Source organism: Thalassophryne amazonica, chromosome 12 (genome assembly GCF_902500255.1).
Source record: "Thalassophryne amazonica chromosome 12, fThaAma1.1, whole genome shotgun sequence".
NCBI lineage: Eukaryota > Metazoa > Chordata > Actinopteri > Batrachoidiformes > Batrachoididae > Thalassophryne > Thalassophryne amazonica.
Genome location: NC_047114.1, coordinates 31,744,143 through 31,798,304, shown reverse-complemented (window position 1 = coordinate 31,798,304; position 54,162 = coordinate 31,744,143). Strand labels below are relative to the sequence as shown.

Sequence of the window (54,162 nt, the reverse complement as noted above, 5' to 3'; positions counted from 1 at the left end):
ATCTGCCAATTTATAGCAAATTTCATATTCACAAATGCAAATATAGCAATAAGAAATCTGTATTTAAATTCTTCATTTCCAGCTTTTGTACTTTAATACCCTTAAAAACTCCCAAAATCAAAAAGCTGTGGAAACCACAGTTAATGTTTGATCAATTAGGATTCTGTCCACGCCCTCCCCCCAATTCATTTTAATATAATTCAGAGAGGCATGTCTTCACAGGCCGAGTACAGACATGATGAATGTCACTGCAGAGATACAGGTACGGTGCATCTGGAAAGTATTCACAGCGCTCCACTTTTTCCATATTTTTTTATGTTGCAGCCTTATTCTAAAATGGATTAATTTTTTTTCGCACAAATTCTACGCACAATACCGCATAATGAATGTGAAAAAGCTTTTTTTTTTTTCAGATGATAGTGCATGTCAGAGCACAAACCAAGCATGAAGTCAAAGGAATTGTCTGTAGACCGACAAGACAGGATTGTCTCAAGGCACAAATTTGGGGAAGGGTGAAGAAACATTTCTGCTACTTTGAAGGTCCCAATGAGCACAGTAGCCTCCATCATCTGTAAATGGAAGAAATTTGGATCCACCAGGACTCTTTCTAGTGCTGGCCGCCCGTCTAAACTGAGCCATCAGGGGAGATGGGCCTTGGGAGGTGACCAAGAACACGATGGTCACTCTGTCAGAGGTCCATTCCTCTGTGGAGAGAGGAGAATCTTGCAGAAGGATAACCATCACTGCAGCAATCCCCCACTCAGGCCTGTATGGTAGAGTGGCCAGACGGAAGCCACTCCTTAGTAAAAGGCACATAGCAACCCGCCTGGAGTTTGCCAAAAGGCATCTGAAGGACACTGAGACCATGAGAAACAAAATTCTCTGGTCTGATGAGACAAAGATTGAACTCTTTGGTGTGAATGCCAGGTGTCTTGTTTGGAGGAAACCAGGCACCATCCCTACAGTGAAGCATGGTGGTGGCAGCATCATGCTGTGGGGTTGTTTTCACCAACAGGAACTGGGAGACTAGTCAGGATTGAGGGAAAGATGAATCCAGCAATGTACAGACATCCTGGATGAAAGCCTGCTCCAGAGCGCTCTTGACCTCAGTCTTGGGTAAAGGTTCATCTTTCAGCAGGGCAACGACCCTAAGCACACAGCCAAGATATCAAAGACGTGGCTTCAGGACAACTCTGTGAATGTCCTTGAGTTGCCCAGCCAGAGCCCAGACAACCAACTGAACATCTCTGGAGACATCTGAAAATGGCTGTGCGCCAACGCTCCCCATACAACCTGATGGAGCTTGAGAGGTGCTGCCAAGAGGAATGGGCAAAACTACAACCCCTGGCAATAATTATGGAATCACCGGCCTCGGAGGTTGTTCATTCAGTTGTTTAATTTTGTAGAAAAAAGCAGATCACAGACATGACACAAAACTAAAGTCATTTCAAATGGCAACTTTCTGGCTTTAAGAAACACTATAAGAAATCAGGAAAAAAAATTGTGGCAGTCAGTAACGGTTACTTTTTTAGACCAAGCAGAGGGAAAAAAATATGGAATCACTCAATTCTGAGGAAAAAATTATGGAATCATGAAAAACAAAAGAACGCTCCAACACATCACTAGTATTTTATTGCACCACCTCTGGCTTTTATAACAGCTTGCAGTCTCTGAGGCATGGACTTAATGAGTGACAAACAGTACTCTTCATCAGTCTGGCTCCAACTTTCTCTGATTGCTGTTTCCAGATCAGCTTTGCAGGTTGGAGCCTTGTCATGGACCATTTTCTTCAACTTCCACCAAAGATTTTCAATTGGATTAAGATCCAGACTATTTGCAGGCCATGACATTGACCCTATGTGTCTTTTTGCAAGGAATGTTTTCACAGTTTTTGCTCTATGGCAAGATGCATTATCATCTTGAAAAATGATTTCATCATCCCCAAACATCCTTTCAATTGATGGGATAAGAAAAGTGTCCAAAATATCAACATAAACTTGTGCATTTATTGATGATGTAATGACAGCCATCTCCCCAGTGCCTTTACCTGACATGCAGCCCCATATCATCAATGACTGTGGAAATTTACATGTTCTCTTCAGGCAGTCATCTTTATAAATCTCACTGGAACGGCACCAAACAAAAGTTCCAGCATCATCACCTTGCCCAATGCAGATTCGAGATTCATCACTGAATATGACTTTCATCCAGTCATCCACAGTCTACGATTGCTTTTCCTTAGCCCATTGTAACCTTGTTTTTTTTCTGTTTAGGTGTTAATGATGGCTTTCGTCTAGCTTTTCTGTATGTAAATCCCGTTTCCTTTAGGCGGTTTCTTACAGTTCGGTCACAGACGTTGACTCCAGTTTCCTCCCATTCGTTCCTCATTTGTTTTGTTGTGCATTTTCGATTTTTGAGACATATTGCTTTAAGTTTTCTGTCTTGACACTTTGATGTCTTCCTTGGTCTACCAGTATGTTTGCCTTTAACAACCTTCCCATGTTGTTTGCATTTGGTCCAGAGTTTAGACACAGCTGACTGTGAACAACCAACATCTTTTGCAACATTGCGTGATGATTTACCCTCTTTTAAGAGTTTGATAATTCTCTCCTTTGTTTCAATTGACAATTGTTTCAATTGGAGCCATGATTCATGTCAGTCCACTTGGTGCAACAGCTCTCCAAGGTGTGATCACTCCTTTTTAGATGCAGACTAACGAGTCTGTCACAATTATTTTTCCTGATTTCTTATAGTGTTTCTTAAAGCCAGAAAGTTGCCATTTGAAATGAGTTTAGTTTTGTGTCATGTCTGTGATCTGCTTTTTTTCTACAAAATTAAACAACTGAATGAACATCCTCCGAGGCCGGTGATTCCATAATTACTGCCAGGGGTTGTAGATGCACCAAGCTTGTGGCATCGTATTCCAGAAGACTTGAGGCTGTAATTGCTGCCAAAGGTGCATCAACAAAGTATTGAGCAAAGAGTGTGAATACTTACGTACATGTGATTTCTTAGCTTTTTATTTTTAATAAATTTCAAAAAAAAAAAATGTTGTCATTATGGGGTGTTGTGAGTAAAATTTTGCGGGGAAAAATTAATTTACTCTATTTTGGAATAAGGCTGTTACATAAAATATAGAAAATGCGCTGTGAATATTTTCCGTATTTCAAAAATACTGTCTACCACACAGTTACGGGGGTATTGTGTTAACACATAAGAAAACCTTTAAAATTTATATTTATTTATACACAGAACTACCACCAAATGTAATTGTTTCATTTTGGGGATTTTTAATAGGGGAGGTGGTGGCCTAGTGGTTAAGCATTGGGTTTAGGCAAGGTCATTAATCCCCAAGTGTGTGTAGTGAGCCCCTTGCATGGCTAAACCCTGATGTGAGCGTGTTTGTCTGAATTGGTGAATGTGAGGCATATTTGTAAAGTGTTGTGAGCGTCTGATGCAGATGGAAAAGCGCTATATAAATGCAGTCCATTTACCATTTATTTATGCCCCAGGAGATAACTATTTTGTAAATATGCAATACCCACATTGTATTATTGTGTTCACAAGAGTGTGTACACACATGGAAGTAGGTCATTGTTTCACATGCTACGCAGAGTGGCCAAACAAACAAAAAAAAGTAATCTTTCTACTATAACAAACACTACGCAGTCCTCAGAAACTGATAACAGATAATTTATTCTAACATATTTACAATGAACATATGTATATTTACAGAACATTTGACAGATCATTAACATCACATCACTAAAAAAAACAAAAACTATAAAATAAGTTATATCCTCTCCTGTATTCATAAATACTACAATACTGTATTATTCAAGAAAAAAAATACACCAGTGTTACTTTTAACTATACAAGTAGCTATTAGGAACAAGCAGATAACAGTCTCAAGATTTTATCACAATGTGATACAAATCAGTAAATCAGGCAAAACATGGATTTATTTTTGACAAGTGGGAAAGGAAAATTTTGAGGAATCAGCAAAGAAACGTGAAAGAGCACGAGAGTGGTGCTTCACATGGCTGCACACTTCACCCTACAGAACTACCTTGGGTCTTATCTTTTAACCCCACCCCACCCCCAAAGTACACCAGCAGACCACCTCAATGGCCCAAAAGTCACAATCTATCTGCAGCAGCCAGTGCAGTGGGCATTCCTTGTCCTTATAATGCATTTGCATCCTGGAACACACTCAAGAAAAGACGCCATCTGGCTGTAGAGTCACAGATATTCCTTCACAGTGTCAGTACACCTCATGTGGATCAACCTAATTAACTGCTTATTTGATGCAAGATCATTTTAGTTTTACTCAAGGACTCTACAGTGGACCTATGACATCATGGAAGCAGCAACCTCCACTGCAAAAAAAAGAAAAAAAAAACCAACGTGGAAGTGCCAAGTCTTGCTCTTCCCTGAATGGCCGGTTGAGGCTGGCTTCAAAGAGTCACTCCCCATAGTCCCTCATGTTAAAATATCCAAATTTACAGCAAAAATAAACATGTTTACAGTCTGGTAGAAAAGAATGGTTTGATCTCAATTCTCAAGGTCTGTCATCCGGGCATTTAACCTTGAGGGGAGGAGTTTCTCTATGAAAACATCACCGAACTCAGAAGTGTCACAGTCATGGCTGATGCGACCCCCTCAACATTCTGACCAGTGCCTGTTTTTCATGCATAACGCAAGTGACACACAGCGAAAAAACACAGACATAATCTATATGCTATCATATTTACATCAGACCAACATCATTAAATAATTAACACCTTTTGCTGGAATTTCTATATCTGGGGAAAAGGTCATGGACATGAAAACTATGAATGTAATAATTTCAGCGATTAAAAAAAGTCACACCTGCTATCTGCTTCCAACAAAATTTTATGGTCTTCACTTGTCCAAACGCTCCTCAGTGAAACTCATAAAGAGCTCTGTGACTGACAAAATCCGGATTATAAATTCATTCTATACCTGTTTACTCCAATAAAGGGTCACCGGGGGGATTGTAAAGCTAATCTAAAAAAACAAAAAAAACAAACAACTGCTGGTTCAGATGGTAAGTACTAGTACAGTATAAACGCAACACTTTTGGTTTTGCTCCCATTTTGTATGAGATGAACTCAAAGATCTAAAACTTTTTCCACATACACAGTATCACCATTTCCCTCAAATATTGTTCACAAACCAGTCTAAATCTGTGATAGTGAGCACTTCTCCTTTGCTGAGATAATCCATCCCACCTCACAGGTGTGCCATATCAAGATGCTGATTAGACACCATGATTAGTGCACAGGTGTGCCTTAGACTGCCCACAATAAAAGGCCACTCTGAAAGGTGCAGTTTTATCACACAGCACAATGCCACAGATGTTGCAAGATTTGAGGGAGCGTGCAATTGGCATGCTGACAGCAGGAATGTCAACCAGAGCTGTTGCTCGTGTATTGAATGTTCATTTCTCTACCATAAGCCGTCTCCAAAGGCGTTTCAGAGAATTTGGCAGTACATCCAACCAGCCTCACAACCGCAGACCACGTGTAACCACACCAGCCCAGGACCTCCACATCCAGCATGTTCACCTCCAAGATCGTCTGAGACCAGCCACTCGGACAGCTGCTGAAACAATCGGTTTGCATAACCAAAGAATGTCTGCACAAACTGTCAGAAACCGTCTCAGGGAAGCTCATCTGCATGCTCGTCGTCCTCATCGGGGTCTCGACCTGACTCCAGTTCCTCGTCGTAACCGACTTGAGTGGGCAAATGCTCACATTCGCTGCCGTTTGGCACGTTGGAGAGGTGTTCTCTTCACGGATGATGCGAAGGAGATGTGTTGCACTGCATGAGGCAAATGGTGGTCACACCAGATACTGACTGGTATCCCCCCCAATAAAACAAAACTTCACCTTTCAGAGTGGCCTTTTATTGTGGGCAGTCTAAGGCACACCTGTGCACTAATCATGGTGTCTAATTAGCATCTTGATATGGCACACCTGTGAGGTGAGATGGATTATCTCAGCAAAGGAGAAGTGCTCACTATCACAGATTTAGACGGGTTTGTGAACAATATTTGAGGGACATGGTGATATTGTGTATGTGGAAAAAGTTTTAGATCGTTGAGTTAATCTCATACAAAATGGGAGCAAAACCAAAAATGTTGCGTTTATATTTTTGTTGAGTATATATATATATATATATATATATATATACACACACACACACACACACACTTTCAGGAAGGTGCTGTCAGCCAAAAGCCAGTAACATCAGCTGCCTGAGCAAAACAAACAAAACACACAAATTTGTAACACAGGTGTAAATAAATGTACACTCAACATTACAGTGCACATTTTTGGAAGAAAATATAATTAGAGGTTCATTTTTCTTATGTGATTCATGCCAAGCAGTTTGTAAACTCAATGGTTGATAAACCATGCTCTGTAAACAAAAAGCTTCATATTTTCTGGGGAAATGCAACTAAAAAAAATTTTAGTCTCAGTCCAGTTAAGTAAACAACTATGAACCAGGTTCAGTTCAGTGCAAAAGTGTTCATCTGTGCAGTATTTTAGAAGTGGAAGAAGCTTTAGCTTCTGAAATACTCTGAAGATTCAGCAGCAGTGCCTAAGATTTTGTAAACATCCAGTGGTAGTTTCATAGTACCATCTCAGGGTAATGCGGTGCCCGTTTATGATGAAATCGCAATCAGTTTTATCCACAGGTTACAAGTGTTTATTAAATATAATAAATATTAGTAATACCAGCCCTAATGTACATGATGATACAATGCGATTGAGCCATATCAATGTAACGACGAAGCACACTGCATAAGGACCACAGAACATCGCATATAAATTAGTGCGCGCCTCTATCCGTGCAGTGGAGGAGGAACAGGAGCTGCACAGAGCTGCACAGGCTGTCCCATCAGTGGTTGATGTAGGGCTTAAGTGAAATAAATAAATATGCAACAAGGCCAAGTTTTATTCAGCACTCAAAATGCTACATTTGATTACTTCTGCGCTGTGCCACTTGAGTGGGCACAGACAACCGCAACAGAAAATAATGTCCAGGGTAAGACATTATTACTGTGTGTTTATGAGGATAATAAACACAGAAATGCATTTATTTGGCACAGAATAGATATCATTTAATCAGGGAGAAATGTTCATGCAGATGTATGAATAGCTTATCGTGCACGCATTACCAAGTTATTAATTGGTTATTTATTACAAATGATTAAATCTGTGGTAATTAATTAGCCTATATGTTGTGCAGTGTTACAGTCTTCTCCCTGCCCTGTTTTCTTAAATTTCTGGCCACTCCGGAGCTTGACGTGCACACCTTGTAAGCCTGGTCCTTTAAGGGTGTGCAGCTTTTGTTCTTTTGGCTGCTGTTTCGGATTTCAACAATGAAAACATGCATCTCTACCTCACACAAAGTATTTATGGAAGTCTGCTGGACTTTTGGAGGAGGGGTGGCTGTGTCGTTATGGACGTGTAAACTTTGGAGTGTGTCTGAGTGCAAACACCACCATTTGTATTCCCTTCTCACATGTAATAATATGTATATAATGCCATGCAAGAGGCGTTACAATGCAATACGGGAAATTGAGCACCGGTTACATCGAAGGACCTCTGAACATGCTCAAACGGATGAGTTGGGTTGCAGTCTGATCTTACCAACATGCACAATCACTCCATACACTCTTCAGTAAGGCGTGCATTTCTCTACAATCCTGATGTAACATGTATTTGTACAGTGCATCTGGAAAGTATTCACAGCTTTCCACATTTTATGTTACAGCCCTATTTCAAAATGGGGCAAGTTCATTTATTCCCCTCAAAATTCTACTCACAACACCCCATAATGACAACATGAAAGGTATTTTTTGCTAATTTATAAAAAAACAAAAACAAAAAAACAAAAAAAAACCAACAAAAAACTAAGAAATCACATGTACATAAGTATTCACAGTCTTTGCTCAATATTTGTTGATGACCCTTTGGCAGCAATTACAGCCTCAAGTCTTCGTGAATATGATGCCACAAGCTTGGCGCATCTACCTTTGTGCAGTTTTGCCCATTCCTGTTTGCACCTCTCAAGCTCCATCAGGTTGGATGGGGAGCATCAGAACTTCTTCCATTTACAGATGATGGAGGCCACTGTACTCATTGGGACCTTCAAAGCAGCAGAAATGTTTCTGTACCCTTCTCTAGATTTGTGCCCCAAGACAATCCTGTCTCGGAGGTCCACAGACAATTCTTATGCATGTGTGATTTGCTAGTTTTTTTTTAATTTTAATAAATTTGCAAAAATCCCCCCCCCCCCAAAAAAAACAACCATTTGTCACATTGTCATTATGGGGTATTGCGTTAGAATTTTGAGGGAAAATTTATTTATTTTTTATATCCATTTTGGAATAAGGCTGTAACATAAAATGTGGAAAAAGTGAAGCACTGTGAATACTTTCTGGATGCACCATATTGAATCACCGTGTACTGTATTTAAGAAGATCAAATATTGTTATGATACCCTGCTGCAGTTCTTTCTCCAAACTTGTAAGTGAACGACTGGCACAAATGTATACTTCGGATCCCTCAACAGGATTTACAAGTAAATAATATGTTATGATATTCAGCATCCAGTAGTCCATAACAAGTGCCACTAAAGACATGTCAATATAATGATTGCACCCTTACAACAGAATTTGGCTTTGGCTTCCAGTGTATTGGGAGAATTGGTAATGCTCCATCTCAGCGACGGAACCAGATCCAGGTATTAATAAGCCAGAATGCCACTGTAGCAGAATACAGGATCATCTCCCGTTTGGAATGTTCCTTATATTCTTCCTCCAGCAGCTGCAGGCGACGGTTTAGCTTTATAATCTGAAAAACAACATGAGTACAAAATATTTAATCTCAACTCAAACGGTTATACATTGTACACATATAGCCCGTTTCCACAAAGCAGTACAGTATAGTTTTGTATGATTTGTGTACCCACTGCAAAAGGCGCTACTACTTGATAGGAGAGGTGGCGATTGCTACGTCAGCTAGGCTTGCCACATGACCTCATTTAAGCATGTGAAAAATGCATCACAGGAAGACACACACACAAAGTTGATGACACAGTAAACAACAATGGAGGAGTTCATGTGTTTCCGACTCGGAATGTGGCTGTTTAAGGCAGCCTTTCCTCAAAAGGCTGCGCAGGGAGACAACGGCTCTCTGTCAACCAATCAACGGACAGCAGTGGGTGGGGCTCCATAATTACTATACCGTACCATGTACTTGGTAGCCCAACAGAAGGATACCAACAATCAGTCTGGTTCGGTATGATTATTTTGGTACGCTACACAACTTCTCATCTTGGAAACATAAGTAATTGTGCCCCGTACAGAACCGAACTGTACTACACTGCTTGGTGGAAACAGGGCTTTACTGTGCACGGGCACATATAGTACATACTGCTAATAGTCATGAAGAGACATGAAAACCCAAGTGGAGTCGTTCTGGTTTTCCACTTCCCCTGACAAGGAAAGGCAAAACTCAAATTTAATTTGGTCATTAAGCACAGGTTATGTGCCTACTTATCTGCTCCAAAGGGAAATTGTCAGTGAAGAATTGCTAATTAAAAGACACACTAATGCAAAACAGTGAGTTGTCAATGAGCATTGCATTTCTGTTGCTGAGCGGGTAATGCTAGTTTTGTGTCAGACGCATTTGTCTTTGTTTTGAATATTCATGGGCTGATTTACTAAAGGTTTGTGTGTAAAAACGTGCACAAACACCATAGCTCCATCAATAAAAATGAATAAATGAAACAAGAAAAAAGGGACTTTGTCACTGTTCATGCATGGTGAAGTCAAGTCAAGTCTGGGAGCATGTGCTGGTGCTGCTCTTTGCAGCATCCATAATACCATGGAACTGCTTTTGGTCCTGGATGGCAACCGCCCTAGCAGACAACCAGTCCATTCACACATCTTTAAAATAATGATCTGGCTCCTACACTTATCAAGATGGTGGAGGTGATGGTCTAGCGGTTAAGCCGTGGGCTTGAGCCCAGAGGATCCTCAGTTCAACAACCTACTCATCGGACAAGAAAATGTGGGTTGATAGACGTAAAAAAACAGCAGTTATCTTACTTTCATTACTACATCATGTGATGTTTCACACAGTGCAAACTGGCTCAATGACATTTCTCTAAAAGCAAGCAGGAGTCAAAGAAGTGCAAAACAGGTTGTTTCAGGCCTAAATGTAGTTCTCATCTGGAGAATTTCTACATGTACAGTCATGGAATTGCAGGAAGTTGGACTTTAATAAATCATAATCCAGCGGTTCACAAACTTTTTCTTTTGCTCTTCACTCAAATAATTTGGCAGAACAGGTTAAAATGAAAATAAATAAATGAATAAATACAATGACTAAGTAAAAATGCAGATAAGTGCAACTGCAACACATTAATGACTAAGCCAGTGACATGTTTACATAAGTGCTGGGCATTAAAGTAGTTATTACCTGTCGTCTTAGTGAAGATGCATCAACTCCGAGCTCCTCGAGGTTTCCATCAAGAGCAGAGTCCTGTGTTCTGTAACAACAAATGTAACAACATTACTCTGAAGGACAGACCTGACTTTTATGGTTGACATAACACTGGGGTAATTCAGGTTTACTGTATTACTTCAGCTTTTGAAGAAACATGAAAACTAATTTATTGCATTTAATTACGCTCAATCATATGTTCAACCACGTAATAATGCAGACATATTTTTAGTTCAACAGAATCAGCTAATAAGTCCTTTAAGTATACTCACTATGCAGCTGCCTGACCGACATGTGCATTAACATGCATCCAAACAACATCTGTAAATGTAATCAGCTTTTAGAAATTGTCTATCAATGTTTTATTATTTATTTAAAGGATTTTGCTTTTTGGGGGGGTTTCTAGTTTGACTTATTGTGGCGGAGGCCAGCAGGTGTCACTGTGCATGTGGTAGTCAAGAGGCCTCACTCCCCCGACATCCAAACCATACTCTGACCACTCAGGCCAGAGCACAGGTTTTGGCCTACTGGACAGAGCGTCCGCCTCCCATGCCAGAGGTCACGGATTTGCGTTCCAAGGGGAGTGAGTGGGAGGAGTCCAACACAACGCATAGTCAGCTGCTAAACTGTTACAAAAATGTGTGCAAATATGCTGTTTTTTGTTTGTTTTTAAATGTATTCACGGTTCATCCCATCATTAAAAAAAAAAGGAGTCATTTGACTCAGGAGATGTGAGTCGAAGTTAAAGTGGTTCAGTCAAAAAATGTGGCAATTCCACCACCAAACTAACAGGGTCTGGACCATCAAAGAAATGAAGCAAAGTGGTTACTGGCTTATTTTATACAAAATAAAAATATACTGGTTGAGAAGGCCACACCAAGGGTTTTCAAAGTGTGGGAGAATGAGCCCCCACCCACCGACACACATACACACAATTTCAATATCTGAGTGTGTCTCTTTTTATTCTTTTACACATCTTAAACACATTTTAAGAGCAGCTGATTATACACACGTGGCCTATGGGAGGGTATTTTTAAATGTCATGATGAGAAAGGTATTGTTATAATCTGAAGACAGATAGGTGTCAACTAAACTTTGCTGTTTTTGCTCTTTTTGCTATGTTTGAAAATTGGAACAATTTGTGCTTGTCACAGATTCACCCAGCATCTGATGTGATTAGATTTTATTTGATAAATGTCAAGCTGACATGTCCCTCTTCAAGATATAAATAGATAAAATAGCCAGTCATAGTGACAATAGGCAGAGCAATATTGCAAATATTTTGTTCTTTCCCACATTTCTGAAATAGGAGGTAACTTCAGTGTAAAAGACACACACATCATTGCCTAACAGCTCAAAGGTGCAAATGTAAGACACATATTTCTGAAATCTATAGAATCTGCTTGTTCTATTGATATCTAATGTTCATTTGTATGTAAAACCAATCTCTTTATATGATGTGTCTAATAACGGTGAAAATGTGACCTCTGCAGTAGCCACAACAACTGATTTTGGCCCTTTTCCAGCATAGTGCATTTCCATGGCAACCAAACTGATTTTGTTGAAAATATTGTAGGGTATGCCATTTTTCCTCAAAATAAGCTGGTGTGAAAAGTTTCAATAAGATCTGCTGACCCGACTTTCCACCCCATGGCTGATTTTCTTATTCAGCAACATATTTGTGCATTTTTGAGGAGCTGTCTATGCATTTACACATTTTACAGCCTTTGTAAACACTTTAAACATTTTAAAGAACTTTCTATTCTTCTATTTTTATTTTCTATCTTCTATTTTAGCCGTTACAGAAGCGGTTGATTACAGACCCGCTGTAAGGTCTTTCCCGCTAAAACACTTGGTAAAAGATAAAAGAACTGTGCCACCCCCCGCCCGTAATTGTTGTCCAGTGTAACATACACTTATATTGTCCATTGTAGCTCTATGTAATCTACGCTTTATTAGAAATAGTTACAAACCTTTAAAACAACAGTAAAATGCTCAATGCAGCGACTAAATTAAAAATCAAAATTTTAAGAAAATGCCTTAGTCGTAGTCACCTGCGGTGCCTGTCACCCAGCACTTCTAGGACCTGTTGGTATGCTCTGCGTGTGGTTGCCTGGATGTAGGCCAGAAACCCTGCAGTTGTGAAGAGGTTAATGTTTGCATCCTCGGGGGGAGAGAGAGGAGGACATGGCCGGACTGTGGCAGCAGATGGGGAAGGGGTTATACTGGTAGAAAACAGGGACAAAGATACCTTTAAAACACACAAGAAATGGCAACAAAATAAAAAGGCAGCAGCAGTGAGGCAGTGTTGTTGTGAGGTTCCTGTGTAACACCGGATGCTTACCTCACATCACATCTGCTGGTCTGACTGCTGTGGCGGCCAGATGCGTTCTCACTGGCACTGCGTTCTCTTCGAGACCGGGAATGGAAATGGGCCTAGGAATGGTATGTAGATTTTACACCATGGCAGATACACAATCCAAGTTACAGGTTAAAGTGCTTTATTTTCACTCTCTTTCAAAGTATGGTACTGTAGCTTACACTCTGGCCACATTGTCACATAGGAACAGGAGTTTACCAGTATCTTATTCTTAAAAGTGAAATAAACCCAGACTACATCATCTGAACTCCAACTCCACAGAGCTCAGCAAAGTATTAAATCATAGTTATATCACCTACTATAGTGAAGAAAGTGAGGCAAGAAGAAGAAGAAGAAAAAAAAAAAAAAAAAAAAAAAAACCAAAAGCCTTTTTTGTGGCAAGTAGGTAGGACTGGCGGCTCTCGCATAGGGCCAGCCCTCCGGGACAGGTACTACCATAAGGTTTAAAAACGTCTATGTACACACTTTAAAAGGACATTGTTCATATTGTATTTACATTGATACATAAATGTATTGTACAGTGCATCCAGAAATTATTCACAGCACTTCACTTTTTACACATTTTGTTATGCTACAGCCTTATTCCATAATGGATGAAATTCATTCTTTTCCTCAAACTTCTACATACAATAACCCGTAATGACAATGTGAATAAGGTTTTTTTTGTTGTTTGTTTCTTTTTTTTCTAGATTTGTGCAAATTTATAAAAAAAAAAAAAAAAAAAAAAAAAAAACCAAACAAAAAAAAAACAACAACAAAGAAATCACATGTACATAAGTGTTCACAACATTTGCCATGAAGCTCAAAATTGAGCTCAGGTTCATCCTGTTTCCACTGATCATCCTTGAGATGTTTTTACAGCTTAATTGGAGTACACCTGGAGTAAATTTAGTTGACTGGACATGATTTGGAAAGGCACACACCTGTCGACATACAAGTTCACACAGTTGACAAGGCATGTCAGAGCACAAACCAAGCATGAAGTCAAAGGAATTGTATGTAGACCTCCAAGACAGGATCGTCTCGACACACAAATCTGGGGAAGCGTATAGAAACATTTCTGCAGCTTTTAAGGTCCCAATGGGCACAGTGGCCTCCAATATCTATAAACAGAAGACCATCAGGATCCATCAGGACTCTTCCTAGAGCTGGCCACACGTCTAAACTGAACAACTGGGGGGAGAGACATTACTCTTTTGAAAAAAATGATTGGCCATTTGAATTTTCAATAGGCAGCTAGGTAGGGGTCAATTGAAGAATTACACAGGGGTCAAAATTAAATGATGCTCCAATCATATTGAAAACTACACCACATTATTTGTCTGATCACAAAGATTCCAAAAAGGTATAGTTTGGACTACCTGTGACTGAATATTATGGCGTTATGGGGTAAAAACAGCAAGAATGGTGACAAAAGTCAATTGTGATGCAAAGTTAATAGGGATTTAAAAAGGAATGGTTTGGACCATCTATCATGCTTAGTTATCATGTTACGGGTTAAAATATGTCATGTCATCGAAACCAATGGATGTCAACAACTGACCTTTACTTTGCAGACCAAACATTCACCACAGTCAAAACTATTCCATTTATTAATCCTATTAGCTTAACCAATTATTTGAACCACATTTTACCAAAATTGGAGCAACTTTCAACCCCCGTACAAACTGAAATTGACCTTTTTTTTTGCCATTTTTGCTGTTTTTACTGCATAACTCCATAACATTCAGTCACAGACAGTCCAAACTACACCTTTTTGGAATCTTTGTGATCAGACAAATAATATGATGTAGTTTTCAATATGATTTGAGCATGTTTTAATTTTGACCCCAGTGTAATTCCTCAATTGACCCCTACCTGGCTGCCTACTGAAAATTCAAATAGCCAATCTGTTTTTCCAAAAGAGTAATGTCTAAGGAGTATTTGTCCTGAATTTGTTGCTTCTATCACCATTTGCAAGATTGTTTCAGTTATCTGCTGCATTACTAAGAAACTAAATAGTTTATTTGACGAGTATCATGGTTGTCATTTATAGCTGATCAGCTAACACCGTCTCCACAACTATTTTTATTGTGGTGTACTGTTTTGGAGCGCACAAGTCCAGCTGAAAATTAAAAGGAAAATACGTGTTCAAAAGATGAGAGGAGATGAGGTGTACCATGATTTCTGCAGCTTAAAGTGTCAGCAAATCAACAGTGCAATGAAGATTTGCCATTATTTCAACTCTCACTCCTGTTTTAATTATTCTAACACCAGAACAAAGTGCATTAGTGCAGCACAGTCACTGTGCATGCCCCTGTGCATCGTGATGAGGTGCACATAAATGTTTTACCTTTGTTGGCGTGGTAATAATCCAAACATGGAGTCAGTCATGTACGTAAGCCCAGCACTTAGACAGGCAATTGTAGCAGTAGTACTGCGGGTTTCAACCACTCTGGGGTTTTTAATTTAGAGTCAGTGATTGAGAGCCACACGGGTTCAATTATGGCTGAGCTGTTAAAGTATCTGTTGGAAGCAAATTCATTTTGGATTATTACAAATACTTTACTTTGCAAAGTACAAAGTTGTCACAGCAAAGAAAAAATAAATCCTGCAGAGAGGCAGAGAGAGGAAAAGAGATGCATCAATAAACATTTTAGAGTCAAATCACAGCCCTCTAAATCATAATTGAACCAAATCAGGAGGTGCCTAAAGAGTCACACCCATAGTATAAAGTTCAACCCTCCCTGTGATGACTTCATCGTCCAGCGAGATGTTTTACCGCAGACATTGTGATTTTCCAATTAAGTAGGCATCGACTAACCCACAAACATACAATGCAAATCCTTCTGGCCATCTCTATATTCATCAGCACTCTCAGCTCAAACATTGCAGCTGTAGTGCTTTTTCAAAGCATGAAACCATATTGCTGCTCATTAGTGAACATACACACATTTACCTCTGCAGTGAAACTGTCACTGTTACCGGATACTTCTAATGATGTTTTTTGTTAACTCATTGGCAACAAGAAGTAGTTTAATCTGAGTCTTTATCGCCCGATCCAATAATATTAATTGGCCAGTTAGCCCTCAGCATTGTTTGCACTCTTAAATAATAATAATAATGCACCAATTTTTTTCTGGGTGAAAAGATGATCCCCAAAGCATCAAAAATAGAGCCAAAGTTGAAAAATATCAAACCTTTCCTTTAAAACTTACCGAGTTGCTGGCACGGCTCTGTGAAGCAGCAGGTTGCTCAGTCTCAAGGGAGTCCGGTGGCAGTTGTGTGAGAGTGAGGACGTGTGGCGGTGCCTTCATGGTAAGGTCTGCAGGAGGGATGCACTGAATAAGGTCCAAGTCATGAGGATGAGGGAAGTGAGGGTCCTCGACAGGCCCTGTAAAGTGATGATGATGAGTGGAAAAGAACATTTTTAACCAATGATAACCATGACCACTTTTTTTTTTTTTTAAAGAAAATACTTAGATGCAAACAAAACATAAACAAAACAAACAAAAATCACATAGCATGAAGGATATACAGTGGGGAAAATAAGTATTTGACCCCCTGTCAGTTTTGCAGGTTTTCCCACCTCCAAAGAATGGAGAGGTCTGTAATTTTTATCGTAGGTACACTTCAACTGCAAGAGACAGAATCTAAAAAAAAAAATAAAAATAAAAATACAGAAAATCACATTGTATGATTTTTAAATAATTAATTTGCATTTTTAATGCATAAAATAAGTATTTGACCCCCTACCAACCAGAAAGAATTCTGGCTCACACAAACCTGTTCATTTTTCTTTAAGAAGCCCTCTTATTCTGCACTCTTTACCTGTATTAATTGCACCTGTTTGAACTTGTTACCTGTATAAAAGACACCTGTTAACACACTCAATCACACTCCAACCTGTCCACCATAGCCAAGACCAAAGAGCTGTCTAAGGACACCAGAGACAAAACTGTAGACCTGCACAAGGCTGGAGGGACAATAGGACAACAGGCAAGCAGCTTGGTAGAAGACAACAACTGCTATGATTATTATTAGAAAGTGGAAGAAACATAAGATGACTGTCAATCTCCCTCGGTCTGGGATTCCATGCAAGATCTCACTTTGTGGGGTAAGGATGATTCCGAGAAAGCTCAGAACTACACAGGAGGACCCGATCAATGACCTGAAGAGAGCTGGGACCACAGTCACAAAGATTACATTAGTAACACATGCTGTCATGGTTTAAAATCTTGCAGGGCAGCAAGGTCCCCCTGCTCAAGCCAGCACCTGTCCAGGCCTGTTTGACGTTCACCAGTGACCATCTGAATGATCCAGAGGACGCATGGAAGAAGGTTATGTGGTCAGATGAGACCAAAATAGAGCTTTTTGGAATCAACTCCACTTACCAAGTTTAGAGGATGAGAACAACCCCAAGAAAACCATCTCAACCTTGAAGCATGGGGGTGGAAACATTATACTCTGGGGGTGCTCTTCTGCAAAGGGGACAGGAGGACTGCACCGTATTGAAGGGAGGATGGATGGGGTCATATATTGCGAGAGTTTGGCAAACAACCTCCTTCCCTCAGTAAGAGCACTGAAGATGGGTTATGGCTGGGTCTTCCAGCATGACAATGACCCCAAACACACAGCCAGGACAACTAAGGAGGGGCTCCGTAAGAAGCATTTCAAGGTCCTGGAGTGGCCTGGCCAGTCTCCAGACCTGAACTCAATAGAAAATCTTTGGAGGGAGCTGAAACTCCAAAGCTGAAAGATTTGGAGAAGTGGACCAAATCCCTGCTGCAGTGTGTGACAACTTGTCAAGAACTACAGGAAAACGTCTGACCTCTGTAATGGCAGACAAATGTCTCTGTACCAATTGTTGAGCTCTGTTTTTCTAGGGGTCAAATACTTATTTTATGCAATAAAATGCTAATTAATTATTTAAAAATCATACTATGTGATTTACTGGATTTTTTTAGATTCTGTCTCTCACAGCTGAAGTGTACCTACGATAAAAATTACAGACCTCTCCATTCTTTGTAGGTGGGAAAACCTGCAAAACTGACAGGGGGTCAAATACTAATTTTCCCAACTGTAAATTAAATACAAAATATAAATAAATGCTGGTGTGCCTCAATTAATGCAAAGTGCTTGTTTATTTTCATCAGATACACATTCACTTACAAACCATGTCAGCACACCTGCTGCAAGTTCACTTTCAGAGCTTTGTTCTTTCTGTTAATCTTTTATACTCACACAATGGCAATGCGTACACTCAGGCTTAAGGAAATATATATTGGGCATGTTTACCAGAATAATCTTTTAAATGAAGTCCAGTATGCTGTGCACAACCTGCTACCATAAGTCTCTCAGGAACCTGCATCATAGTTGTGTGAGTGGTGACGGGCTGCTGGCGGGGAAGAGACTCTGTGTGGTTCTCTGGGGCCACCTTGAGGATCTCTGGGATTCGCATACGCTGGTTTGATGCCCTCCCTTACTGCAGTTCATAATGGATGCGGTTATTTCAGCCACCTCTGCGTGGGGGGAGGCGAGAACATTGGTGCACTCATCCAGCCTGTGGATGTACATAACAAAAGGAAATGGAAAAATACTGAAAAAGACTGCCTTAAAGTACATGTTTGAAGATACTGCTCAATGGTTCCTACTGCCCCACAAAAGATGATCAGTTATTCCAAGAGCAAACTGGAGGTACAAACTGTGTGTGGTTTATGTGTTTTTGTTTTAACTTGCTTCGCTGGTTCCGGAGCGGCTTATATTTAGAAGTGATTTATAGAGGAAAAAAATACTATATCATCATCTCTGGCCATGAGATTGTGCAGAAGGTTGCACAATTAGCTGGATAGTCAACTACCAGTAAAAAAAGAGAAGAAACTCTGAGGTTTCTGGTCTTACGAGAAACAACTGAAATGAATAAATCACACTCTCAAAACTGAAAGACTAGTGTCCTGGAATAACAAGAGGTAAAAACCTTCAACTCTGCACTCAGCCTGTTTGTGGTGAATGGATCACAGTGGTTCTGTGATCTGTACAGACCCCCCCCACAAGAGTCTGACATGCATATGCAGTAGGGCTGCAGCTATCGATTAATCGAGTAATCAGATAAATACTTTTGGCGTTTTAAAACATCATCAATAGTCCAGGGATCTCCCTACTAAGCATGGCACAATGTTTGCAGCGCCAAAGTCTTGACATTTTGTTGAAATGGCAATGGGATGTGCTTTCTGTTTTGTTTTTAACCATTTTTAAGTTTTTTTTTTTTTAAGGTTGGTGGACTGGGTCCCTGCATGATTTTTGTTTAATCTCCTTTCTATGCAATTCAGCAGATGCATTTCAGCTGGAGGTTGAACATGCAAGCCTCGAAGTATGTTTTTAATTATTTATTTAAGTTATAGTGTTTGTGAAGTGTTGTTTGTTGCCCAAAAAAGCGAAAATTAAAAAAGCGAAACACTCGGTGCGAGTCTGAGCAAAACACAGAAGAAAGAAGTGGACTTTTGCTTTCACAAACTGTTTGTCAGTGTGGCCGGAACAGAGCTGTGACTCGTCCGGTCTGAGAAGAGTGCTGAGAGCCCCTCACACCAGGCAGAGAGAGACAGCAGTAAACAGTCACTCCCCACGTAGAGGTGACCGTGTGTTTTTTAAAAAAGACAAACACTGCTTCACTTAAATGTGCAGTAAGCTATTCAGATGATCGGCGTGGACCTCTCTTCTCTTAACCCTCTGGGTCGGAGGGCATTTTTTGGACAGTTCACTTGCCTGCCATAAAGTTTTATATTGCTGTTAACAGCTCTCCCTGCATCCCACAATCAAGTTTTATGTCTCATTTTTTTCAGGACAACCTGTGCTTTCAGAATATATATGTTTGTTGTGTTTTATAAGAGTAATAAAGGCAACTGTTTTGACACTTTATAAAGGTAATCTGAGGTCTTGTGTGAAAGTCTGTACAACAAAAAGGTTCAAACAAAAACACCAAATGCCATTTTGAACAATATATACAAAATGGTCTATGAGTTTTGTTGTCCACTGATATGATAACAATGCTGTATGTATGTATGTATGTAGTATGGATGGATAGATGGATAGATAGACAGATAGATAGATAGATTTGCGCGTTGGGACGGAGGCGCAGGGCACAGAACAAAAAAGAAACGCCGTGATGAAGCCTCCAGGACAAGTTTGTGGCATGTCCAGCTCATCCACAATTTCTCGGATAGTCACACGACTGAAAAGCCACCGGGAAAGCCGTCTGAATTTTCCCATGGTTGCAAGAGCTGAGCATGTTAGGCTTGTCCTGTGAGACCAACACGGAGGTGCTTTCGTCCCGCGCCATGAGGCAGCTCCGTGGCGAAGTTCTCTGCTCCTCTTTCCATTACAAAAACTCTGTAACAGTGGAATGTGGCGAAAAGTGCTATGTCCAGCTGTCTTGCCATTTCTCTGGTAGTCAGATGACTCCGATCAACAAAGCGTTCACTTACGAACTGATCTGGTCGTTTGAGCCTGTCGATTGCCGCCGGATGCGCGGCTCGCCATCCGCTGCTGTGGACCGTCTTTAATCCAGTTGTAATTGTCCCTTAATCTGTGTGATCCCCATAAGATCTTCACTGAAAGCCATCTGAATTTTCCAAATGGTTTCCACTTGGCTGTCTCTCACACTTTCTGAAAAATTTTGGATGAAGCAAAGCGGCAGTCGATCAGCCAATTTCCTGACAATGAAAATCCGACGAGGGGGCTGGACCACTCCTCCCACAAGCGTGCTCACAGGCGAATGACGCAACCGACAGGCGTAAAAAAACTCACGCATGCGCATGAAGGTTCAAGCTTGGCTGATGCAATCACACAATGATTCAAATCCATATAGTTTTGCAAAAAATAAAAAGGTCCGTTACTTTTCTAACAGACCTTGTAGATCCAGAATCCAATATAGTTTTGAGGAATTCACAAGTCTGGTGAAGTAGGGACTTGAAGGTTAAAAGCAGAGAGATAAGGGAGAGTGGAGGAGATGTGACTGCCCTCGTCAGAGTCCCAAGCAGAGAGCAAACAGAGTTATCCAGTAACATTTACATGCAAACTAGTGGAGCAATCCTGATAGTTACACAGTCTTTGTTTGAGCACGTGAGATTGTCATCAGAGGCTCTCTTCCTGCTCCTGCTTTCACTGATCGCTGTGCATAATGGTGCAGGGCACACTGAGTATGTACTCACTGGGAGCACCCAGGGGGCTATTCAAACAGGCCAACTAGTAACACATCACTCCTGAAAACGTTCTTTGGCTTTTTCACGTGAGGGGTAAATTCTGCCCTACCATTGGATTTTTGGAAAACCATGTGACGGTGAAACCAATTCCGATTGGACACTCACATTGCGCAAATCATCACACAGCTTCTATGAGGAGTACAAGATGGCTGATGATGACGAAAAGTCAGCGAGGTGAACTTTCCAGCAAAAAAAAAGTAAGTTTCTATCTCATATCATTCAAAAGTTATTTATAATTTAGTAAAGCTTGGTCTAGCCATCTTATACGACGGCGTTCACCCCAGAGGGGTTAAAGGCTTTATTATACTCGTGTGCGCTTGGAAGCTGTAGCCTTTCGCACTAAATTCATTAACAGTTACACGGCATATGCGCATGCTCTAGTCTTTTTTTTCTGGTGATGTTGCAGCACCACACACAGCCTGGCATATTTACTACAACGTTAAATGAAGCTTCGTGCACAGAATTTGCCTCATCAGTTTTTTTGTAATCGAATTATTCGAGTTACTTGACTAATCATTTCAGCCCTACTATGCAGCGTGCCAAGTGATGTAATAAAATCATCAGGATGATTACTTGTCTGTCTGTTAGCAGGATTACGTCAAACCTACTGCACGGACTTTGACGAAATTTTCATCACAGATACATAGTAAGCCCTGGTCCGACCACATAATAAAGCGAAGGGCGACGACGACCTAATGAGACCATGTAACATAATTTTTTTGTGCGAGTCAAGTTATTCAAGAAACGTGGGACAATAGTTGGCTGTTAGAGGCCAGATTATTCGGCTAACGTGGCTCATCTTTGAACGTGACGTTATTTTGTGAAGTTCAAAATTTAGCAGACATAGTGTAGGGCGATTGTGTACGAGGTACTACGAGGACAAACGAGGATATCAGAGGCATGGTTAGTGGCAAGTATGAAGCGTTAGAGGCCCATTAGCCAAGAAACCTAGGCAGCTATGAGGACAGGAAAGGCTACCTGCAACAGAGCAGTTCCACTCTGAGAAAGTCCTTGTAGCCTTTTTTAACATCCGGTTTCCTCCTGCAATTCCTTCAGAAGAACATAATAATGTCCATGCAGTGGCCTATGCAGGATCCACTGTCTGACCCAGCACCTCTTCTTCTTTTTTTGTTGCTTCCTCATCTCCTTCTGCAGCAAACGACCAGCAGCAGCCAAATTTTAGATGATGTTCTGCAAGGCAATCTTGACCTTCCTTTGATGTGGCAACATCTTCAATGGATGCTGGTGAATGTGATAACCCCCATTTTATATAGGGACCAAGTCTGGGAGGGGTGGAAGGTTGGGCCAAACCCATGCCTAAACATGGTCCTACGTGTCGTAAAGTGGTGCTACAATGGCTCATACTTGGCTCTATGTGGCTGTACAAGCCATTCGAGGCACAAATGACAGGTCAAGTTGTGGCTCATTAGAAGCTGATACCTAGCACATGCAAAGTACATAAGGCTTCTTCGTAGTAGATGCGTGACAGATTTATAAATGGCTCATTATTTGAATAATCACTGAAATTTCTGACAAATCCATACGTGGCTCATTATTCATGGCTTTATCATTCGGGTCTGACCAGGACTTTAGGCTATGGAAGAATCCATTAGCTTTTGGAAGGAAACTGAGGTTCCAGCAGCATTGCATAGCAGCACACAGTGTAAGAAGCACACAGAGCATCAAAAGTGAAAGTAAAACAAACAAGCAACCAACAACAACAACAAAAAAAACAATTGCAAATATAATACAAATATCAGACGTACTGATTGCTACTGGTTTATTGGCTACTACTGTTTCTCTCCTTCCCATCCTCTGTCTTCCTCTTAGGCCTCGTACCCCCGACTGAGGAGTTGTACAGTCTGATGGCCTGAGGGACTTTATATGGGCTTAAAGGATAACTTCAAAACTAGTTCACAGATTCTCACCAAATTTGCACCACAGATAGATATTAGTGTATGGAAGACTCCATTTTGGAAGTGATCTGGATCTGGACTGGTAGACGTCAGAAATCTCTGATTGCTCTTGTTGTGTTTGCAATTAATTAAAGGTTTACACAAATGTGATTTTGTGCCATGGTACCATTGTTTTTAAAGTGATAACTCTATTCATTTCCATGCAGTTATGGTAAAAAGCACAGTCTGACTGGAGGTTAAAGCAGCTCCATGTGTACATCCTACAGTCACAAACACAGCCAATTAAAACAGCTTCATACTATGTTTACTGCATGCTCAGTACACTTATATTATATTGACTATCTATGACTGAATTCTATGGCGTTATCAGGTAAAAATAGAAAAATGGTGACAAAGGTCCATTTTCACTTATCCAGTGGTCAAAAGTTAGGACCCCCTAGCACATAGTATGAATAAGTACAAATCAGGGTGAATCACTGCAGAACAGCTCGTATGAGCGAACCACAAAAACACCGAGCTGACGGGCAGGCGTGAACGATCCTGCTGCGACGGGATCGTGTCTTCATACCTAAAAGAAGGTGGGCGGATCGATCCCAATATCGATAATATTGATACCAAAGCTGGTATTGATATTGGACGATCCTCGTGTAAAAAGATCGATACTCAAGATTTTTTTCTCTCCCCGCACGCACTGACTGCTGCGCACGCAGATTCATCAAAGTCTACTCTGTCTGTAACAGCAGTGCTGCGCTGTCACACAACACGGAGCAGTGCTACTCTCTGTCTGTAAGAGCAAGTGCTGCAACTGTCTCACACACACGGAGCAGCGCGCCATTGTATTGTGGTTTGTCATCCCTCTACCCTCAGGAGATTTTGTTTTCAGTTGAGTGATATTTTTTAAACAAAAATGTTGATGGTGATAATAAAGTATTTTGTTGTCACATACAATATTTTGTGAAATTCTATCCTAGGTCGTTCGGATCCTTTGGATCTATGAAGCTTAAATATGGAAAAGTATTGGTAGCGATATCGGCAATACTGGGCCTGTAATTTACTTGGTATCGGATCAATACCAAAATCCCGGTATCGCCCACCTCTAGTTCTTAATGAGCCACCACAAGATTTTCACCGGCCTCCCACTAAATATTTCTGGCAGACGCAACAGCAGACAGGCAATCTTACGAAATACTAGACCCAAACAGATCTAGTGGTGCCTCAGATTACATAGTAAATGTAAATGTCTTCACATAATGTCAGAGTCCAGAAGTACACAAATATTGCACTCTGCGCATGTTAGCTAACCGCTAATGGGAGCCACTACATTAGGTGTGACAGCACATTAGCAAAGCAGCTAATGACAGGCTAACAACTTAGGTTTTCTTAGCTACTTACCGTTAACAACGTAACTTGAGCACAGGAATGTAAAATGTAATGTGTCCAAATTAAAGCTAATGCACGTTTTCTGCGTTAAAATCAACGGCATCAAGCAAGCAAGAAGAGCACATTAGCTATCAAAATAATACACGCACAGCAGCGATAACTGATGCTGGGGAGCGTAACGGCACTAGGTAACGTCACGTGTAGGTGTTACTTGTTATGAAAAATCTACATGAAGGTGATGGTGTTTCATAAAAAAAAATCAAAAACAAACAGGAAAATAACGTGATTTTTTTTCCCATCTGTGTCATAACTAATTATCGACAACCGGCCGGGATGAAGGTCGCGGTACAGCCATCTTACGACTCTCTCAAGAGCCACTGAGAGCCACACTCACGAGTGCCACTAACTTAGCTTATGACAAGCTAAAAGTGGACTCTCTCGTTATGGCCGAACAACTCTCCAGTTTCTGGGTATTCTGTGTTAGTACGCGCCCGTGACCGACGTGCTTGATGAATTCCTGCGCAAAAGTAGTGCCCAGATAATTGTGATATACTCCTGTGAGATAATGAGTATATCTCATCTAAATTAATTCTAAAATTTACCAGTAATAAAAATTTTAAAGATAACTAAAGAGTGCTGTAATAAATATTTAAGAAACTTAAAGTTTATGAGCAACTTCCCCTGTTATCGCTGAAGAACATTGTAAACATTGACAGGATGGAGTTTGATGCGGAAGATTTCAGAAAGATAAGATTGGAATGGTTTGATTACCATTTACAGCTGGGCGATGAAAGACTTGGCTGTTAACTTCGTATTAAAGTCAGAACAAGAAGCTGCACTGAAAGAGATCTATCTGGGAAGAGACACATTCTGTGGGTTGTTGCTCCAACAAGAGTGGCATGCTGAGCAGTGTGGCGAAAGTAGTCCAGTGAGCTCAAGCTGTGGGAGCGAGCTATCCCACAATTCCAAAATAGCAGAGATGTCGGTCCAATGAGAGCAACACTCTGAGCAGGGTGCCACTGATTTCTACATATTACTGGATGGCTCATTGGCCAATATTTTTAAGCAAACCGCTGCCATATTACCACTCCGATGTCCCGCTCCTGAACGCTCTTTCCTACTGATCTTAATGAGGAGCACACAACATTATTCTTTGTAATTTTGTAAAAAAAAAAAAAAACAAACCTTAATGTGCAGCTATAAGCTGCGCAAATCGCCAGATCAAAGGCTGGGGACAAACATTTCACCTGTGAGTATGATTGAAATGAGAAGTAATGAACAATAATTTGAAGAGTTCTATCCCTCCAGCATATATGCAACGATAATATGAGTGAAGCGTCGCGCAGCGGCGCGAAGCTCACTCATGGTACAGGGCGTCCTAAACAGGAAGTGCCAATTTTCTAATCCACAGTAAAACAGGAAATGTTCAAATGTCAAACACTTCCTGGATCGACACTTCCTGGATTGATAGATGAGATCCCATGGAATCTCAGTAGCAAGCTCACACTTAAACAGGAAGTGCCAATTTATTAGTCACAGTGAAACAGGAAATGTTCAAATGTCAAACACTTCCTGGCATGGGTGGAGCTAGAGTGGAGGCCAGGGTTTCATTGGACTCTCCTGAAATCTGATTGTACACAGATGATTGACATGTCACAGCACCACACGTCTAGTTTAAAGACCTGTATTTTCAACTCAGTGAGTCACATTGACTGCAAGGTTCCTCTGTCCAGTAGTTGGTGCTGTGCACCACAAAAAGTTCTAATCCACCTTACTAGAAGAAGAAAAATGTTTGCTCCAGATTTGAACTGAACAAATTGTTTGAACTATGGACTTCTAATCACACCAAACTTATACTGGTGAGTAGATGACTGTATTTTATGCCAGAAATGAGGTCCAGGTTGTTAAAAGCAGCATTTCTCCTTTGATTCGGGTTGCCTTATATACACGTTTAAGATAACAGACAGCAGCTGGTTCATGCTCTTGGCTTATTAGTGCAGCAGATAACTGAAACAATCCTTCAGATGGTGATACAAGCATCAAATTCAGCACAAATACAACTGGAGCAAAATTACTGGAGCAACTTTAACTTTTGACCCCTGTACAACTGAAACTGACCTTTGTCACCATTCTTGCTGCTTTTACCTCATAACTCCATAACATTCTGTCACAGATTGTCCAAACTATACTTTTTTTTTTTTGGACTCTCAGGCAAATAATGTGGTGTAGTTTTCTATATGATTGGAGCATCTTTTAATTTTGACCTCTGTGTAATTGTTCAATTGACCCTATCTGGCTGCCTATTGAAAATTCAAGTGGTCAATCAGTTTGTTTAGAAGACTTCATGTCTATGGATTATTTGTGCCAAATTTGATGCTTGCAGGATTCCACTCTAAATATTCTCTTATCTGCTGCACTATAATATGAGATGTAAGATGCTGCTTCCTCACTTTCTCAATTTCACTCAAAAGTAGTGGAACACTTGGTATTTCACACATTTTAATTTGTTTATTCCATTTCAAATACAATGTTTTTCTAAAATTTTCTTCATTAACTCAAACTGAAATCAAATCTCTACAACTTGATATAAATGAATTAAAAATATAAAAATCCAGCTTCCCGATGAAAGTGGTGTAGAGGAGGATTTTCTTAAAAAGAAGACTGAAAGTTCATCTACAATTTGACAGAAAGTAAATTTGAGATGAAAGCCTAGATTGATGTTTTGGTGAAAGAAACTTTAGTATTTCTTCATAATTGATGTAAATAAGTCCAAGACATATTTAGTGACTTGGAAATGTTCATGTTTCCATCCCCTGACTTGTCTAAATAAAACTGGCAATGAAACTGATTATTATTTACATGTTTTAAAGTTTTAGAGATTTGCTCTTTCAGTTTGAGTTTGAGGAAGATAATTTTAGAAATTTTTATTCATTTTATTTTAATTTTTTGTATTTCTTGTATTTAAAACGGCATAAACAAATTAAAATGTGTGAAATTCCAAGTGTTCCAATACTTTTAGAGGGTACTGTATCCTAACCTTATGATGAGTGCAAAATGAGTGTGGTATTATTACTGTTTTGTTTAAGAATGTTTAATTTTCACTGTTCCTGCACTTTGTGTTAAATCAGTCATATCGTATATCATATTGATATGAAAATATAGTAAGGTATATCTTCTATTATACATTCTAAATCTAAGGTGGAACTCTACTAGTGTTTACTAAGGTACACATAAATATCGAGAGAGAGAGAGAGAGAGAGAGAGAGAGAGACAGACAGCGCCACTTAGGTGCCTGGTCTTGAGAACCAGGGATGGTAGGTTGAACAGCTTTTTCATCCCATGTGAACTCTCCCTACCCACCTAAGCGGCTCAAGAATATGGACAGCATGTATATAAGTGACATTTACATGACAATTTATATGACAGTATTGAGATACGATAATTTGGCTATATTGTACAGCCCTACTGTCAAATAGATGAAAACTTTGAATATTAATTTACATCTACATTAAAAAAAATGCTTAAAGTGGCAGGGGGTTAAGAGGGCTGTAATTGGGCATCAGCTGAAAAGCAAAAAAGAAAATGCTTAAAAAGGTGGGGAGTATGGGGGGCAGAGCCCCTCCAGAAGGTGAAAGGCAAATAAGGAAAATGCTTAAAAGGTAGGGTGGGGGGTGGGGGTCTAGGGGGCAGAAGCTGAAAGGTTTTAGTCATGCTAATGCTCCCAAGAACCATTTTACTGAAAAAAGTCTGAAGGCCCTAAAGGACATGGTTAGATGGCAAGGAGCTTTTCCAGGCATGTAAGAGACAAATAAAAAAATGCTTAAAAAGGTGGGGGGTCTGGGGGGGGGGGGGGGGGGGGGGGGGGACTGAAAGGTTTTTGCCATGCTAATGCTGCTCCCCGAAGCATTTCTCAAAATAAAGTCTGAAGGATCTAAATGACATGGTGAAATGCTGACGAGCTTGCTCGCTCATTCATGTCCGCGACATATGCATATTATCATTTCAAAACCAACATAAATCAATTGAACACCCATCAAAGCATAGGCATACACATTTTCATTCATTTGATATGCTAAAACCCTTAAACACATTATGGCACAAGTATACACTCGTTCACCTTTATTCATTCCATACAATACCTAGTTCATTTGAACCGGCATGGTGTACATACTTGTAAACATTTGTTACTTTTTGAAAATGAGAACACAAAACCTTTTATTCAGTTGTGGCAACTTTTAGCATTGTTAGCATGCAAAGCTAATTCTGAGTAAAATAGCATATACAAGGTCTATTAGAAAGTATCCGACCTTATTATTTTTTCAAAATACCATTTATTTATGCCCCAGGAGATAACTATTTTGTAAATATGCAATACCCACATTGTATTATTGTGTCACAAGAGTGTGTACACACATGGAAGTAGGTCATTGTTTCACATGCTACGCAGAGTGGCCAAACAAACAAAAAAAAGTAATCTTTCTACTATAACAAACACTACGCAGTCCTCAGAAACTGATAACAGATAATTTATTCTAACATATTTACAATGAACATATGTATATTTACAGAACATTTGACAGATCATTAACATCACATCACTAAAAAAACAAAAACTATAAAATAAGTTATATCCTCTCCTGTATTCATAAATACTACAATACTGTATTATTCAAGAAAAAAAATACACCAGTGTTACTTTTAACTATACAAGTAGCTATTAGGAACAAGCAGATAACAGTCTCAAGATTTTTATCACAATGTGATACAAATCAGTAAATCAGGCAAAACATGGATTTATTTTTGACAAGTGGGAAAGGAAAATTTTGAGGAATCAGCAAAGAAACGTGAAAGAGCACGAGAGTGGTGCTTCACATGGCTGCACACTTCACCCTACAGAACTACCTTGGGTCTTATCTTTTAACCCCACCCCACCCCCAAAGTACACCAGCAGACCACCTCAATGGCCCAAAAGTCACAATCTATCTGCAGCAGCCAGTGCAGTGGGCATTCCTTGTCCTTATAATGCATTTGCATCCTGGAACACACTCAAGAAAAGACGCCATCTGGCTGTAGAGTCACAGATATTCCTTCACAGTGTCAGTACACCTCATGTGGATCAACCTAATTAACTGCTTATTTGATGCAAGATCATTTTAGTTTTACTCAAGGACTCTACAGTGGACCTATGACATCATGGAAGCAGCAACCTCCACTGCAAAAAAAGAAAAAAAAAACCAACGTGGAAGTGCCAAGTCTTGCTCTTCCCTGAATGGCCGGTTGAGGCTGGCTTCAAAGAGTCACTCCCCATAGTCCCTCATGTTAAAATATCCAAATTTACAGCAAAAATAAACATGTTTACAGTCTGGTAGAAAAGAATGGTTTGATCTCAATTCTCAAGGTCTGTCATCCGGGCATTTAACCTTGAGGGGAGGAGTTTCTCTATGAAAACATCACCGAACTCAGAAGTGTCACAGTCATGCTGATGCGACCCCCTCAACATTCTGACCAGTGCCTGTTTTTCATGCATAACGCAAGTGACACACAGCGAAAAAACACAGACATAATCTATATGCTATCATATTTACATCAGACCAACATCATTAAATAATTAACACCTTTTGCTGGAATTTCTATATCTGGGGAAAAGGTCATGGACATGAAAACTATGAATGTAATAATTTCAGCGATTAAAAAAAGTCACACCTGCTATCTGCTTCCAACAAAATTTTATGGTCTTCACTTGTCCAAACGCTCCTCAGTGAAACTCATAAAGAGCTCTGTGACTGACAAAATCCGGATTATAAATTCATTCTATACCTGTTTACTCCAATAAAGGGTCACCGGGGGGATTGTAAAGCTAATCTAAAAAAACAAAAAACAAACAAACTGCTGGTTCAGATGGTAAGTACTAGTACAGTATAAACGCAACACTTTTGGTTTTGCTCCCATTTTGTATGAGATGAACTCAAAGATCTAAAACTTTTTCCACATACACAGTATCACCATTTCCCTCAAATATTGTTCACAAACCAGTCTAAATCTGTGATAGTGAGCACTTCTCCTTTGCTGAGATAATCCATCCCACCTCACAGGTGTGCCATATCAAGATGCTGATTAGACACCATGATTAGTGCACAGGTGTGCCTTAGACTGCCCACAATAAAAGGCCACTCTGAAAGGTGCAGTTTTATCACACAGCACAATGCCACAGATGTTGCAAGATTTGAGGGAGCGTGCAATTGGCATGCTGACAGCAGGAATGTCAACCAGAGCTGTTGCTCGTGTATTGAATGTTCATTCTCTACCATAAGCCGTCTCCAAAGGCGTTTCAGAGAATTTGGCAGTACATCCAACCAGCCTCACAACCGCAGACCACGTGTAACCACACCAGCCCAGGACCTCCACATCCAGCATGTTCACCTCCAAGATCGTCTGAGACCAGCCACTCGGACAGCTGCTGAAACAATCGGTTTGCATAACCAAAGAATGTCTGCACAAACTGTCAGAAACCGTCTCAGGGAAGCTCATCTGCATGCTCGTCGTCCTCATCGGGTCTCGACCTGACTCCAGTTCCTCGTCGTAACCGACTTGAGTGGGCAAATGCTCACATTCGCTGCCGTTTGGCACGTTGGAGAGGTGTTCTCTTCACGGATGATGCGAAGGAGATGTGTTGCACTGCATGAGGCAAATGGTGGTCACACCAGATACTGACTGGTATCCCCCCCAATAAAACAAAACTTCACCTTTCAGAGTGGCCTTTTATTGTGGGCAGTCTAAGGCACACCTGTGCACTAATCATGGTGTCTAATTAGCATCTTGATATGGCACACCTGTGAGGTGAGATGGATTATCTCAGCAAAGGAGAAGTGCTCACTATCACAGATTTAGACGGGTTTGTGAACAATATTTGAGGGACATGGTGATTGTGTATGTGGAAAAAGTTTTAGATCGTTGAGTTAATCTCATACAAAATGGGAGCAAAACCAAAAATGTTGCGTTTATATTTTTGTTGAGTATATATATATATATATATATATATATATATATATATATATATACACACACACACACACACACTTTCAGGAAGGTGCTGTCAGCCAAAAGCCAGTAACATCATGCCTGAGCAAAACAAACAAAACACACAAATTTGTAACACAGGTGTAAATAAATGTACACTCAACATTACAGTGCACATTTTTGGAAAAATATAATTAGAGGTTCATTTTTCTTATGTGATTCATGCCAAGCAGTTTGTAAACTCAATGGTTGATAAACCATGCTCTGTAAACAAAAAGCTTCATATTTTCTGGGGAAATGCAACTAAAAAAATTTTAGTCTCAGTCCAGTTAAGTAAACAACTATGAACCAGGTTCAGTTCAGTGCAAAAGTGTTCATCTGTGCAGTATTTTAGAAGTGGAAGAAGCTTTAGCTTCTGAAATACTCTGAAGATTCAGCAGCAGTGCCTAAGATTTTGTAAACATCCAGTGGTAGTTTCATAGTACCATCTCAGGGTAATGCGGTGCCCGTTTATGATGAAATCGCAATCAGTTTTATCCACAGGTTACAAGTGTTTATTAAATATAATAAATATTAGTAATACCAGCCCTAATGTACATGATGATACAATGCGATTGAGCCATATCAATGTAACGACGAAGCACACTGCATAAGGACCACAGAACATCGCATATAAATTAGTGCGCGCCTCTATCCGTGCAGTGGAGGAACAGGAGCTGCACAGAGCTGCACAGGCTGTCCCATCAGTGGTTGATGTAGGGCTTAAGTGAAATAAATAAATATGCAACAAGGCCAAGTTTTATTCAGCACTCAAAATGCTACATTTGATTACTTCTGCGCTGTGCCACTTGAGTGGGCACAGACAACCGCAACAGAAAATAATGTCCAGGGTAAGACATTATTACTGTGTGTTTATGAGGATAATAAACACAGAAATGCATTTATTTGGCACAGAATAGATATCATTTAATCAGGGAGAAATGTTCATGCAGATGTATGAATAGCTTATCGTGCACGCATTACCAAGTTATTAATTGGTTATTTATTACAAATGATTAATCTGTGGTAATTAATTAGCCTATATGTTGTGCAGTGTTACAGTCTTCTCCCTGCCCTGTTTTCTTAAATTTCTGGCCACTCCGGAGCTTGACGTGCACACCTTGTAAGCCTGGTCCTTTAAGGGTGTGCAGCTTTTTGTTCTTTTGGCTGCTGTTTCGGATTTCAACAATGAAAACATGCATCTCTACCTCACACAAAGTATTTATGGAAGTCTGCTGGACTTTTGGAGGAGGGGTGGCTGTGTCGTTATGGACGTGTAAACTTTGGAGTGTGTCTGAGTGCAAACACCACCATTTGTATTCCCTTCTCACATGTAATAATATGTATATAATGCCATGCAAGAGGCGTTACAATGCAATACGGGAAATTGAGCACCGGTTACATCGAAGGACCTCTGAACATGCTCAACGGATGAGTTGGGTTGCAGTCTGATCTTACCAACATGCACAATCACTCCATACACTCTTCAGTAAGGCGTGCATTTCTCTACAATCCTGATGTAACATGTATTTGTACAGTGCATCTGGAAAGTATTCACAGCTTTCCACATTTTATGTTACAGCCCTATTTCAAAATGGGGCAAGTTCATTTATTCCCCTCAAAATTCTACTCACAACACCCCATAATGACAACATGAAAGGTATTTTTTGCTAACTTATAAAAAAACAAAAACAAAAAAACAAAAAAAAACCAACAAAAAACTAAGAAATCACATGTACATAAGTATTCACAGTCTTTGCTCAATATTTGTTGATGACCCTTTGGCAGCAATTACAGCCTCAAGTCTTCGTGAATATGATGCCACAAGCTTGGCGCATCTACCTTTGTGCAGTTTTGCCCATTCCTGTTTGCACCTCTCAAGCTCCATCAGGTTGGATGGGGAGCATCAGAACTTCTTCCATTTACAGATGATGGAGGCCACTGTACTCATTGGGACCTTCAAAGCAGCAGAAATGTTTCTGTACCCTTCTCTAGATTTGTGCCCCAAGACAATCCTGTCTCGGAGGTCCACAGACAATTCTTATGCATGTGTGATTTGCTAGTTTTTTTTTTATTTTAATAAATTTGCAAAAATCCCTCCCCCCCAAAAAAACAACCATTTGTCACATTGTCATTATGGGGTATTGTGTTAGAATTTTGAGGGAAAATTTATTTATTTTTTATATCCATTTTGGAATAAGGCTGTAACATAAAATGTGGAAAAAGTGAAGCACTGTGAATACTTTCTGGATGCACCATATTGAATCACCGTGTACTGTATTTAAGAAGATCAAATATTGTTATGATACCCTGCTGCAGTTCTTTCTCCAAACTTGTAAGTGAACGACTGGCACAAATGTATACTTCGGATCCCTCAACAGGATTTACAAGTAAATAATATGTTATGAATATTCAGCATCCAGTAGTCCATAACAAGTGCCACTAAAGACATGTCAATATAATGATTGCACCCTTACAACAGAATTTGGCTTTGGCTTCCAGTGTATTGGGAGAATTGGTAATGCTCCATCTCAGCGACGGAACCAGATCCAGGTATTAATAAGCCAGAATGCCACTGTAGCAGAATACAGGATCATCTCCCGTTTGGAATGTTCCTTATATTCTTCCTCCAGCAGCTGCAGGCGACGGTTTAGCTTTATAATCTGAAAAACAACATGAGTACAAATATTTAATCTCAACTCAAACGGTTATACATTGTACACATATAGCCCGTTTCCACAAAGCAGTACAGTATAGTTTTGTATGATTTGTGTACCCACTGCAAAAGGCGCTACTACTTGATAGGAGAGGTGGCGATTGCTACGTCAGCTAGGCTTGCCACATGACCTCATTTAAGCATGTGAAAAATGCATCACAGGAAGACACACACACAAAGTTGATGACACAGTAAACAACAATGGAGGAGTTCATGTGTTTCCGACTCGGAATGTGGCTGTTTAAGGCAGCCTTTCCTCAAAAGGCTGCGCAGGGAGACAACGGCTCTCTGTCAACCAATCAACGGACAGCAGTGGGTGGGGCTCCATAATTACTATACCGTACCATGTACTTGGTAGCCCAACAGAAGGATACCAACAATCAGTCTGGTTCGGTATGATTATTTGGTACGCTACACAACTTCTCATCTTGGAAACATAAGTAATTGTGCCCCGTACAGAACCGAACTGTACTACACTGCTTGGTGGAAACAGGGCTTTACTGTGCACGGGCACATATAGTACATACTGCTAATAGTCATGAAGAGACATGAAAACCCAAGTGGAGTCGTTCTGGTTTTCCACTTCCCCTGACAAGGAAAGGCAAAACTCAAATTTAATTTGGTCATTAAGCACAGGTTATGTGCCTACTTATCTGCTCCAAAGGGAAATTGTCAGTGAAGAATTGCTAATTAAAAGACACACTAATGCAAAACAGTGAGTTGTCAATGAGCATTGCATTTCTGTTGCTGAGCGGGTAATGCTAGTTTTGTGTCAGACGCATTTGTCTTTGTTTTGAATATTCATGGGCTGATTTACTAAAGGTTTGTGTGTAAAAACGTGCACAAACACCATAGCTCCATCAATAAAAATGAATAAATGAAACAAGAAAAAGGGACTTTGTCACTGTTCATGCATGGTGAAGTCAAGTCAAGTCTGGGAGCATGTGCTGGTGCTGCTCTTTGCAGCATCCATAATACCATGGAACTGCTTTTGGTCCTGGATGGCAACCGCCCTAGCAGACAACCAGTCCATTCACACATCTTTAAAATAATGATCTGGCTCCTACACTTATCAAGATGGTGGAGGTGATGGTCTAGCGGTTAAGCCGTGGGCTTGAGCCCAGAGGATCCTCAGTTCAACAACCTACTCATCGGACAAGAAAATGTGGGTTGATAGACGTAAAAAACAGCAGTTATCTTACTTTCATTACTACATCATGTGATGTTTCACACAGTGCAAACTGGCTCAATGACATTTCTCTAAAAGCAAGCAGGAGTCAAAGAAGTGCAAAACAGGTTGTTTCAGGCCTAAATGTAGTTCTCATCTGGAGAATTTCTACATGTACAGTCATGGAATTGCAGGAAGTTGGACTTTAAAAATCATAATCCAGCGGTTCACAAACTTTTTCTTTGCTCTTCACTCAAATTTGGCAGAACAGGTTAAAATGAAAATAAATAAATGAATAAATACAATGACTAAGTAAAAATGCAGATAAGTGCAACTGCAACACATTAATGACTAAGCCAGTGACATGTTTACATAAGTGCTGGGCATTAAAGTAGTTATTACCTGTCGTCTTAGTGAAGATGCATCAACTCCGAGCTCCTCGAGGTTTCCATCAAGAGCAGAGTCCTGTGTTCTGTAACAACAAATGTAACAACATTACTCTGAAGGACAGACCTGACTTTTATGGTTGACATAACACTGGGGTAATTCAGGTTTACTGTATTACTTCAGCTTTTGAAGAAACATGAAAACTAATTTATTGCATTTAATTACGCTCAATCATATGTTCAACCACGTAATAATGCAGACATATTTTTAGTTCAACAGAATCAGCTAATAAGTCCTTTAAGTATACTCACTATGCAGCTGCCTGACCGACATGTGCATTAACATGCATCCAAACAACATCTGTAAATGTAATCAGCTTTTAGAAATTGTCTATCAATGTTTTATTATTTATTTAAAGGATTTTTGCTTTTTGGGGGGGTTTCTAGTTTGACTTATTGTGGCGGAGGCCAGCAGGTGTCACTGTGCATGTGGTAGTCAAGAGGCCTCACTCCCCCGACATCCAAACCATACTCTGACCACTCAGGCCAGAGCACAGGTTTTGGCCTACTGGACAGAGCGTCCGCCTCCCATGCCAGAGGTCACGGATTTGCGTTCCAAGGGGAGTGAGTGGGAGGAGTCCAACACAACGCATAGTCAGCTGCTAAACTGTTACAAAAATGTGTGCAAATATGCTGTTTTTTGTTTGTTTTTAAATGTATTCACGGTTCATCCCATCATTAAAAAAAAAAGGAGTCATTTGACTCAGGAGATGTGAGTCGAAGTTAAAGTGGTTCAGTCAAAAAATGTGGCAATTCCACCACCAAACTAACAGGGTCTGGACCATCAAAGAAATGAAGCAAAAGTGGTTACTGGCTTATTTTATACAAAATAAAAATATACTGGTTGAGAAGGCCACACCAAGGGTTTTCAAAGTGTGGGAGAATGAGCCCCCACCCACCGACACACATACACACAATTTCAATATCTGAGTGTGTCTCTTTTTATTCTTTTACACATCTTAAACACATTTTAAGAGCAGCTGATTATACACACGTGGCCTATGGGAGGGTATTTTTAAATGTCATGATGAGAAAGGTATTGTTATAATCTGAAGACAGATAGGTGTCAACTAAACTTTGCTGTTTTTGCTCTTTTTGCTATGTTTGAAAATTGGAACAATTTGTGCTTGTCACAGATTCACCAGCATCTGATGTGATTAGATTTTATTTGATAAATGTCAAGCTGACATGTCCCTCTTCAAGATATAAATAGATAAAATAGCCAGTCATAGTGACAATAGGCAGAGCAATATTGCAAATATTTTGTTCTTTCCCACATTTCTGAAATAGGAGGTAACTTCAGTGTAAAAGACACACATCATTGCCTAACAGCTCAAAGGTGCAAATGTAAGACACATATTTCTGAAATCTATAGAATCTGCTTGTTCTATTGATATCTAATGTTCATTTGTATGTAAAACCAATCTCTTTATATGATGTGTCTAATAACGGTGAAAATGTGACCTCTGCAGTAGCCACAACAACTGATTTTGGCCCTTTTCCAGCATAGTGCATTTCCATGGCAACCAAACTGATTTTGTTGAAAATATGTAGGGTATGCCATTTTTCCTCAAAATAAGCTGGTGTGAAAAGTTTCAATAAGATCTGCTGACCCGACTTTCCACCCCATGGCTGATTTTCTTATTCAGCAACATATTTGTGCATTTTTGAGGAGCTGTCTATGCATTTACACATTTTACAGCCTTTGTAAACACTTTAAACATTTTTAAAGAACTTTCTATTCTTCTATTTTTATTTTCTATCTTCTATTTTTAGCCGTTACAGAAGCGGTTGATTACAGACCCGCTGTAAGGTCTTTCCCGCTAAAACACTTGGTAAAAGATAAAAGAACTGTGCCACCCCCCGCCCGTAATTGTTGTCCAGTGTAACATACACTTATATTGTCCATTGTAGCTCTATGTAATCTACGCTTTAGAAATAGTTACAAACCTTTAAAACAACAGTAAAATGCTCAATGCAGCGACTAAATTAAAAATCAAATTTTAAGAAAATGCCTTAGTCGTAGTCACCTGCGGTGCCTGTCACCCAGCACTTCTAGGACCTGTTGGTATGCTCTGCGTGTGGTTGCCTGGATGTAGGCCAGAAACCCTGCAGTTGTGAAGAGGTTAATGTTTGCATCCTCGGGGGGAGAGAGAGGAGGACATGGCCGGACTGTGGCAGCAGATGGGGAAGGGGTTATACTGGTAGAAAACAGGGACAAAGATACCTTTAAAACACACAAGAAATGGCAACAAAATAAAAAGGCAGCAGCAGTGAGGCAGTGTTGTTGTGAGGTTCCTGTGTAACACCGGATGCTTACCTCACATCACATCTGCTGGTCTGACTGCTGTGGCGGCCAGATGCGTTCTCACTGGCACTGCGTTCTCTTCGAGACCGGGAATGGAAATGGGCCTAGGAATGGTATGTAGATTTTACACCATGGCAGATACACAATCCAAGTTACAGGTTAAAGTGCTTTATTTTCACTCTCTTTCAAAGTATGGTACTGTAGCTTACACTCTGGCCACATTGTCACATAGGAACAGGAGTTTACCAGTATCTTATTCTTAAAAGTGAAATAAACCCAGACTACATCATCTGAACTCCAACTCCACAGAGCTCAGCAAAGTATTAAATCATAGTTATATCACCTACTATAGTGAAGAAAGTGAGGCAAGAAGAAGAAGAAGAAAAAAAAAAAAAAAAAAAAAAACCAAAAGCCTTTTTTGTGGCAAGTAGGTAGGACTGGCGGCTCTCGCATAGGGCCAGCCCTCCGGGACAGGTACTACCATAAGGTTTAAAAACGTCTATGTACACACTTTAAAAGGACATTGTTCATATTGTATTTACATTGATACATAAATGTATTGTACAGTGCATCCAGAAATTATTCACAGCACTTCACTTTTTACACATTTTGTTATGCTACAGCCTTATTCCATAATGGATGAAATTCATTCTTTTCCTCAAACTTCTACATACAATAACCCGTAATGACAATGTGAATAAGGTTTTTTTTTGTTGTTTGTTTCTTTTTTTTTAGATTTGTGCAAATTTATAAAAAAAAAAAAAAAAAAAAAAAAAACAAAAAAAAAAAAAAAAAAAAACAACAACAACAAAGAAATCACATGTACATAAGTGTTCACAACATTTGCCATGAAGCTCAAAATTGAGCTCAGGTTCATCCTGTTTCCACTGATCATCCTTGAGATGTTTTTACAGCTTAATTGGAGTACACCTGGAGTAAATTTAGTTGACTGGACATGATTTGGAAAGGCACCACCTGTCGACATACAAGTTCACACAGTTGACAAGGCATGTCAGAGCACAAACCAAGCATGAAGTCAAAGGAATTGTATGTAGACCTCCAAGACAGGATCGTCTCGACACACAAATCTGGGGAAGCGTATAGAAACATTTCTGCAGCTTTTAAGGTCCCAATGGGCACAGTGGCCTCCAATATCTATAAACAGAAGACCATCAGGATCCATCAGGACTCTTCCTAGAGCTGGCCACACGTCTAAACTGAACAACTGGGGGGAGAGACATTACTCTTTTGAAAAAATGATTGGCCATTTGAATTTTCAATAGGCAGCTAGGTAGGGGTCAATTGAAGAATTACACAGGGGTCAAAATTAAATGATGCTCCAATCATATTGAAAACTACACCACATTATTTGTCTGATCACAAAGATTCCAAAAAGGTATAGTTTGGACTACCTGTGACTGAATATTATGGCGTTATGGGGTAAAAACAGCAAGAATGGTGACAAAAGTCAATTGTGATGCAAAGTTAATAGGGATTTAAAAAGGAATGGTTTGGACCATCTATCATGCTTAGTTATCATGTTACGGGTTAAAATATGTCATGTCATCGAAACCAATGGATGTCAACAACTGACCTTTACTTTGCAGACCAAACATTCACCACAGTCAAAACTATTCCATTTATTAATCCTATTAGCTTAACCAATTATTTGAACCACATTTTACCAAAATTGGAGCAACTTTCAACCCCCGTACAAACTGAAATTGACCTTTTTTTTTGCCATTTTTGCTGTTTTTACTGCATAACTCCATAACATTCAGTCACAGACAGTCCAAACTACACCTTTTTGGAAGTCTTTGTGATCAGACAAATAATATGATGTAGTTTTCAATATGATTTGAGGCATGTTTTAATTTTGACCCCAGTGTAATCCTCAATTGACCCCTACCTGGCTGCCTACTGCAAATTCAAATAGCCAATCTGTTTTTCCAAAGAGTAATGGCTAAGGAGTATTGTCCTGAATTTGTTGCTTCTATCACCAGTTGCAAGATTGTTTCAGTTATCTGCTGCATTACTAAGAAACTAAATAGTTTATTTGACGAGTATCATGGTTGTCATTTATAGCCTGATCAGCTAACACCGTCTCCACAACTATTTTTATTGTGGTGTACTGTTTTGGAGCGCACAAGTCCAGCTGAAAATTAAAAGGAAAATAAGTGTTCAAAAGATGAGAGGAATGAGGTGTACCATGATTTCTGCAGCTTAAAGGTGTCACAAATCAACAGTGCAATGAAGATTTGCCATTATTCAACTCTCCACTCCTGTTTTAATATTCTAACACCAGAACAAAGTGCATTAGTGCAGCACAGTCACTGTGCATGCCCCTGGGCATCGTGAGAGGTGCACATAAATGTTTTACCTTTGTTTGCGTGGTAATAATCCAAACATGGAGTCAGTCATGTACGTAAGCCCAGCACTTAGACAGCAATTGTAGCAGTAGTACTGGGGTTTCCACCACTCTGGGGTTTTTAATTTAGAGTCAGTGATTGAGAGCCACACGGGTTCAATTATGGCTGAGCTGTTAAAGTATCTGTTGGAAGCAAATTCATTTTGGATTATTACAAAATACTTTACTTTGCAAAGTACAAAGTTGTCACAGCAAAGAAAAAAATAATCCTGCAGAGAGGCAGAGAGAGGAAAAAGAGATGCATCAATAAACATTTTAGAGTCAAATCACAGCCCTCTAAATCATAATTGAACCAAATCAGAGGTGCCTAAGAGTCACACCCATAGTATAAAGTTCAACCCTCCCTGTGATGACTTCATCGTCCAGCGAGATGTTTTACCGCAGACATTGTGATTTTCCAATTAAGTAGGCATCGGACTAACCCACAAACATACAATGCAAATCCTTCTGGCCATCTCTATATTCATCAGCACTCTCAGCTCAAACATTGCAGCTGTAGTGCTGTTCAAAGCATGAAACCATATTGCTGCTCATTAGTGAACATACACACATTTACCTCTGCAGTGAAACTGTCACTGTTACCGGATACTTCTAATGATGTTTTTTGTTAACTCATTGGCAACAAGAAGTAGTTAATCTGAGTCTTTATCGCCCGATCCAATAATATTAATTGGCCAGTTAGCCCTCAGCATTGTTTGCACTCTTAAATAATAATAATAATGCACCAATTTTTTTCTGGGTGAAAAGATGATCCCCAAAGCATCAAAAATAGAGCCAAAGTTGAAAATATCAACCTTTCCTTTAAAACTTACCGAGTTGCTGGCACGGCTCTGTGAAGCAGCAGGGTTGCTCAGTCTCAAGGGAGTCCGGTGGCAGTTGTGTGAGAGTTGAGGACGTGTGGCGGTGCCTTCATGGTAAGGTCTGCAGAGGGATGCACTGAATAAGGTCCAAGTCATGAGGATGAGGGAAGTGAGGGTCCTCGACAGGCCCTGTAAAGTGATGATGATGAGTTGGAAAAGAACATTTTTAACCAATGATAACCATGACCACTTTTTTTTTTTTTAAAGAAAATACTTAGATGCAAACAAAACATAAACAAAACAAACAAAAATCACATAGCATGAAGGATATACAGTGGGGAAAATACGTATTTGACCCCCTGTCAGTTTTGCAGGTTTTTCCCACCTCCAAAGAATGGAGAGGTCTGTAATTTTATCGTAGGTACACTTCAACTGCAAGAGACAGAATCTAAAAAAAAAATAAAAATAAAAATACAGAAAATCACATTGTATGATTTTAAATAATTAATTTGCATTTTTAATGCATAAAATAAGTATTTGACCCCCTACCAACCAGAAAGAATTCTGGCTCACACAAACCTGTTCATTTTTCTTTAAGAAGCCCTCTTATTCTGCACTCTTTACCTGTATTAATTGCACCTGTTTGAACTTGTTACCTGTATAAAAGACACCTGTTAACACACTCAATCACACTCCAACCTGTCCACCATAGCCAAGACCAAAGAGCTGTCTAAGGACACCAGAGACAAAACTGTAGACCTGCACAAGGCTGGGAGGGACAATAGGACAACAGGCAAGCAGCTTGGTAGAAGACAACAACTGCTATGATTATTTATTAGAAAGTGGAAGAAACATAAGATGACTGTCAATCTCCCTCGGTCTGGGATTCCATGCAAGATCTCACTTTGTGGGGTAAGGATGATTCCGAGAAAGCTCAGAACTACACAGGAGGACCCGATCAATGACCTGAAGAGAGCTGGGACCACAGTCACAAAGATTACATTAGTAACACATGCTGTCATGGTTTAAAATCTTGCAGGGCAGCAAGGTCCCCCTGCTCAAGCCAGCACCTGTCCAGGCCTGTTTGACGTTCACCAGTGACCATCTGAATGATCCAGAGGACGCATGGAAGAAGGTTATGTGGTCAGATGAGACCAAAATAGAGCTTTTTGGAATCAACTCCACTTACCAAGTTTAGAGGATGAGAACAACCCCAAGAAAACCATCTCAACCTTGAAGCATGGGGGTGGAAACATTATACTCTGGGGGTGCTCTTCTGCAAAGGGGACAGGAGGACTGCACCGTATTGAAGGGAGGATGGATGGGGTCATATATTGCGAGAGTTTGGCAAACAACCTCCTTCCCTCAGTAAGAGCACTGAAGATGGGTTATGCTGGGTCTTCCAGCATGACAATGACCCCAAACACACAGCCAGGACAACTAAGGAGGGGCTCCGTAAGAAGCATTTCAAGGTCCTGGAGTGGCCTGGCCAGTCTCCAGACCTGAACTCAATAGAAAATCTTTGGAGGGAGCTGAAACTCCAAAGCTGAAAGATTTGGAGAAGTGGACCAAAATCCCTGCTGCAGTGTGTGACAACTTGGTCAAGAACTACAGGAAACGTCTGACCTCTGTAATGGCAGACAAATGTCTCTGTACCAATTGTTGAGCTCTGTTTTTCTAGGGGGTCAAATACTTATTTTATGCAATAAAATGCTAATTAATTATTTAAAAATCATACTATGTGATTTACTGGATTTTTTTAGATTCTGTCTCTCACAGCTGAAGTGTACCTACGATAAAAATTACAGACCTCTCCATTCTTTGTAGGTGGGAAAACCTGCAAAACTGACAGGGGGTCAAATACTAATTTTCCCAACTGTAAATTAAATACAAAATATAAATAAATGCTGGTGTGCCTCAATTAATGCAAAGTGCTTGTTTATTTTCATCAGATACACATTCACTTACAAACCATGTCAGCACACCTGCTGCAAGTTCACTTTCAGAGCTTTTTCTTCTGTTAATCTTTTATACTCAACACAATGGCAATGCGTACACTTCAGGCTTAAGGAAAATATATATTGGGCATGTTTTCAAGAATAAATCTTTTAAATGAAGTCCAGTATGCTGTGCACACCTGCTACCATAAGTCTCTCAGGAACCTGCATCATAGTTGTGTGAGTGGTGACGGGCTGCTGGCGGGGAAGAGACTCTGTGTGGTTCTCTGGGGCCACCTTGAGGATCTCTGGGATTCGCATACGCTGGTTGATGCCCTCCCTGTACTGCAGTTCATAATGGATGCGGTTTATTTCAGCCACCTCTGCAGTGGGGGGAGGCGAGAACATTGGTGCACTCATCCAGCCTGTGGATGTACATAACAAAGGAATGGAAAATACTGAAAAAGACTGCCTTAAAGTACATGTTTGAAGATACTGCTCAATGGTTCCTACTGCCCCCACAAAAAGATGATCAGTTATTCCAAGAGCAAACTGGAGGTACAAACTGTGTGTGTGTTTATGTGTTTTTGTTTTAACTTGCTTCGCTGGTCCTGCGGCTTATATTTAGAAGTGATTTATAGAGGAAAAAAATACTATATCATCATCTCTGGCCATGAGATTGTGCAGAAGGTTGCACAATTTAGCTGGATAGTCAACTACCATAAAAAAAGAGAAGAAACTCTGAGGTTCTGGGTCTTAGAGAACAACTGAAATGAATAAATCACACTCTCAAACTGAAAGACTGTGCTCTGGAATAACAAGAGGTAAAAACCTTCAACTCTGCACTCAGCTGTTGTGGTGTAATGGATCACAGTGGTTCTGTGATCTGTACAGCCCCCCCCACAAGAGTCTGACATGCATATGCAGTAGGGCTGCAGCTATCGATTAATCGAGTAATCAGATAAAAGTACTTTTGCGTTTTTAAACATCATCAATAGTCCAGGGATCTCCCTACTAAGCAATGGCACAATGTTGCAGCGCCAAGTCTTGACATTTTGTTGAAATGGCAATGGGATGTGGCTTTCTGTTTTGTTTTTTAACCATTTTTAAGTTTTTTTTTTTTTAAGGTTGGTGGACTGGGTCCCTGCATGATTTTTGTTTAATCCCTTTCTATGCAATTCAGCAGATGCATTTCAGCTGGAGGTTGAACATGCAAGCCTCGAAGTATGTTTTTTAATTATTTTATTAAGTTATAGTGTTGGTGAAGTGTTGTGTGTTGCCCAAAAAGCGAAAATTAAAAAGCGAAACACTCGGTGCGAGTCTGAGCAAACACAGAAGAAAGAGTGGACTTTTGCTTTCACAAAACTGTTTGTCAGTGTGGCCGGAACAGAGCTGTGACTCGTCCGGTCTGAGAAGAGTGCTGAGAGCCCCTCACACCAGGCAGAGAGAGACAGCAGTAAACAGTCACTCCCCACGTAGAGGTGACCGTGTGTTTTTTAAAAAGACAAACACTGCTTCACTTTAAATGTGCAGTAAGCTATTTCAGATGATCGGCGTGGACTCTCTTTCTCTTAACCCTCTGGGGTCGGAGGGCATTTTTTGGACAGTTCACTTGCCTGCCATAAATGTTTTATTATTGCTGTTAACAGCTCTCCCTGCATCCCACAATCAAGTTTTATGTCTCATTTTTTTCAGGACAACCTGTGCTTTCAGAATATATATGTTTTGTTGTGTTTTATAAGAGTAATAAAGGCAACTGTTTTGACACTTTATAAAGGTAATCTGAGGTCTTGTGTGAAAGTCTGTACAACAAAAAGGTTCAAACAATAAACACAAATGCACATTTTGAACAATATATACAAAATGGTCTATGAGTTTTGTTGTCCACTGATATGATAAACAATGCTGTATGTATGTATGTATGTATGTATGGATGGATAGATGGATAGATAGACAGATAGATAGATAGATTTGCGCGTTGGGACGGAGGCGCAGGGCACAGAACAAAAAGCAACGCCGTGATGAAGCCTCACAGGACAAGTTGTGGCATGTCCAGCTCATCCACAATTTCTCGGATAGTCACACGACTGAAAAGCCACCGAAAGCCGTCTGAATTTTCCAAATGGTGCAAGAGCTGAGCATGTTAAGGCTTGTCCTGTGAGACCAACACGGAGGTGCTTTCGTCCCGCGCCATGAGCAGCTCCGTGGCGAATTTCTCTGCTCCTCTTTCCATTACAAAAACTCCTGTAACAGTGGAATGTGCCGAAAAAGTGCTATGTCCAGCTGTCTTGCCATTTCTCTGGTAGTCAGATGACGTCCCGGATCAACAAAGCGTTCACTTACGAAATGATCTGGTCGTTTGAGCCTGTCGATTGCCGCTCGGTGCGCGGCTCGCCATCCGCTGCTGTGGACCGTCTTTAATCCAGTTGTAATTGTCCTTAATCTGTGTGATCCCCATAAGATCTTCACTGAAAGCCATCTGAATTTTCCAATGGTTTCCACTTGGCTGTCTCTCACACTTTCTGAAAAAATTTTGATGAAGCAAAGCGGCAGTCGATCAGCCAATTTCCTGACAATGAAAATCCGACGAGGGGGCTGGACCACTCCTCCCACAAGGCGTGCTCACAGGCGAATGACGCAACCGACAGGCGTAAAAAAACTCACGCATGCGCATGAAGGTTCAAGCTTGGCTGATGCAATCACACATGATTCAAATCCATATAGTTTTTGCAAAAAATAAAAAGGTCCGTTACTTTTCTAACAGACCTTGTAGATCCAGAATCCAATATAGTTTTGAGGAATTCACAAGTCTGGTGAAGTAGGGACTTGAAGGTTAAAAGCAGAGAGATAAGGGAGAGTGGAGGAGATGTGACTGCCCTCGTCAGAGTCCCAAGCAGAGAGCAACAGAGTTATCCAGTAACATTTACATGCAAACTAGTGGAGCAATCCTGATAGTTACACAGTCTTTGTTTGAGCACGTGAGATTGTCATCAGAGGCTCTCTGTCTGCTCCTGCTTTCACTGATCGCTGTGCATAATGGTGCAGGGCACACTGAGTATGTACTCACTGGAGCACCCAGGGGGCTATTCAAACAGGCCAACTAGTAACACATCACTCCTGAAAACGTTCTTTGGCTTTTCACGTGAGGTAAATCTGCCCTACCATTGGATTTTGGAAAACCATGTGACGGTGAACCAATTCCGATTGGACACTCACATTGCGCACATCATCACACAGCTTCTATGAGGAGTACAAAGATGGCTGATGATGACGAAAGTCAGCGGAGTGAACTTTCCAGCAAAAAAAAAGTAAGTTTCTATCTCATATCATTCAAAAGTTATTTATAATTTAGTAAAGCTTGGTCTTAGCCATCTTATACGACGGCGTTCACCCCAGAGGGTTAAAAGGCTTTATTATACTCTGTGTGTCGCTTTGGAAAGCTGTAGCCTTTCGCACTAAATTCATTAACAGTTACACGGCATATGCGCATGCTCTAGTCTTGTTTTTTCTGGTGATGTTGCAGCACCACACACAGGCCTGGCATATTTACTACAACGTTAAATGAAGCTTCGTGGCACAGAATTTGCCTCAATCATTTTTTTGTAATCGAATTATTCGAGTTACTTGACTAATCATTTCAGCCCTAATATGCAGCGTGCCAAGGATGTAATAAAATCATCAGGATGTATTTACTTGTCTGTCTGTTAGCAGGATTACGTCAAACCTACTGCACGGACTTTGACGAAATTTTCATCACAGATACATATTAAGCCCTGGTCAGACCACATAATAAACGACGACTAATGAGCCATGTAACATTAATTTTTTTGTGCGAGTCAAGTTATTCAAGAAACGTGGGACAATAGTGGCTGTTAGAGGCAGATTATTCGGCTAACGGGGCTCATCTTTGAACGTGACGTTAATTTTGTGAAGTTCAAAATTTAGCAGACATAGTGTAGGGCGATTTGTGTACGAGGTACTACGAGGACAAACGAGGATATCAGAGGCATGTTAGTGGCAAGTATGAAGCTGTTAGAGGCCCATTATCCAAGAACCTGGCAGCTATGAGGACAGGAAAGGCTACCTGCAACAGAGCAAGTTCCACTCTGAGAAAGTCCTTGTAGCCTTTTTTAACATCCGTTTCCTGCAATTCCTTCAGAAGAACATCATAATGTCCATGCAGTGGCCTATGCAGGATCCACTGTCTGACCCAGCACCTCTTCTTCTTTTTTTGTTGCTTCCTCATCTCCTTCTGCAGCAAACGACCAGCAGCAGCCAAATTTTAGATGATGTTCTGCAAGGCAATCTTGACCTTCCTTTGATGTGGCAACATCTTCAATGGATGCTGTGAATTGATAACCCCCATTTTATATAGGGACCAAGTCTGGGAGGGGTGGAAGGTTGGGCCAAACCCATGCCTAAACATGGTCCTACGTGTCGTAAAGTGGTGCTACATGGCTCATACTTGGCTCTATGTGGCTGTACAAGCCATTCGAGGCACAAATGACAGGTCAGTTGTGGCTCATTAGAAGCTGATACCTAGCACATGCAAAGTACATAGAGGCTTCTTCGTAGTAGATGCGTGACAGATTTATAAATGGCTCATTATTTGAATAATCACTGAAATTTCTGACAAATCCATACGTGGCTCATTATTCATGGCTTTATCATTCGGTCTGACCAGGACTTTAGGCTATGGAAGAATCCATTAGCTTTTGGAAGGAAACTGAGGTTCCAGCAGCATTGCATAGCAGCACACAGTGTAAGAAGCACACAGAGCATCAAAAGTGAAAGTAAAACAAACAAGCAAACCAACAACAACAACAAAAAAAACAATTTGCAAATATAATACAAATATCAGACGTACTGATTGCTACTGGTTTATTGGCTACTACTGTTTCTCTCCTTCCCATCCTCTGTCTTCCTCTTAGGCCTCGTACCCCCGACTGAGGAGTTGTACAGTCTGATGGCCTGAGGGACTTTATATGGGCTTAAAGGATAACTTCAAAACTAGTTCACAGATTCTCACCAAATTTGCACCACAGATAGATATTAGTGTATGGAAGACTCCATTTTGGAAGTGATCTGGATCTGGACTGGTAGACGTCAGAAATCTCTGATTGCTCTTGTTGTGGTTTGCAATTAATTAAAGTTTACACAAATGTGATTTTGTGCCATGGTACCTTGTTTTTAAAGTGATAACTCTATTCATTTCCATGCAGTTATGGTAAAAAGCACAGTCTGACTGGAGGTTAAAGCAGCTCCATGTGTACATCCTACAGTCACAAACACAGCCAATTAAAAACAGCTTCATACTATGTTTACTGCATGCTCAGTACACTTATATTATATTGACTATCTATGACTGAATTCTATGGCGTTATCAGGTAAAAATAGAAAAATGGTGACAAAGGTCCATTTCACTTTATCCAGTGGTCAAAAGTTAGGACCCCCTAGCACATAGTATGAATAAGTACAAATCAGGGTGAATCACTGCAGAACAGCTCGTATGAGCGAACCACAAAAACACCGAGCTGACGGGCAGGCGTGAACGATCCTGCTGCGACGGTATCGTGTCTTCCATACCTAAAAGAGGTGGGCGGATCGATCCCAATATCGATAATATTGATACCAAAGCTGGTATTGATATTGGACGATCCTCGTGTAAAAAGATCGATACTCAAGATTTTTTTCTCTCCCGCACGCACTGACTGCTGCGCACGCAGATTCATCAAAGTCTACTCTGTCTGTAACAGCAGTGCTGCGCTGTCACACAACACGGAGCAGTGCTACTCTCTGTCTGTAAGAGCAGTGCTGCACTGTCTCACACAACACGGAGCAGCGCGCCATTGTATTGTGGTTTGTCAGCCCTCTACCTCAGGAGATTTTGTTTTCAGTTGAGTGATATTTTTTTAAACAAAAATGTTGATGGTGATAATAAAGTATTTTGTTGTCACATACAATATTTTGTGAAATTCTATCCTAGGTCGTTCGGATCCTTTGGATCTATGAAGCTTAAATATGGAAAAGTATTGGTATCGATATCGGCAATACTGGGCCTGTATTTACTTGGTATCGGATCAATACCAAAATTCCCGGTATCGCCCACCTCTAGTTCTTAATGAGCCACCACAAGATTTTCACCGGCCTCCCACTAAATATTTTCTGCAGACGCAACAGCAGACAGGCAATCTTAAGAAATACTAGACCCAAACAGATCTAGTGGTGCCTCAGATTACATAGTAAATGTAAATGTCTTCACATAATGTCAGAGTCCAGAGTACACAAATATTGCACTCTGCGCATGTTAGCTAACCGCATAATGGGGAGCCACTACATTAGGTGTGACAGCACATTAGCAAAGCAGCTAATGACAGGCTAACAACTTAAGGTTTTCTTAGCTACTTACCGTTAACAACGTAACTTGAGCACAGGAATGTAAAATGTAATGTGTCCAAATTAAAGCTAATGCACGTTTTCTGCGTTTAAAATCAACGGCATCAAGCAAGCAAGAAGAGCACATTAGCTATCAAAATAATACACGCACAGCAGCGATAACTGATGCTGGGGAGCGTAACGGCACTAGGTAACGTCACGTGTAGGTGTTACTTGTTATGAAAAATCTACATGAAGGTGATGGTGTTTCATAAAAAAATCAAAAACAAACAGGAAAATAAACGTGATTTTTTTTCCCATCTGTGTCATAACTAATTATCGACAACCGGCCGGGATGAAGTCGCGGTACAGCCATCTTACGACTCTCTCAAGAGCCACTGAGCCACACTCACGAGTGCCACTAACTTAGCTTATGACAAGCTAAAAGTGGACTCTCTCGTTATGGCCGAACAACTCTCCAGTTTCTGGGTATTCTGTGTTAGTACGCGCCCGTGACCGACGTGCTTGATGAATTCCTGCGCAAAAAGTAGTGCCCAGATAATTGTGATATACTCCTGTGAGATAATGAGTATATCTCATCTAAATTAATTCTAAAATTTACCAGTAATAAAAATTTTAAAGATAACTAAAGAGTGGCTGTAATAAATATTTAAGAAACTTAAAGTTTATGAGCAACTTCCCCTGTTATCGCTGAAGAACATTGTAAACATTGACAGGATGGAGTTTGATGCGGAAGATTTCAGAAAGATAAGATTGGAATGGTTTGATTACCATTTACAGCTGGCGATGAAAGACTTGGCTGTTAACTTCGTATTAAAGTCAGAACAAGAAGCTGCACTGAAAGAGATCTATCTGGGAAGAGACACATTCTGTGGGTTGTTGCTCCAACAAGAGTGGCATGCTGAGCAGTGTGGCGAAAGTAGTCCAGTGAGCTCAAGCTGTGGGAGCGAGCTATCCCACAATTCCAAAATAGCAGAGATGTCGGTCCAATGAGAGCAACACTCTGAGCAGGGTGCCACTGATTTCTACATATTACTGGATGGCTCATTGGCCAATATTTTTTAAGCAAACCGGCTGCCATATTACCACTCCGATGTCCCGCTCCTGAACGCTCTTTCCTACTGATCTTTAATGAGGAGCACACAACATTATTCTTTGTAATTTTGTAAAAAAAAAAAAAACAAACCTTAATGTGCAGCTATAAGCTGCGCAAATCGCCAGATCAAAGGCTGGGGACAAACATTTCACCTGTGAGTATGATTGAAATGAGAAGTAATGAACAATAATTTGAAGAGTTCTATCCCTCCAGCATATATGCAACGATAATATGAGTGAAGCGTCGCGCAGCGGCGCGAAGCTCACTCATGGTACAGGGCGTCCTAAACAGGAAGTGCCAATTTTCTAATCCACAGTAAAACAGGAAATGTTCAAATGTCAAACACTTCCTGGATCGACACTTCCTGGATTGATAGATGAGATCCCATGGAATCTCAGTAGCAAGCTCACACTTAAACAGGAAGTGCCAATTTATTAGTCACAGTGAAACAGGAAATGTTCAAATGTCAAACACTTCCTGGCATGGGTGGAGCTAGAGTGGAGGCCAGGGTTTCATTGGACTCTCCTGAAATCTGATTGTACACAGATGATTGACATGTCACAGCACCACACGTCTAGTTGAAAGACCTGTATTTTCAACTCAGTGAGTCACATTGACTGCAAGGTTCCTCTGTCCAGTAGTTGGTGCTGTGCACCACAAAAAGTTCTAATCCACCTTACTAGAAGAAGAAAAATGTTTGCTCCAGATTTGAACTGAACAAATTGTTTGAACTATGGACTTCTAATCACACCAAACTTATACTGGTGAGTAGATGACTGTATTTTATGCCAGAAATGAGGTCCAGGTTGTTAAAAGCAGCATTTCTCCTTTGATTCGGGTTGCCTTATATACACGTTTAAGATAACAGACAGCAGCTGGTTCATGCTCTTGGCTTATTAGTGCAGCAGATAACTGAAACAATCCTTCAGATGGTGATACAAGCATCAAATTCAGCACAAATACAACTGGAGCAAAATTACTGGAGCAACTTTAACTTTTGACCCCTGTACAAACTGAAACTGACCTTTGTCACCATTCTTGCTGCTTTTACCTCATAACTCCATAACATTCTGTCACAGATTGTCCAAACTATACTTTTTTTTTTTTGGACTCTCAGGCAAATAATGTGGTGTAGTTTTCTATATGATTGGAGCATCTTTTAATTTTGACCTCTGTGTAATTGTTCAATTGACCCCTATCTGGCTGCCTATTGAAAATTCAAGTGGTCAATCAGTTTTGTTTTAGAAGACTTCATGTCTATGGATTATTTGTGCCAAATTTGATGCTTGCAGGATTCCACTCTAAATATTCTCTTATCTGCTGCACTATATATGAGATGTAAGATGCTGCTCCTCACTTTCTCAATTTCACTCAAAAGTATTGGAACACTTGGTATTTCACACATTTTAATTTGTTTATTCCATTTCAAATACATGTTTTTCTAAAATTTTCTTCATTAACTCAAACTGAAATCAAATCTCTACAACTTGATATAAATGAATTAAAAATATAAAATCCAGCTTCCCGATGAAGTGGTGTAGAGGAGGATTTTCTTAAAAAGAAGACCTGAAAGTTCATCTACAATTTGACAGAAAGTAAATTTGAGATGAAAGCCTAGATTTGATGTTTTGGTGAAAGAAACTTTAGTATTTCTTCATAATTGATGTAAATAAAGTCCAAGACATATTTAGTGACTTGGAAATGTTCATGTTTCCATCCCCTGACTTGTCTAAATAAAACTGGCAATGAAACTGATTATTATTTACATGTTTTATCAAGTTTTAGAGATTTGCTCTTTCAGTTTGAGTTTGAGGAAGATAATTTTAGAAATTTTTATTCATTTTATTTTAATTTTTTTGTATTTCTTGTATTTAAAACGGCATAAACAAATTAAAATGTGTGAAATTCCAAGTGTTCCAATACTTTTAGAGGGTACTGTATCCTAACCTTATGATGAGTGCAAAATGAGTGTGGTATTATTACTGTTTTGTTTAAGAATGTTTAATTTTCACTGTTCCTGCACTTTGTGTTAAATCAGTCATATCGTATATCATATTGATATGAAAATATAGTAAGGTATATCTTCTATTATACATTCTAAATCTAAGGTGGAACTCTACTAGTGTTTACTAAGGTACACATAAATATCGAGAGAGAGAGAGAGAGAGAGAGAGAGAGAGACAGACAGCGCCACTTAGGTGCCTGGTCTTGAGAACCAGGGATGGTAGGTTGAACAGCTTTTTCATCCCATGTGAACTCTCCCTACCCACCTAAGCGGCTCAAGAATATGGACAGCATGTATATAAGTGACATTTACATGACAATTTATATGACAGTATTGAGATACGATAATTTGGCTATATTGTACAGCCCTACTGTCAAATAGATGAAAACTTTGAATATTAATTTACATCTACATTAAAAAAAATGCTTAAAGTGGCAGGGGGTTAAGAGGGCTGTAATTGGGCATCAGCTGAAAAGCAAAAAAGAAAAATGCTTAAAAAGGTGGGGAGTATGGGGGGCAGAGCCCCTCCAGAAGGTGAAAGGCAAAATAAGGAAAATGCTTAAAAAGGTAGGGGTGGGGGGTGGGGGTCTAGGGGGCAGAAGCTGAAAGGTTTTAGTCATGCTAATGCTCCCAAGAACCATTTTACTGAAAAAAGTCTGAAGGCCCTAAAGGACATGGTTAGATGGCAAGGAGCTTTTCCAGGCATGTAAGAGACAAATAAAGAAAAATGCTTAAAAAGGTGGGGGGTCTGGGGGGGGGGGGGGGGGGGGGACTGAAAGGTTTTTGCCATGCTAATGCTCCCCGAAGCATTTACTCAAAATAAAGTCTGAAGGATCTAAATGACATGGTGAAATGCTGACGAGCTTCGCTCATTCATGTCCGCGACATATGCATATTATCATTTCAAAACCAACATAAATCAATTGAACACCCATCAAAGCATAGGCATACACATTTTCATTCATTTGATATGCTAAAACCCTTAAACACATTATGGCACAAGTATACACTCTGTTCACCTTTATTCATTCCATACAATACCTAGTTCATTTGAACCGGCATGGTGTACATACTTGTAAACATTTGTTACTTTTTGAAAATGATGAACACAAAACCTTTTATTCAGTTTGGCAACTTTTAGCATTGTTAGCATGCAAAGCTAATTCTGAGTAAAATAGCATATACAAGGTCTATTAGAAAAGTATCCGACCTTATTATTTTTTTCAAAAACCATATGGATTTGAATCACGTGTGATTACATCAGACATGCTTGAACCCTCGTGGGCATGCGAGAGTTTTTTCACGCCTGTCGGTTACGTCATTCGCCTGTGGGCAGTCTTTGAGTG

The 54,162-nt window shown here is 40.1% G+C and overlaps 1 protein-coding gene and 1 pseudogene across 1 annotated transcript; both read right to left on the bottom strand.

Moving 5' to 3' along the window:
* Positions 1-8,718: 8,718 nt before the first annotated feature.
* Positions 8,719-24,578, bottom strand: LOC117522526 (annotated as a pseudogene).
* Positions 24,579-34,006: 9,428 nt separating this feature from the next.
* On the bottom strand, positions 34,007-49,892 carry LOC117522528 (mitochondrial fission factor homolog A-like). Its single transcript, XM_034183973.1, is given in 8 exon segments — positions 34,007-34,179; positions 35,803-35,872; positions 37,877-38,047; positions 38,167-38,258; positions 41,395-41,427; positions 41,429-41,571; positions 43,520-43,744; positions 49,729-49,892. Coding segments are annotated over 7 exon segments (861 nt in total). The 5' UTR covers positions 43,740-43,744; positions 49,729-49,892; the 3' UTR covers positions 34,007-34,047.
* Between the last annotated feature and the right edge of the window lie 4,270 nt (positions 49,893-54,162).